At 39.7% G+C, this 71,501-nt stretch overlaps 4 protein-coding genes and 1 pseudogene across 4 annotated transcripts; 1 reads left to right on the top strand and 4 right to left on the bottom strand.

Annotated features, from left to right (window-relative positions):
* Positions 1–925: 925 nt before the first annotated feature.
* Positions 926–8,404, bottom strand: LOC120317764 (vomeronasal type-2 receptor 26-like; the record flags this gene model as incomplete). Its single annotated transcript, XM_039364604.1, has 6 exons — positions 8,202–8,404; positions 7,113–7,404; positions 4,880–5,704; positions 3,953–4,177; positions 2,765–2,871; positions 926–1,433 (listed from the first exon to the last, which is right to left on the bottom strand). Coding segments are annotated over exons 1-6 (2,160 nt in total), but the record flags the coding sequence as incomplete, so codon positions are not given.
* A 16,764-nt stretch (positions 8,405–25,168) lies between these two features.
* LOC120317763 (vomeronasal type-2 receptor 26-like) lies at positions 25,169–32,874 on the bottom strand. The gene is made up of 7 exons (XM_039364603.1): positions 32,672–32,874; positions 31,599–31,890; positions 30,641–30,695; positions 29,352–29,686; positions 28,440–28,664; positions 27,899–28,025; positions 25,169–26,067 (listed from the first exon to the last, which is right to left on the bottom strand). Exons 1-7 carry the CDS (start codon positions 32,872–32,874, stop codon positions 25,169–25,171), a joined length of 2,136 nt encoding a protein of 711 aa, XP_039220537.1.
* Positions 32,875–35,099: 2,225 nt separating this feature from the next.
* LOC120317762 lies at positions 35,100–42,942 on the bottom strand (annotated as a pseudogene).
* A 2,210-nt stretch (positions 42,943–45,152) lies between these two features.
* LOC120317761 (vomeronasal type-2 receptor 26-like) lies at positions 45,153–52,757 on the bottom strand. Its single transcript, XM_039364601.1, has 6 exons — positions 52,672–52,757; positions 51,680–51,971; positions 49,360–50,202; positions 48,429–48,653; positions 47,899–48,025; positions 45,153–46,051 (listed from the first exon to the last, which is right to left on the bottom strand). The coding sequence occupies exons 1-6, from the start codon at positions 52,755–52,757 to the stop codon at positions 45,153–45,155; spliced, it is 2,472 nt and encodes an 823-aa protein (XP_039220535.1).
* An 11,515-nt stretch (positions 52,758–64,272) lies between these two features.
* Positions 64,273–70,738, top strand: LOC120317760. Its single transcript, XM_039364600.1, has 3 exons — positions 64,273–64,362; positions 65,303–68,368; positions 70,055–70,738. The coding sequence occupies exons 1-3, from the start codon at positions 64,273–64,275 to the stop codon at positions 70,736–70,738; spliced, it is 3,840 nt and encodes a 1,279-aa protein (XP_039220534.1).
* The last annotated feature ends 763 nt before the right edge of the window (positions 70,739–71,501 follow it).

Below are 71,501 nucleotides of genomic sequence, written 5' to 3'. Positions count from 1 at the left end.
GCATCAAATATATCCAACAGATATTCCTCTTCCTATTTTCCCCCAAACAACAATGGCCCTGTGAAGTGGGTTGTGCTGAGAGAGAGGGACTGTCCTAAAGTCACCCAGGTGGCTTTCATGGTTAAAGCAAAATTCATAGTCTTCTGCTGTTTAGTCTGATGTGGTATTTTATTAAACATATATTACGTAAAGAAAGAGGTCTCCTCCAAAGGACTAATGGAAGACATACCTAAATCAAACCAAATGAAATCAAACTTGATATGGACATCACCCAGCATACACTTCTAGTAAGAGATGAGGCAGAAGGAAAATTACATTTCATATAATATCCTTAAATTGCACTAGGATACAGTAAAAATACCTTGGTGGATGGAGAGTGAATGGCTAGACGGCTCATGATTTTTTTAAAAAAAAACAGAGTTAAATGTATATTAAATGCTCAAAAACATTTTACCTTTTACCTGTCAAAGATGACCAATCAATCCAAAACAGATCCCCTATGATACTGAGCTAAATACAAATATCCATTAGCTTTTCCCCATATTTATACAGTGATTTATGAAGTGAAGCTATAAAAACCATGAACTGCCAGCTGCCCTTTATCCTTAAAGTCAATGTGTCAAATCTCTTAAAAAATATAAACAGACAGATTGTCAAAATCTTGTTAGCTTGATGTATTCAAAGGAAAAAACGTTAGGTAAAACAATCTGATGTACTACATTCTCTTTATTAGTTGTTCCCTGTGGTTTAGCTCAGGCTGGAAAACAATGATGTAGCACTTTGGCAAGAATATGCATCCCAGTAATGCAGCGCTGGAAGACAAAATGGAGAAGACCTCCACAGCTATCATGGCTTTGCCTTTTGTACTCAGATAGGCTGGAAAGAAGGAGATCCAAACACTGCAAAAGGCCAACATGCTGAAGGTGATGAACTTGGCTTCATTGAAACTGTCAGGTAATTTACGGGCAAAGAAAGCCACAATGAAGCTGGCAATGGCCAAGAAACCCATGTAGCCCAAGACACAATAGAAGAATGTAGCTGCTCCCTCATTGCACTGTAAAATCACTTCTTGGGGCTCTAAGTGCATCTCTAACTCAGGGAATGGGGGATATGTTGACAACCAAAGAGTACAAATACATACTTGAACAAGAGAACAGGAAAGGACAGCAGCAAAGGCCAATCTTTTCCCCACCCACTTCCTCATTTGAGATCCAGGTTTAGTGGCCATGAAAGCCACAACCACCATTATGGTTTTGGCCAGTACACTAGAAATGGCCACTGAGAAGGTAATTCCAAAAGTTGGTTGTCTGAGAAGGCAGGTCACTTTGCCAGGTTGGCTGAGAAATAAAAAAGAGGAGAGAAAACAGAACAAAAGCGAGACAAGGAGGGTATAAGTGAGAGACCTGTTGTTGGCTCTGACAATGGGAGTGTCCCTGTGTTTAATAAAAGTTCCAAGTACCCAAGATGTCAAGAGAAAGAAACAAAGCGTTGCTGAAGCTAAACCAATTCCTAAGTTTTCTTCAAAAGTTAGAAAGATCAGCCGTTTCAGGATACATCCTTTCTTTTCTTTATTTGGATAATGATCTTCTGAACATTCAAAACAGTCATCCATATCTGGAAGGAAAAGTCAATGAAGTTGTCATCTATCCATTTTGTGTTTTTGAAAATTATAGCCTATGTGGATGCCAGTTCTTATTCTTTTCTATAATGTACCTTTCTGATAAAATGATATTTAGAGTAGAACAGAACAGAACAGAACAGAATAGAATAGAAACTTTATTGTCACTTTGAATGTACACTAATTGGCATACATTAAAATGGAATTTCATTGCATACAGCTCTGAAAGGACACGTCCATCCCTGTATTTTATCTTGACTTTAAGTTACTTTTCTTGTCTCCGTGGAGAACTATAGTTGGTTCTACAAATATCCACCCTGTGTGCCTTGGATGATAAAATAACTGATCCGTTCATAAGACATCTGTGATCTAGTGAAATTCCCTTTGCTTCTACATATTTTTCGGTTTTTATGGAAGTTAAAACTTGGAAAATGGCAGATCATGTGGAAAAGAAATGTTGCACTCATTGCAGCTAAACTGATCTTAATCAGTTTATAGCACTCAGAATGTTGATTTCTATTTCAGTGCTTTACTATTTACAAGAGCTTTAGGTGGGGATGTGTCAAGTGAGAGTCTTATGATAGGTCAGGTATGAGTCATGAGAGAGGGGCTTGTGATGGGCCTTGTGATGGGGAAGGTACTTCAGGTCATGATCATTGTAGAGTGTGAATTAGCAGTGGTTGAGGTATGAGTCATCAATGAGAGGATGGTGATGGATCTTGACCCCCTGATAATTGACATCATCCAATGGCCCTGACCTGAGGTAATCTCCCCATCATGAGCCCATCTCTGATGACTCACATCTGAGACATCATAAGATTCTCACTTGACGTACCCACACCTGAAGTCCTTATAAAGCAGATATATGAAACACAAGGACTGCAGGTCGGGGACGGCCTGCCAAGGGCCCAAATTTGGCCCCTGGAGCTGATACAGAAATGGGAAGGGATACGCCCCCGCTGCCCCAGCCCCAGTTGCCCCAGCCCTGGCCCATCCCAACCCAGCTTGGCACCCTCCCAATGTAGACACCAGAAATGGTGAGCGCTTGGAGGCTGGAGGTGCACAGGAACAGCTGCAGCTCATGTCCCTCATCCTGATCTGCCTCTCCCAGCCTCACCCCACCTCTCTCCACCTCGCCCGTCACACCTTGCCATGCCCAGCTTTGATGGCCCTCTCCTCATCCAGCTCTGCTTTGCTGGGCCTCGCCTCACCACGCCCAGCTCCACTTTGCTGGGCCAGGCACCAAAGCACTGCTGAAAACAATGGAGTCTGTATGTGCACCTTCCTTGCCCACATCAGCCTTGCTCTCCATGCCATGCTACAGCTGATCTGAGGCATGGAGAGTATAGCTGACAGGTGAGTTTGTATCAGGCACACACACAGACTCCACTCTTTTCAGTGCCCCTTCTTGCCACTGGGGCTGCTGCTCACCTTCCTAGGCACTAGTGCCTCCATGCCCCACTCATTGGCCTGATCTCACAGCCTGCAAGGCTTCCCTTTCATTGGGATCATCCTGCCCCCCTAATGGAAAGCCATGTCCGGTGGCCACCAGCGACACTGTTAATATCTCCCCCTCCCCTCACCCATTTCTTGAGCATGGAGGAGACAGAATGGGTCTTTTAGGCCATGGGGCTTCTGCCTGCCAGCACCTGATAGGAGATCACAGGGGCTGTCGGGGGGACACGGCAGGTTAACAATGGTGGCATACACTTTCTGGCATGGGTGGGGGTCAGAAGCGAAACTGCCCTTTCGGCAGATGTAGAGTCAGTCCTGGCATGAAATTGATAACCTACCAGTTCCATTAGAAATCTTTCCTTCTAGGCATGGAACACAGTCATAGCAACAGAACTGACTGCCTTCAGCCCTTCTCTTCCAGGATCCAGGGGAACAGTGGTCATTACACAAAGAAACAGGAAGAACCTACAGACATAGCCATTGATATGAAAGAATTCAATGGAAATTGTTTACATTGGGTTACATAAATGACCTTTAACATTGTTAACATTTTACAGAGGGTTAGGGTTAGGGTTATTTGTTCTTTTGTATCTGAACATGATTGAGCCATAGTGGCACAATGGTTAGAATGCAGTATTGCATGCTAATTCAGGTCATTGCCAGGAGTTCAGTCCTCACTGGCTCAAAGTTGACTCAGCCTTCGATCCTTCTGAGGTCAGTAAAATGAGGGCCCAGATTTTTGGGGACAATATGCTGATTCTGTAAACTGTTTAGAGAGGACTGTAAAGCACTATGAAGCGGTATATACTGTAAGTCTAAGCACTATTGCTATTACTTTTCAATAATATAATAAACCAACAGCCCAATTGCTATTCATACCTGGTTAAAACCAGGGTGCCAAAGGATTGTGTTCTCAATGATAACTTCTTTCCCTTTTGGAGCATTGGGGTGTAACTTTCCAATTTTAACTCTTTGAAACGATCTGTTTGGGAAAGTGATCATGTTGATAATGTCAAAGCCACCTGGACTTTCTCTTCTGTCTTTAAAGAAGACTCTTTCTCCAGCTGAGTTGTTAAAAGAAATCTCTTGAAGTAACTGGTGGAGCTACTTGGAGGAGAAAAATAAAGTCAAAAAGGAAACAATGCATAAAGAATTTCTCTTTCTTTTACTCTTTCTTCCAAGGAAACCAAACAAATACAGAAGAAGAAAATGTCAACACACCAAGAACAATCAATAACTGAAATATGGAACTTACTTTATTAATTAATCGTCATGAGTACTTTAAAGACAGCAAACTCAGCAATTCTTCCTGTAATTTACCATAAATCTAAAAACCAACATCATTTCATGGAAATAACACACCTCTTCTACAATACAACAACTGTCATAAGCTTTATGTTCCCAGGATAACTAACCTGCCTTGATTAAATTTCAAAAAACTAATAAAAAATGAAATGTTCCCATTTCAGAAAGATTTGTTGGGCAAAAAACAAAGACTGCCTTCAGATGCCTCTCCACTGTATTCTTGGAACCAGGACTGATGAATTTATAAGTCAGGAAAGAAGAAATGGTGATTAATGGAATGATGATAGATACATTCATCCCTTTGACTAGAGCAAAATTTGCAAAGGTAGTATGAGTTTTAAATCTCTTTTATTCCGTAACAAGGGACAATCTCTTGCAATAAAATTCTAGTTGCTTTAGGATCTCTAATGATATCTGGCTATAGACCAGGGCAAACAAGTCACATCACATTGAGAATTACTATTTGCTAAAACAAAAGATAGGAATGGCATGGGAGATTACCTGCCAAGGCTGCAGATTTGGAAATTCAACCTTTTGAATTTTTGTCCATTTGGGACTTGATCTCACTGCCTCATGCAAAGAATGTGCCACTGCATAAACAGCATTGTAGATGCTGTAGCTTTGGCTAGTCATCTTCAACTCAAACAGAGGTGCAGGCAGATTCTCCAAATTCTCTTCCCCAGTACAGGTTCCACTGATAGATGAAGGTAAGTCTTCCTTTAAAAACACGCAGTCAAACAATTGTTGCCAAACCTCTTGAAGAAATCCATCTTTGTGGGTGGAAGGTTTGATGACTTGAAGAAATTCTTTGAAGCCTTTAACTTCTCTTGAATGCACAGTAAAGGAAAGAGCCCCATGGTACATTTGGAGATCCCAACTCTTTTGAATTCCCGTCAGTATGAAATCAATTGGGTTCATCAGGATCCAAACCTTTCTGAATAATGATCTGTTTTTATTTTCTGGATCACGTAGAAACATGACAGTTCTGAGCCACACTATTGTGAATGATTCTCCGTATACAAGAAAAACATTTGTTTTCTGATCGATCAATTTATTAGAAATAATTGAGACTGAATCGAACAATTCTGACAAATCTTCTAAGTGGATATGTTGTGGAATGTTTTGTGTGAAAGCTAAACAGATCCCATTCTGTGAAAGCAATGGCTGCAGTTTCTGCAAAAAACGTTCTCCCGTAGTTGCAAATGCAAAGACTCCAATCCATGTCCATCCAAAATGGAGGAAAAGTTGTATAACTCCCATGTACTGATAGTCCTCATTTGGCACCATGCAATAAAGTGAAGATAATTTGTTATTCTGAAATTCTTCCTGGGCAAAAGAGCCATAGGTCAACTACAGGAAAAGAAGGAAGGAAGGAAGGAAGGAAGATAGACAGAAAGAGGAAAGGGAAGGGAAGGGAAGGAAAGGAAAGGAAAGAAGGAAGAAAATTATTATGATAACCAGTGGAAAAAGATGGAAAAAATGACTCCTGGGTGGAAACTGAACAATTGAAAACTTCTCAAAGTCTAGGTACATTATGCTTTTGATGAACATTACAGCGATAAAACCCTCAAGATGAAATATTTTCTCACTGAATGAATATAACTGGACTACAAGCTAAATTTAGTTTGCTACTATGGAGTTTCAGATATCTCATGTCTATGAACAGCCTGAAACCTGCTAACTATCTGAGCATGTAAACTCTTCCTAGCTTAAAAAAAAAGTTTTTTAAGAGCTAGGGTTGTTGCGTTACCTTCTGCCGTTCTCTGGCCCAGGTAGAGAATACATGAAAGACTATGCACAAGACTCTGGAGGAACAGAAAAAATCAAGTATGTCTTCCTTTACTGCAATTATTATAGAAATCTCCAAAAGTAACATAAAGCTCCAGTCCTTCAACAATTTCCGGGAAAATCAGTTGAATTTTACATTTCATTATTATTAACAGACACCAACCCAGGCATAGCAAAGAGAGTTGTCACTATTATTGGGTGACTTGGTGGAATCTAGCAGTGTGTTGAGGACAGCAGTGAAAATGCTGGATAGGCTTGAGTTGGGGATGGGCAGGAAGTGACTGAAAGGAGATCCTCCCTAAAACCATGAGACATGATAGCAGTGTTCCAATATTTATGGGTTGCTACAAAGATGAGGGGTAAATTATTTTCCAAAGCTTCCAAAAGCAAGAGGAGAAACAATGGATGGAAACCAATCAAGGAGACAAACAACCTAAAAATAAGGAGAAATTTCCTAATGGTGAGAAGCATCAACCAGTGGAACAGATTGCCTCCAGAAGTTGTGGGTGCTGCATTACTGGAGGCTTTCAAAAAGAGACTGGAAAAGCATTTATCTGAAATTGTATATGGTCTCCTGCTCAGAGAATTTATGTACTAATTGTGTAGCATATGCTAGCCAGCCTTTTCACTCCTTCTCTCAACACAGCCCCAGAATTCAACCACATGTAGTGGTCATACCGGAAGAACAGATAATCATCTCAAATAAGATTAATTTTGTACTGTTAATTTGTGGTTTAAATTTTACTTTTCTAATCTTTCAAATAAAAGATTTTAATTTTCTTGATTGATGACTTTGAGCCAACCTATTTGGTTGTGAGAAAAATTGCCGAAGGAAGAAAAAGTGGATTTAATTGAAGTCCTACAGAAAGGCTTGGCCAAAATATAATCTCTGATATTCATTAAAAAAGAAAGAAAAGTTTCTCTTTCAACCTTCTACAAAAATTACCTGTGGAATCTTGAAGATACTTATAACTTGTGCCATGTAGGATGAAGTAGGAACATCTAATCCTCCAATGATGGCCATGAGATTCTTCTGGGTATAACATTTGTAGTTAGGGGCAAATTCCTGGGATTTGAAAAGGAGGTCCAGAGTGGAGCGATAGGTCATGCTTGGGTTGTAGTAACTATCATAGATGTGGAACCCAAGAGTGATGTTAGGTAAGATCTTGGAGTCCTCATTGATCTCCTTCACAGCAAAGGCCAAGGCAAGGACGTGCTGGTAGAATTTGGTTATTACACTGCAAATAAATTAAATACCCCATTGAAAAAAGAATTTCACAATTCTTGTAAGGGAAGCATCCTCTCTATATGGATAACAAACCATCTCTCTTGGAAGTGGGAATAGAATAGCTTTTCTAAAATATTCAATAATTTCCTCAGAGTTCAGTTCTGCATTTTACCTATTGTTTTCATGATTTGCAACAATGATATACGGTACTACAGCAAATAAAAGTAGTGACTTTTTTCAGTTAACAAATATAATTCTAACAATTTGGGCACAAAGTATAATAGGAACAGCTTCAGCAAGTATCACTCATTTACTCTATGTACGTTTTGTGAGGGCTGATCATGCAGAACATTTTTTCAATTACCTCAAGCTCATTAAATTTAAATTATACAATAAATTAATCATTATATTAAAGTCTTTCTCATGAAATTCATGCTATTTTGGTGTAAGAAGTCCTTCAATAGACTTCTTGTACCTAACTTTCATGCATTTCATGAGAAGGACATTAATATAATGTAAAGAAAATGCTTTCTTCTGCCATAAGACAATACATGTGAAAGATAAAGGCTTGTATGTGTGTGTTTGTGTGTGTGTATGTGTGTGTGTAAACCCTGCATTTATTTTCAAAAGCTTTTACAGCTTTCTCATGAAAGTTTGGTGTAAAATGTCCTTCAATAGACTTCTTGCACCAAACTTTCATGCATTTCACGAGAAGGTCTTTAATAGAATGTAAAGAAAGCATATATCAGAAATTTTGGGGGACCTGGCTAAGCTAAGAAAATACATGGGAAAAATAAAACTTCTTACAGAGGTAAGTCATAAGGTTTTAGAGAAGGGTGTTCCTTAAATTCAATTTCATAAAAGTGGTAAAAAATGTGAGACACCATCCCACCAATGACAAGATCACCAGGCTGGAACCACTCATGTGGAACAGGGAAAGCTTCACTTGAAGGGCATCTCAGAGTAACTACCTTGTGCATCAGGAACATCAAAAGGAATAACATCTTCATGCTTTTGGGATGGTGAAAATGTTTTTGTCTTCCAGAGTATGTATGCACCCCAATGGTTCATCCACTGTTTAATCCAAAGATTTTATCTGAAAATGCCCTTCATGGGACAATCCATCAATTTCTGTTTGAAGAGCCGTGTGTGTGCCAATTTGTATCTTGAATATCACCAGATTCGGAATATATATTCTGGCAAGGAAGAAAGGCAGGAGGGAACGTGACACAATGAATCAGCCAGGATCATTATTATCCCTTGTGCCAATCTCCCTGTGGTTCAAAAGTTAATTAACAACTAAAGAGATACCTTGATTGTTGTTGAATTGAAATGCCTTCATGCAAAGTCTTTAATATTTGAGCCTAGCTAAAAAAAAAACATGATGATTCCGCTAGATAATTGTTTTATTTTTCATGGAGCAGCATGGTGGTCTAAAGGGTGAGTTTTTGCCACTCAGTTAGGAGTCTGTGAATTTGATCCTAGGTAGTGACAGATGTTTTTCTCTTTGGGCATAAAATATCTGCTGTGAACTCCATGTAGGCATCAGGAAGGGCATCAGGGCAGTAAATGCTCAGGTCCATTCAGTCACCCTGATTCCACCCCAAAGAAAGGGATAACAGGGTTATTAAAAGAAAAAAAATATTTTTCATGAAAGAATAAATGGCTAATAGTTTAATTATTTTTTTAACTGAACACAGGCCAATGTAAATATTCTAAGTTAGAGCACCACAAACCACAATAGGAAATATTGAACTGATACATAAAGAAAAGAAAAATTGTGGTTATTGAGCGTGACTGTCAGAATTTCCATGGCTCTGTTTCAGCAGGTTGTGTGGTCCATCAATGAATCTTTATCTTCATGCATAGTGTCCCATGCGGACCACTGGATATCTTCTCTGAAACCGTCATGGCTACCTCACCATATGTTTGCTGCATATTTTGTGGGTGCTGCTTCCTTTATTGTTGATTGTTGATCCTAAGAAGCAAAATTTAAACTTCAGGATCTTGTTTGTCAATTCTGGTTGCTGCATATTAATCTGTTTTTTTTAAACTATATTTAATCATATCCTCATTAGCAGGGGGAATTTAATTTTATAAAGTCCTTTTGCTCAGCAAGTGTGGGCTCAACTAAGATTCCTGTAAGAAATAATTATTTTGCTATTGGTGAGATAATAAGTGTCTGATGGTTTAATAATGAGAAAATGCCAATTAAAATAATATATAGTAAGGACAATGACAATAAAAATAGGCCTAGGGCTTCCAGTGGCGCTACACTGGTGATGGAGGCTACTTTGTAGCTGTCATCCTGAGAAAGTGTTAGAACCGCTGAGAATAGCAGGCATCAGTTGTTCTGCGGTTTAAAACCTCCTTCCTGGGTAAAGGGAAGGAGGGGAGTATCACCCTGCATAGTGGTAGAGCCTCTGAAATCCCCAAAAGAATCTTTTTTGGGGGTGAAAAGAGTACTCCCATGGAGTTCAGGGTGTCTCCGCTTCTCAGCTGTCTTTGTCTCTCGCTGTTGGGGATAAAGCAAGACGCCACTCCCACCTCTGCAACTAAAGAGAACTGGTGAGTTATTTTAAAAGCGGACAGAGCTGAAGAGAGGATTTTACTTTTTTTCTCTCTTTTGCGGAGAGGGAAAGTAAAATGGCGATTGGCAGTTTTCTTTTTTTTTAAGGGATCGGAATGGAACGGATTGGTTACTTAATTACTTTTTTTTATAATGATTTTTTTGAAGGAGGATTTGGGTTTTAGGAGGATTATTTTCCCTCTCTGTTTAACTTTTTTTTTTTTACTTTTCTAAGGGATTTCTTTTTTGTATTTTTTAAGAAGGAGGAAAGAAGAAATAATTTTTTTAAAAGAAAAGATGGCTTCAAAGCGCCAAGCAACTTCTACAGTACCTAAGGTGGCTTCTTCTCCTGCGATATTACCAGCACAACAACCTAAAGCCACACCACCATCTTCTCCTCCTTTGCAACCAATAACGGTAAAAGACTTGCAAGATATAATGGGAAATGTTATATCTCAAATTAGAGGTGAAGTGAAAGAGCTTTTAGTGGAGAATAACAGTATTTTGAGGCAAGATATAGTTTTGGCTTTAAAAGGTCTTGCTTCTGTCGTTGAAAAATTGGATTCTCGTGTTGAAGAAGTTGAAGACAAAGTGGAGGTGTTGGAGGAAAAATTTGAAGGAATGGAAAAAAAGGTGGAAATTTCACAAGATGAAATTGTCATGTCTCAATATAGAGAGATGGAATTCACTTTAAGAATTAAGGGTCTAAGAGAGAATATGCAACAAGACTTGAGAGAGATGGTAGTAAATGACTTTGCTGTGATTTTGGGCAGAGAAAAAGAGGAAATATCCAGAGAAATTGAAAAAATATTCAGAGTCAACTCTTGGATTGCAAAGCAAAGAAATCTGCCAAGAGATGTGGTAATTTACTTTGGGAAAAGATCTTTGCGTAATGAAATCATACAAGCTTTTTATAATAAGAGGTTTCAGATTGCTGCACAAGATGTCATAATTTTAAAGGAGATCCCATCTAAAATTTTAAGAAGAAGAAAAGAGTTTGCTTTTTTAGCAGATGAACTTAAAAAGAGGCAGATGCCATTCAGATGGGATATTCCGATTGGAATAGTGGTGAGCCAAGCGGGGACACGTTATAGACTTAATACTGTTTCAAAAGCAAAGGAGTTTTATACTTCGGTCCTGGGAGCACGCTCATCACCACCTATAATGTTTAAAGCTTTGGATGGGAAGGAGGTAGAACAGCAGTCTGAAGAAGCTGTATTGATGAAAGCTGGAGAGCCACAGGCTGAGTGGTTTCAACAAGCTGAGATGAAAGAGCAGAGAATGACTCAAGCTGTGCATAGACGAAAGGAAAAGGAACAACAGAAGAAAGAGGTTAAAGAAGTCTCACAAGAATTTGTTTCTGAGCCTGTGGGAGGAGCAAGACCTAAGAGATCTTCGGTGCAATCCTCAATGGCAGATCTTCAAGCAGTCTTCTCCAGGCTATTGGATGAGGGAGATGGTAAAGCTCCTGACATGGAATGTTAATGGCCTTAATTCCCCTCAGAAGAGAAAGAAAATATTTCACTATTTGAAACAACATAATAATGACATTATTTGTTTGCAGGAAATGCATATTATTTCTAAAGATCAAAAATATTTAGCTAATGCTCGATTGGGATCTCATTTTGTATCCTTTGCTCCTGGGAAAAAAGGGGGTGTAGTTATTTATGTTAAGCAAAATCTATCAGTTTGTTTAGTAGATTCTGATCCTCAAGGGAGATATGTAATGATTGAAGTGGGATTGTATGGCAAGAAAATACTTATAGTAGGTTTGTATGCACCAAATCAACAACAGGAACAATTTTATAGGTTGTTACATCAAAAATTGACTTTATTGGATTATAGATCTGTCATATTAATGGGAGATTGGAATGGAGTTTTAGATACATATAGAGATAAAAAAAGGATTTTCTACTTCTTTTAAACAGGCCAAATTACCTAAGGCCTTTTTTGATTTGAAAGAGGACTGGGAGTTGCGAGATTATTGGCGAGAACATAATATGGAAGAGAGAGACTTCACCTTTTTTTCGGATAGACATCAATCTTTTTCAAGAATTGACTTTTTCCCCTATTACAACGGACTTATATTTTAGGGTAAAGAATGCAAAGATATTTCCAAGGACATTGACAGATCACAGCCCAGTGTGGATGGAACTGGCTACTGAAAAAGAGGAGAGGAGATTTGGAGGTTGAATGAAAATTTATTTAGACAAGTAATGAATGTTCAGAAACTTAAAGGGTATTTAAAGGAATATTTTGTTTTAAATATGCATAAGGAAACTTCAATGGCAATGGTATGGGATGCAAGTAAAGCTTATATGCGTGGGGTTTTGATACAAATGAATAAGGCTTATAGACAGAAACAGGTGCAAAAACGTAAGGAGTTGGAAGATGAGATTAAATTAAAAGAAAAAGTCTTAATTTCGAATCCTACAGATGAGAAGGTTAAGGAATCCATAAAATTGCTTAAATTGCAATTTAATATGTTAATGGCAGATCAGACTGCAACCAATTTACTTTATATGAAACATAATACATTTTGTAACGCTAATAAGCCAGGGAGATGGCTGGCTTATCAATTGCGAAAGAAACAGAAGTTGAGAATTATAGATAAAATAAATCATAATGGTAAATTGGTATATCAGAAGGAATTGATTAAGAAATCTTTTTTAGATTATTATACAAAATTATATATGGGTAGGAAAGTACAGGCTTTAGATATAGATAAATATTTACAAGATGCTCATTTTCCTAAGTTAACAGAAGATCAGAAACAAGAATTAATGGATTGGTTACTATAGAGGAAATTGTTACAGTAATTAAACAATTAAAAGCAGGTAAAGCACCGGGTACTGATGGATTGACATCAATTTATTATAAGACTCTGATAGATGAGATGATAGAACCTTTAAGGGAACTTTTTAATAATATATTACAGGGATTAGAGACTCCCCTGTCTTGGGGTAGAGCTTTTATATCCTTGATTCCAAAAGAGGATCAAGATCTTACTTTACCAAAAAATTATAGACCTATATCTCTTTTGAATGTAGATTATAAGATTTTTTCGAAAATCTTAGCTAATAGACTTATGACTGTGTTAAATCAATTGATACATATGGACCAAACTGGTTTTTTATTTATTTTTATTTTTTTATATATATATTTTTTTTTAATTGAGAATTTTTAAATTTTTACAAAAACAAGTCCCCTTCCCATACCCCCCCCAACCCTACCTCACCCCCCTCTTTCCCGACCTCCCAAACCCTCCCCTGGACTTCCCAGAGCTAAGTACAGGCTTAATTAAGAAAAAAAAACTTAAAACACTTTTAAAACCTAAACAAATTTAAATACAATCATCATTCTATATAAACTCCCTCCAAAAACGCAAATTTAAACATTACTTTCTTTGAATATCTATGCCTATAATATAAAATCTAATTTCTCCCTCTTTCTTTATCCTAATACAAAAAGATAAACATATAAACCTTTGTTATACCATTAAAACTAAATACTCTTAGAAAACTTAAAATAAATACATATTTCCTTCAATCTTCATAATCTTCTCACCTATCCAAAAAAAGAAAAAAAAGACTTAAAAATCCTAAACAAATCTAGACACATTTAGTTAAACAAATTATTTTCTCTTAAAAATATTAATAATATTATTTAAAAACTTGAAACAGTTTTGAATCCTAAACAAATCTAAATACAATCATCATTCTATATAGACTTCCTCCAAAAACACAAATTTAAACATTACTTTCTTTCCTAAACAAATCTAGACATTTAATTAAACAAATTATTTTCTCTTAGAAATATTAATAATATTTAAAAACCAAATTTAAGCATTACTTGAAACTTAAACAAGTTATGCTGCCTTCGAAACACAAATTTATTAGAATCCCCTCACTGAAATAAACAAATTATAATCCCTTCAAAACACAAGTTTAAACAATATTATCATTAAAGGTTTAAAACTTAAAGCTGAAATATATTATTATCCCAAAACACATGTTTAGACATTACATAAGACATTTTCCAAAAACGATATAAGTTTTACTTCTCCCACAATCTCAATAGTAAACTTCTTGTCTAAAGTTCTCATTCAATGTCCATAATTTTCTGTCCAATAACCGGGTACATCCACTATAAACACAAACTTCTTATCTAAAATTTTCATTCAATATCCATAATCTTCTGTCTAATAGCCAGTTGGATCTACTATAAGCACAATCCATATCGGTCTCTCTTGCCCGCAAGCATCGAAAACAATGCATGGAATTCTGCCCTTGAAGATCGCTCCAAAGAGTCCACAAGCTCAGGAATCAGTACCTGTGAAACTTCCTCAACCTCCTTCTTCTGTTGGTCTTTCTCTTTACATTTATATGTTACTTTTTCTTTACATTTATATGTTGCACAAGTCTCAGGGACCGATACCTGTAAAACTTCCTCAGTGAATTCCTCCTTGTGTTGATCTTCACAATTATAAGTTGTACAAGTTATCCTCTGCCCGTTCCTCTCTTGTTGGTGCCCCTCAAGCTGAAATTTCCCAATTTCCATTTCTGAAGATTGCTCCAAAGACTTTGTAGGTCTAACTTCCGAAGCCAATACAGGTGAGGATTCCTTAAGTTCCTCCTTGTGTTGATCTTTACAATTGTAAGTTATACAAGTTATTCTCTGCCCGTTCCTCTCTTGTTGATACCCCTCAAACTGAGATTTCCCAATTTCCATTTCAGGCAGCAATTCTACCCTTGAAGATTGCTCCAAAGACTTTGTAGGTCCAACATCTCCCAGAAATTCAGAGACCACTGAATATGAAACTTCCTTAACCTTCTTCTGTTGCTGCTTTTCTTTGGAATTATGTGCTACACAAGTTATCTTCTGCTCCTCAATCTGGACTTGTTGAGACCTAATAGATGGCGATGCACATACCCCCAGGACCGAAGTATAAAAATCTTTTGCTTGAGAAACAGTATTAAGTCTATGACATGTCCCCAGGTAGTTCACCACCATTCCAGTCGGAACATCCCATCTGAATAGAATTTTTCTCTTTTTAAGTTCATTTGCTAGAAAAGCAAACTCCTTTCTTCTTCTTAAAATTTTAGATGGGATCTCCTTAAAAATTATGACATCTTGTGAAGCAATTTGAAATCTCTTCTTATAATAGGCTTGCACAATTTCATTGCGTAAAGATCTTTTACCAAAGTAAATTACCACATCTCTTGGCAGATTCTTCTGTGCTGCCACCACAGAGTTAACCCTAAATAATTTTTCAATTTCACTAAGTATTCCCTCTTTTTCTTTATTCAAAATCAATGCAAAATCCTTTGCAACCATTTCTTTCAAATCTCCTTTCAAAGACTCTGCCAGGCCTCTGATTCTTAAGGCATATTCCATTTGTCCATATTGAAGCATAAGAATCTCATTTTCCATTTCTTTTTCCATACTTTCAATTTTCCCCTCCATTATGTCCACTTTTTCATCTACCTCTTCCACATGGGAGTTCATCTTTTCAAGAACAGAAGCAACTCCTTCTAAAGCCAAAACAAAATCTTGTCTCAAGATCTTATTATTTTCCTCTAAAATCTTTTTCATTTCTGCCCTAATTTGAATTATAACATCTCCCATCATGTTTTGCAAATCCTTCATAGTTATTAGCTGACCCCCAGAAGAGGGTGAAACTGTTGATTTAGAAGCTGTAGAAATCCCTGGACGCTTTGGAGCCATCTTAAAGAAAAACCTTTAGCCCTTCTTAAAAAATTATAAAAATTCCTTCAAAAATCATAACTCCCTCCAAAGAAGGTCATTATAATAAAAAGAAAAAAGGGAAAAAAAAGGAAGAGAAAGAGAGTTAAAAAAAGGCTTTACTCCTTCTTAAAAATTGCAAAAAATTAAACAGAAAAAAGTCCTTCAAAAAAGGATCATTACAATAAAAAGAAGGGAGAAGAAAAAGAGAAAAATAATAATAATAATAATAATTAAATAGAAAAAGTCCGTTCCAAAAAAAAATACTTAGAGATACCAAAAACAACCATTCCAATCATAAGAAAATAAAAAGGGAAAGGGAAAGGAAAGAAAAAGAAACACCAAAAAGCCTGCCGGTCAGCATTCTAACTTCAGAAAAAAAAACACCGAGAGATTTGCCGATCGCCATTTTACTTTCCCTTTCAACAAAAAAATAAAAAATAGAAAGAGAGAATAAAAATAGAAGCAAGTCTTAAAACTTAAAATCCAAATAAATCAAAGAAAGCAAAAACTAAATCCTCTACTCAGCTCTGTCCGTTTATAAAAAAACTCACCAGTTCTCTTTAAGCACGGAGGTGTTTGCAGCGGCTGGTTTTGTCCCTGAGGACAAAAACAGCTGGGAAGCGGAGACAAGTCTGAACTCCGTGGGAGCACTCCTTTCACCCCCCCCCCCCAAAAAACTTGGGGGGTGCAAAAGAGGCTCTACCACTATTCAGACACTCTCTACCCCCCCCCTTTGCCCGGGAGGGGGATTTTGAACCGCTGAACAGCTGATGTCTGCTGTTCATAGCGGTTCTTACACCTACCCAGGAGAGACGGCTACAAAGTAGCCGCCATCGCGCGCGCAAAATCCACCGGAAGTCCGACCAAACTGGTTTTATAACTGGAAGATATATGAAAAATAATGTTAGACAAATTATTAATTTAATAGAATATTTGGATAAGAACAATCAGATTTCTGCAGGATTGATGTTTTTAGATGCTGAAAAAGCTTTTGATCAGTTAAATTGGCAATTTATGTTAAGATTGGTTGAGGAAATGAATTTTGGAGATAAAATTTTACAGGCTCTTCGAGCCATTTATCAAAATCAAATGGCGCAACTTATAGTTAATGGAGGTTTATCAGAGGTATTTCCAATTGAAAAGGGGACTAGACAGGGATGTCCATTGTCGCCTTTGCTGTTTGTTTTAACTTTGGAAATTTTGCTGATCAAAATTCATGAATCACCTAATATAAAAGGAATAGAAATCAATAAAAATGGTTATAAATTAAGGGCCTTTGCAGATGATTTGGTTGTTACTTTGTCTCAACCAACTTATTCTGTATTGGAGTTGTTACAATTGATAAATCAGTTTGGACAAGTTTCAGGTTTCAAGATCAATAATAATAAGACTAAAATATTGTCAAAAAACATGACCAACTCGGATAAGGAGATTTTAGTTAGACTGACAGGTTTCGAGGTTGTTAATAAGGTAAAATATATGGGGGTTATCTTATCTGCTTCCAATGCAAAACTGTATAAAAATAATTATGAAAGGCTGTGGTTTAAAATACAAAAGGATTTAGAGAATTGGAAAAAGCTCCAATTGTCTCTATTGGGGAGAATAGCAGCGATTAAAATGAATGTTTTGCCAAAGTTTTTTTTTCTATTTCAAATGATACCTATTTTAAAGAAAGAAGCAAACCTAGATGAATGGCAGAAAGGTATCAATAAATTTGTTTGGGCAGGGAAAAAAACCAAGAGTAAAACTTAAAATTATACAAGATATACGAGATAGAGGTGGACTCAAGGTACCGAATTTGAAATTGTATTATGATGCTGTGGTTTTAACATTAATTAGTGATTGGGTTAATTTAACAAATGTAGATATACTCCTTTTGGAAGGATGGGATTTATTGTATGGATGGCATGCCTATTTAATTTATAATAAAAAAGTTGACAGGGTTTTCAAGTATCATATTTTAAGAACTTCTTTACTTTGGGTTTGGAAGAAATATTATAGAATTGATTCAAGAATTCCATTATGTGCTATTCCATGGCATGCAATAGAAGGAATAAGGAAAGGAGTTGTTCTGGCCCATATAGCTCTATGGTCCAGCTCTATGTTGGAATGTCTGGCAGTTATTGGGTTAAATGCTAGGTATGTGGATGGGTCAGTGGGAGGAGTTCCAAAGGTCTTTGGGAGACTTCCTGGACACAAGCCACATGGGAATCTCTTTGTCTGTAAGAAGCATGGGCCATGGAAGGTCTCCCTATAAAGATGGTATAAAGAGCAAAATCTTCTTACCTAAGGAAAGGATCTGAAAGATGAACAAACATGTATTTCCAGCAGCACCAATCTCAACGTGAACGCAAGTAATCTTTCTCATTAAAATATATTTGTTTATTATAAGATCGTTTCTTTTGAGTTAACTATCTGACTGGATTTGAAATATAACGCTCCAAATTTGGGTCAGTATAGTAAGAAGATTTACTCATAATTTGTGCCATCTTTTGAAAACAAATAGTAAATTGGCAAAGATTAATTCTCCTCTCAAAGCTGCAACAGTTTGAAGAAAGAGAATCAAATTGGTTAGACTTTTCTCTGCATAAACCTTCAAGGAAGTAAAGATTCTCTTGATGCTTGTAAGAGCCTGCAAAGCAAAGCCAGCATGTCTGTGTAAAAGACAGCTTTCAAGGAGTGATTCAGAAGTTTTGTTATGCTAATTCGCTTGCTAGCTAACTTTCAAAATGAAAAGTGCCTTGTATCTGATTCAAAATTACTTTGTTCCTTGCATGAAAAGTTTGAATTTTAACACCAAAAGGAGCTTGGGCTTTTCCCCCTCCCCTCTTTGCCAGTGAATCACGCAGCCTGAAACAAAGGACTGTTTAATGACTGCCTCTAAAGTTCAGACAAAAGCAAGGTTTATTGCCTTTCAATAAACTCATCTGTTGCCATAGTGACAGCCCTAGGTATGCTCGGAATTTCAGCCAATGTTATAAGGAGGAATCATCGCAGAAGCACCCCCTGGTGGTCATGCAATTTTTTTTCTAGCTGAGTCACAACAGCCACAATTAATTCAGCACACAACAGAGCAAATCTGTTAGTTAAAGTGCAAGCTACTTAAAGTTATCCCAAGCTACCAACACCCCCCAGAGGGCACAGAGTGATCTTACCAGAAGCATTCACTCACTCACCCAAGCTGAGCACTAAGCTGTCCCAGCTTGAGAGACAGGAAGCAAGAGCCAATTGCCTTCGCCTATTATCACAGCTGATGACCCGGAGTTCCAGCCTGCCACACGCCAGGTGGGAGTTTGTACCTCTACATTCTCTCAGTGGCTCACTAGCAGTAACGTGGCAATAGGAAGAATTTGGCTAGCCTTTCTCCAGACGCCCCCTAGTGGTTAAAGGAAGCTCTACACGCAAGCCTTTAACCGCACCCAGAGAAGCCCCTCTAGTGGACAAAGGGTGAACCTCAAAGCCAGAGCACCCTGGTAGCTGACCCACAGCAAGTGACCCCTAGTGGTGAAAGGGTGAACTGCACTGAAGTACCCACAAATACAGGAGAACGCACTCAGTGGCATCTCCACCCACAGACAGCACCTCAGAAGCTGATCTACAAGTAGCGACCCCTAGTGGTCAAAGAGAGAAGTTCTTCAAATTCTCTTCAAAATAGCTGAGAATGACACTGAACCTATCCTAGCCATAGCTGAGCATCCTACTGGTCTAGCAGAAGGGGTTCAACCTATCAGCCTAGTTGAGATACATCAACCAGCCCACAGACGCCATGCATTCACATCTGATGGAGAAATGGCACATCATCCACAGACGCCATGAACGAAGTTGGGAGAGATTATACAAACTCTACCATGAACAGAAGGAGGAACTCTCCCCAGAACGAGCACACGCAGTGCAAGGAGATAAGGAAGACGCCTACGTGCAATGGATGGACTCTGAATGGCAACTCAAGGACATTCAAGAACAATTAAGAGACTCAAGAATCAATAGCAAGATGCACAACCTCAAGGTACTAAACAAGGAACGCAAGAAGTTTCTAGAGAGTTCACAGGGTTCCCCACAGCCCAAGCCTCGCCAGAAAAGTAGACTGGTCGACAGGGCCGAGTCCAAAGTCTCCTGCTACTCATATGCACCATCCCAATGGTCGCACGCAGATCCATCCCACGTGTCTGAAACAGCCTCATCTTTTCGCCACATATCCAAGACACATTCCAGCATGTCCCAACAACCGCACGTCACAGGACCCTCATGCCATTCAAAGGCATCTTCTCGCCAGAGCCATACATCTCAAGCCTCAGGAGCAGAGAGCATCGCCGCCCGTCTCAGGGAAGCATGGATCAATACCGCAATGGCTAACGTTGCTGCACAAGTAGCAGTAGACGACAAGCTACATAGAGAAGACTTGGCCAAAGCTCAGGCCAACTTTGAGATTTTCCAGCGACAACAGAGAGCAAAAGAGGCAGCCGCAATAGAAGCGATCCTGCAGAGAGAGTTAGAAGATGCCATGTCAACGCCCAATTTGGAAAGTCTAGGAAGGGAAAGTTCTCACAGCCATGTACAGGCCTATGTGGACAACCAAAGCGCACTCCAGAATGCACAGATGAGAGCACCTCAGCCAGCCACAAGCCCCCCAAGACCGAGTAGACAAACAGAGGAATCTCAACGACCTGATTCGCTGGTCAACCACAGAGTTGATGACACGACACCTAGGTCACGAGATCCTCCTGCCGTTGCTGCCACATCGAACCTGATGGCAACAACTGCACAGCGGGGAGTGCCACAAGATCTTTCCACCGTTATTACCCCATTGAACCCCATAAAACCATGCCTACAACACTGCATGCTTGTGACAACCAAACTGTTTTGGTAGCAACAGTATTCCAACTGCGCCTAGAACAACACTGCACGCTTGTGACAACCAAACCTGTTTTGGTAGCAACAGTGTTTCAACCGTGCCTAGAACAACACTGCATGCTTGTGACAACCAAACCTGTTTTGGTAGCAACAGTGTTCCAACCGCGCCTAGAACAACACTGCATGCTTGTGACAACCAAACCTATTTTGGTAACAACAGTGCTCCAACCGCACCTAGAGTATCGCACGCTTGTAACAACCAAACCTGTTTTGGAAGCAACCGTGTTCCAGACAAGCAAGACTTACTACAATTTAGCTTTGTCCATAAAGGACAAACAAGACAAACAACGCCCCCAAGACTGGGAGTCATGGAGCATACTCCCAAAATGTCTCCAAAGCATGCAAGTGCAGCGCATGTATGTCTCCAGCTCACCTGCCCCAGTGCAGAAGAAAGAGTTGTACGCTTCCTTAGATGTGCCTACGAAGGTGTCTGCAGCCTTAAGATACGTCTCACTCTACAGCAGGGAGAGCCACACTTACGTTATCTTGTTTGTGACCATAAGATGCATCAGAGTCTACAGCGAGGAGTGCTGCAGTCTTGATGTCTTCTTAGGAAAAGCGAGACTAACAATACAAGAAGGCCACACCGTACCAAGGTTACAGCTATATGGCACCACTTTGGCTGTAAAGCTGACCAACTTGACAGCAAAGACGTTGTGCCTTGAACTACAGTCTACCACCTTCTACGCAGACAGCAAGGTGATGTCAAGCTACATCTGCAAACAAAGTGGACACTTCTACGTCCATGTAAACAACAGAGAGAAAAGGATTGAAACATCCTTAAGCCCTGAACAATGGCAATATGTGCCAACAAATAAGAACTTTGTTAACCAAGTAAAGTGGCCCAACCTTGCCACACAGATAACAGAACTGATCTGGCTAGAAAGTCTTCAGCTCTTGGCCTGTCCAAATAGACAGATGCCACATAGACCAAAACGTTATGCACTTCCAGCTTCAGATCAAAGTGCCAACCTTCAACCTCAGACACCCGGTAAACGTCAACCAATCCGCTTCAAAACCCTGTCTAAGCGCAGACAACTGAAGTTAGGCATAGTTTTGATCGTCTTGATCACTTGTCTCAGCACCCCAAGAATTAGCCTTGTAGAAGCCTGCAAGGACTTACTGCCTTTCATGGACTCCATGTCATTAAATACACTGACACCCACACATGAAGTCCTCACCCTGACAACAACAGTAGCAGTCCTCTTCAGTACTCCACCGGTGGCTCCAGACCCTTCGGTTCTTGAGTATCCTGAGTCTTCTGCTCAAGCTGTTGTTCCTGATTCTTCACTTCCAGCTGCTGTTCCTGACCTTTCAGTCCCAGCTGTTGTTCCTGATTCTTCAGCTCCGGCTGTTCCTGAGTTTCCAGATGCTCCTGATCCTGAGTTTCCAGCTGTTCCTGAGTTTTCTGATGTTCCTGATCTTGATTCTTCAGCCCCAACTGTTCCTGAGTTTCCAGATTCAGCTGTTTATGTCTTTCCAGGTTTTTCAGTTCCTGAGTATCCTGTGAATCCAGTTCCCCTCATTCCCGAGAAGCTTGGGTTCCAGTTTTTTCTGTTCCAGATTTGGTTCCAGTTTCCTTCACAGGAAGAAGACCTTGTCTCATTGGGAGACAAGACTGCATACCAGAACTATTGGCCCACGGTTCCTGCGCACCGGGCCCACCCACTTGATGAACTAGTTTACCCAGCTGAGATCCAGATCATGAAGCCACATGAGTCAGGTCGTGACTCAAAGACACTGGTCCATCGCCAATGAAGACTGAACCAGAAGATTAAACCTCAAATTATGTATTGTCTTATGCATTGTTTGATGTAACACTTGCCTTTTTCATAATTGTGCATGTTTTATGTTTACCTTATAGTTATGCATGTTTGATACCAAGTTTTTACCTAGTTAGTCACAAGTTAACCACAATGAGTATTGCATGCCTTGATGCTACGTTTTTACTATTTTAATAGTGGAAATATAAATTTCCAAGCGGGGAGTGTTCTGGCCCATATAGCTCTATGGTCCAGCTCTATGTTGGAATGTCTGGCAGTTATTGGGTTAAATTCTAGGTATGTGGATGGGTCAGTGGGAGGAGTTCCAAAGGTCTTTGGGAGACTTCCTGGACACAAGCCACATGGGAATCTCTTTGTCTGTAAGAAGCATGGGCCATGGAAGGTCTCCCTATAAGATGGTATAAAGAGCAAAATCTTCTTACCTAAGGAAAGGATCTGAAAGATGAACAAACATGTATTTCTAGCAGCACCAATCTCAACGTGAACGCAAGTAATCTTTCTCATTAAAATATATTTGTTTATTATAAGATCGTTTCTTTTGAGTTAACTATCTGACTGGATTTGAAATATAACGCTCCAAATTTGGGTCAGTATAGGAGTTAAGATGGATAATATTTCTTATATACAATTACTTAAGTGGGATGGTAAAAATTGGCAATTAAAATCTATAGATGAATTAGCACAAGAAAATATTAATTATTCATGGTTTCAGTATAGACAATTATTGGAAAGGTGGAAGATAGATTATAAAGTGGGTTTGCTTAGAGAGGATGAGAACTTGTTAAAACAAATTAGAGATCAAAGTCGAACCCACATAAAAAGAATTTATGGTGTATTAGTGGAATTGGATTCAGAAGCAGAATTAAAGATTGTATGGTTAAATGGGCTCAAAATTTTGATGAACCGATTCTATTAGATACATGGGAGACTATTTGGGTGAGGAATGTTAAATTTACACAAGCGCAAAATTTACAGGAAAATTTTTTATAAAATGGCACCTTGACCCACAAAAAATGTCTCGTATGTATTCAAATTTGCAGCCTAAATGTTGGAGATGTGGCTGCTTGGATGCAATGTATTATCATATCTGGTGGTCATGTAAAAGCATAAAAGCCTTTTGGAGCAAGATATGGTGGAATATTCAAAGAATTTTCAAAAGAAGGATAAAATTTACCCCACAACTGTTTTTGTTGGGTATTGTTTCTGATTGTGATGACAAAAAGATTATTTTAATGTTAAATTTAATTACAGCGGCAAGGTTGTTAATAGGACAATATTGGAAGAAGGAATCTTTGCCTACGTTGCAAGAATGGTTTCTTAAAGTTTTTTACTTAGCTGAAATGGCAAAAATTTCGGCTTTCTTGAAAGATCAATCGCAAGAGAAGTATCTCTTAGTGTGGAAAAGATGGATAAATTTTATACAATATAAGTATGATATAAGAAAATATCATTTAGCTTTTGAATAATTTATTTTTAAAGTTGAAGATATTATTTAGAAGTGTAGAATAGTTTTTTTATTATTATTATTATTTTATTTTTTTATTTTCTTCTTTTTCTGTTTCTGTTTTATATATATAATGATTTAATGATTTGTTTACTGAATGTAATTATATTTGTTTAAGGTTTATTTGGGTTTAAAAGTTTTTTTCTTTTAAGTTCTAGTTAACCCTGTATTCAGCTCTGGGAAGAATGGGGGAGGGTTTTGGGGTGGGTTGGGAGGGATTGGGGAAGGGGTTTTTTATTGTAAAATTGTAAAAATTTATAATAAAGTAAAAATAGGCCTAATAGTTCAAATTCATGTTCATTTTCCACGTAAAATAAACAGAGTAGTTGAATAGAGAAGAGGAAACTTTTCTACCTATTAAAGAATGCCAATTAAACCAGATAGCCTTTTGGATGAGTTCACTCATATTTCCAGGCAGAGAATGCTAATGTGAACCAACACCAATATTGATATCATGGAATTAAAATACAGGACCCAAAGCAAATTTATTTATTTATTTATATCCAGTTTTTATTATTTTTACCAATAACTCCAAGCATCAAACATATCCAACACACTTTCCTCTTCCTATTTCCCCCCAAACAACAATGGCCCTGTGAAGTGGGTTGTGCTGAGAGAGAGGGACTGTCCTAAAGTCACCCAGGTGGCTTTCATGGTTAAAGCAAAATTCATAGTCTTCTGCTGTTTAGTCTGACGTGGTATTTTATTAAACATATATTACATAAAGAAAGGGGTCTCCTCCAAAGGACTAATGGAAGACATACCTAAATCAAACCAAATCAAATCAAACTTGATATGGACATCACCCAGCATACACTTCTAGTAAGGGATGAGGCAGAAGGAAATTACATTTCATATAATATCCTTAAGTTGCAATAGGATACAGTAAAAATATCTTGGTGGATGGAGAGTGAATGGCTAGACGGTTCATGAATTTTTTTTAAAAAAACAGAGTTAAATGTATATTAAATGCTCAAAAACATTTTACCTTTTACCTGTCAAAGATGACCAATCAATCCAAAAGAGATCCCCTGTGATACTGAGCTAAATACATGTCTATAAAATATCCATTAGATTTTTCCCATATTTATACACTGGTTTATGAAGTGAAGCTATAAAAACCATGAACTGCCAGCTGCCCTTTATCCTTAAAGTCAATATGTCAAATCTCTTAAAAATATAAACAGACAGATTGTCAAAATCTTGTTAGCTTGATGTATTCAAAGGAAAAAAAAGTTAGGTAAAACAATCTGATGTACTACATTCTCTTTATTAGTTGTTCCCTGTGGTTTAGCTCAGGCCGCAAAACAATGATGTAGCACTTTGGCAAGAATATGCATCCCAGTAATGCAGCGCTGGAAGACAAGATGGAGAAGACCTCCACAGCTACCATGACTTTGCCTTTTGTGCTCATATAGGCTGGAAAGAAGGAGATCCACACACTGCAAAAGGCCAACATGCTGAAAGTGATGAACTTGGCTTCATTGAAACTATCAGGTAATTTACGGGCAAGGAAAGCCACAATGAAGCTGGCAATGGCCAAGAAACCCATGTAGCCCAAGACACAATAGAAGAATGTAGCTGCCCCCTCATTGCACTGTAAAATCACTTCTTGGGGCTCTAAGTGCATCTCTAACTCAGGGAATGGGGGATATATTGACAACCAAAGAGTACAAATACATACTTGAACAAGAGAACAGGAAAGGACAGCAGCAAAGGCCAATCTTTTCCCCACCCACTTCCTCATTTGAGATCCAGGTTTAGTGGCCATGAAAGCTACAACCACCGTGATGGTTTTTGCCAGTACACTAGAAATGGCCACTGAGAAGGTAATTCCAAAAGTTGGTTGTCTGAGAAGGCAGGTCACTTTGCCAGGTTGGCTGAGAAATAAAAAAGAGGAGAGAAAACAGAAGAAAAGCGAGACAAGAAGGGTATAGGTGAGAGACCTGTTGTTGGCTCTGACAATGGGAGTGTCCCTGTGTTTAATAAAAGTTCCAAGTACCCAAGATGTCAAGAAGAAGAAACCAAGAGTGACTGAGGCTAAAACAATTCCTAAAGCTTCTTCAAAAGTTAGAAAGACCAGCTGTTTCAGGATACATCCTTTCTTTTCTTTATTTGGGTAATGATCTTCTGAACATTCAAAACAGTCATTCATATCTGGAACGAAAAGCCAATGAATTTGTCATCTATCCATTTTGCGTTTTTGAAAATTTTAGCCTGTGTGGATGCCAGTTCTATAATGTACCTTTCTGATAAAATGATATTTAGAGTAGAACAGAAGAGAACAGAACAGAATAGAACAGAACAGAATAGAATAGAAACTTTATTGTCACTTTGAATGTACACTAATTGGCATACATTAAAATGGAATTTCATTGCATACAGCTCTCAAAGGGACACGTCCATCCCTGTATTTTTTCTTGACTTTAAGATGCTTTTGTTTTCTACGTGGAGAACAATAGTTGGTTCTACAAATATCCATCCTGTGTTCCTTGAATGATAAAATAACTGATCCGTTCATAAGACATCTGTGACCTAGTGAAATTCCCTTTGCTTCGACGTATTTTCCGGTTTTTATGGAAGTTAAAACTTGGAAAATGGCAGATCATGTGGAAAAGAAATGTTGCACTCATTGCAGCTAAACTGACCTTAATCAGTTTATAGCACTCAGAATGTTGAGGGTGAAGGTTCATTTTCTCAACTTTTTGTTAGCAGGCTACGTAACATTTTCAGTGGCATTTAGTAGATTTCTATTTCACTGCTTTACTATTTATAAGTGCTTTAGGTGGGGATGGGTCAGGTATGAGTCATCAGAGAGGGGCTTGTGATGGGCCTTGTGATGGGGAAGGTACTTCAGGTCATGATCATTGTAGAGTGTGAATTATCAGTGGCTGAGGTATGAGTCATCAATGAGAAGATGGTGATGGATCTTGACCCCCTGATAATTCACATCCTCCAATGGCCCTGACCTCTCGATCACGAGCCCATCTCTGATGACTCACATCTGAGACATCATAAGACCCTCATTTGACACACCCACGCCTGAAGTCCTTATAAAGCAGATATATGAAACACAAGGACTGCGTGTCGGGGCCGGCCTGCCAAGGGCCCAAATTTGGCCCCTGGAGCTGATCCAGAAATGGCAAGGGATCAGCCCCCGCTGCCCCAGTCCCGGTTGCCCCAGCCCTTGCCCATCCCAACCCAGCTTGGCACCCTCCCAATGCACAAACAGGAAATGGCGAGTGCTTGGTTTCTGGTGGTGCACAGGAACAGCTGCAGCTCATTTGCCTCATCCTGATCTGCCCCTCCCAGCATCGCCCACCTCTCTCCACCTCGCCCGTCAATCCTGGCCATGCCCGACTTTGATGGCCCTCTCCTCCTCCAGCTCTGCTTTGCTGGGCCTCGCCTCACCACGCCCAGCTCCACTTTTCTGGGCCAGGAACCAAAGCGCTGCTGAAAACAGTGGAGTCTGTATGTGTGCCTTCCTTGCCCACATCAGCCTTGCTCTCCACGCCATGCTACAGCTGATCTTTGGCAAGGAGAGCTTAGCTGACGGGTGAGTTTATAGGAGGCACACACACATACTCCACTCTTTTCAATGGCCCTTATTGCCACTGGGGCTGCTGCTCACCTTCCTAGGCACTAGCGCCTCCATGCCCCACTCACTGGCCTGATCTGCCAGCCTGCAAGGCTTCCCTTTCACTAGGATCATCCTACCCCCTAGTGGGAAAGCCATGGCCTGTGGACGCTACACTGTTAATATCTCCCCCTCACCTCACCCTTTCTTGAGCAGGGTGGAGATAGAATGGGACTTTTAGGCCATGGAGCCTCTGCCTGCCAGCATGTGATAGGAGATCACAGGGGCTGTCGGGGGGACACGACAGGTGAACAATGGTGGCATGCACTTTCTGGCATGGGTGGGGGTCAGAAGCAAAACTGCCCTTTCGGCAGATGTAAAGTCAATCCTGGCGTGAAATTGATAACCTACCAGTTCCATTAGAAATCTTTCCTTCTAAGCATGGAACGCAGTCATAGCAACAGAACTGACTGCCTTCAGCCCTTCTCTTCCAGGATCCAGGGGAACAGTGGTCATTACACAAAGAAACAGGAAGAACCTACAGACATAAACATAGCCATTGATATGAAAGAATCCCGATTAAACAATGGAAATTATTTACATTGGGTTACATAAATGACCTTTAACATTGTTAACATTTTACAGAGGGTTAGGGTTAGGGTTATTTGTTCCTTTGTATCTGAACATGATTGAGCCGTAGTGGCACAACAGTTAGAATGCAGTATTGCATGCTAATTCAGGTCATTGCCAGGAATTCAAAGTTGACTCAGCCTTCCATCCTTCTGAGGTCAGTAAAATGAGGGCCCAGATTTTTGGGGACAATATGCTGATTCTGTAAACTGTTTAGAGAGGACTGTAAAGCACTATGAAGCGGTATATACTGTTAGTCTAAGCACTATTGCTATTACTTTTCAATAATATAATAAAACAACAGCCCAATTGCTATTCATACCTGGTTAAAACCAGGGTGCCAAAGGATTGTGTTCTCAATGATAACTTCTTTCCCTTTTGGAGCATTGGGGTGTAACTTTCCAATTTTAACTCTCTGAAAGGATCTGTTTGGGAAAGTGATCATGTTGATAATGTCAAAGCCACCAGGACTTTCTCTTCTGTCTTTAAAGAAGACTCTTTCTCCAGCTGAGTTGTTAAAAGAAATCTCTTGAAATAACTGGTGGAGCTACTTGGAGGAGAAAAATAAAGTCAAAAAGGAAACAATGCATAAAGAATTTCTCTTTCTTTTACTCTTTCTTCCAAGGAAACCAAACAAATACAGAAGAAGAAAATGTCAACACACCAAGAACAATCAATAACTGAAATATGGAACTTACTTTATTAATTAATCGTCATGAGTACTTTAAAGACAGCAAACTCAGCAATTCTTCCTGTAATTTACCATAAATCTAAAAACCAACATCATTTCATGGAAATAACACACCTCTTCTACAATACAACAACTGTCATAAGCTTTATGTTCCCAGGATAACTAACCTGCCTTGATTAAATTTCAAAAAACTAATAAAAAATGAAATGTTCCCATTTCAGAAAGATTTGTTGGGCAAAAAACAAAGACTGCCTTCAGATGCCTCTCCACTGTATTCTTGGAACCAGGACTGATGAATTTAGAAGTCAGGAAAGAAGAAATGGTGATTAGTGGAATGATGATAGATACATTCATCCCTTTGATTAGAGTAGTATGAGTTTTAAATCTCTTTTATTCCGTAACAAGGAACAATCTCTTGCAATAAAACTCTAGTTGCTTTAGGATCTCTAATGATATGTGGCTATAGACCAGGGGAAACAAGCCATATCACATTGAGAATTACTATTTGCTAAAACAAAAGATAGGAATGGCATGGGAGATTACCTGCCAAGGCTGCAGATTTGGAAATTCAACCTTTTGAATTTTTGTCCATTTGGGACTTGATGTCTTTGCCTCATGCAAAGAATGTGCCACTGCATAAACAGCATTGTAGATACTGTAGCTTTGGCTAGTCATCTTCAACTCAAACAGAGGTGCGGGCAGATTCTCCAAATTCTCTTCCCCAGTACAGGTTCCACTGATAGATGAAGGTAAGTCTGCCTTTAAAAACACGCAGTCAAACAATTGTTGCCAAACCTCTTGAAGAAATCCATCTTTGTGGGTGGAAGGTTTGATGACTTGAAGAAATTCTTTGAAGCCTTTAACTTCTCTTGAATGCACTGTAAAGGAAAGAGCCCCATGGTACATTTGGAGATCCCAACTCTTTTGAATTCCAGTCAGTATGAAATCAATTGGGTTCATCAGGATCCAAACCTTTCTGAATAATGATCTGTTTTTATTTTCTGGATCACGTAGAAACATGACAGTTCTGAGCCACACTATTGTGAATGATTCTCCGTACACAAGAAAAACATTTGTTTTCTGATCCATCAATTTATTAGAAATAATTGAGACTGAATCGAACAATTCTGACAAATCTTCTAAGTGGATATGTTGTGGAATTTTTTGTGTGAAAGCTAAACAGATCCCATTCTGTGAAAGCAATGGCTGCAGTTTCTGCAAAAAACGTTCTCCCTTAGTTTCAAATGCAAAGACTCCAATCCACCTCCATCCAAAATGGAGGAAAAGTTGTATAACTCCCATGTACTGATAGTCCTCATTTGGCACCATGCAATAAAGTGAAGATAATTTGTTACTCTGAAATTCTTCCTGGGCAAAAGAGCCATAGGTCAACTACAGGAAAAGAAGGAAGGAAGGAAGGAAGGAAGGAAGGAAGGAAGGAAGGAAGGAAGGAAGGAAGGAAGATAGACAGAAAGAGGAAAGGGAAGGGAAGGAAAGGAAAGGAAAGAAAAGAAGGAAGAAAATTATTATTTATGATAACCAGTGGAAAAAGATGGAAAAAATGACTCCTGGGTGGAAACCGAACAATTGAAAAGTTGTCAACGTCTAGGTACATTATGCTTTTGATGAACATTACAGCAATAAAACCCCCAAGATGAAATATTTTCTCACTGAATGAATATAACTGGACTACAAGCTAAATTTAGTTTGCTACTATGGAGTTTCAGATAGCTCATGTCTATGAACAGCCTGAAACCTGCTAAGTATCTGAGCATGTAAACTCTTCCTAGCTTAAGAAAAAAGCTTTTTAAGAGCTAGGGTTGTTGTGTTACCTTCTGCCGTTCTCTGGCCCAGGTAGAGAATACATGAAAGACTATGCACAAGACTCTGGAGGAACAGAAAAAATCAAGTATATCTTCATTTACTGCAATTATTATAGAAATCTCCAAAAGTAAAATAAAGCTCCAGTCCTTCAACAATTTCCGGGCAAATCAGCTGAATTTTACATTCAATTATTATTAACAGACACCAACCCAGACATAGCAAAGAGAATTGTCACTATTATTGGGTGACTTGGTGGAATCTAGCAGTAAGTTGATGGCAGCAGTGAAAATGCTGGATAGCCTTGAGTTGGGGAGGAGCAGGAAATGACTGAAAGGAGATCCTTCCTAAAACCATGAGACATGATAGCAGTGTTCCAATATTTATGGGTTGCTACAAAGATGAGGGGTAAATTATTTTCCAAAGCTTCCAAAAGCAAGAGGAGAAACAATGGATGGAAACCAATCAAGGAGACAAACAACCTAAAAATAAGGATAAATTTCCTAATGGTGAGAACAATCAACCAGTGGAACAGATTGCCTCCAGAAGTTGTGGGTGCTGCATTACTGGAGGCTTTCAAAAAGAGACTGGAAAAGCATTTATCTGAAATTGTATATGGTCTCCTGCTCAGAGAGTGTAGCATATGCTAGCCAGCCTTTTCACTCCTTCTCTCAACACAGCTCCAGAATTCAATCATATGTAGTGGTCATACCGGAATATCAGATGATCATCTCAAATAAGATTAATTTTGTCCTGTTAATTTGTGGTTTAAATTTTACTTTTCTAATCTTTCAAATAAAAGATTTTAATTTTCTTGATTGATTACTTTGAGCCAACCTATTGGGTTGTGAGAAAAATTGCAGAAGGGAGAAAAAGTGGATTTAATTGAAAGGCATGGCCAAAATATACTCTCTGATATTCATTAAAAAAGAAAGAAAAGTTTCTCTTTCAACCTTCTGCAAAAATTACCTGTGGAATTTTGAAGATACTTATAACTTGTGCCATATAGGATGAAGTAGGGGCATCTAATCCTCCAATGATGGCCATGAGATTCTTCTGGATATAACATTTGTAGTTTGGAAGAAATTCCTGGGATTTGAAAAGGAGGTCCAGAGTGGAGCGATAGGTCATGCTTGGGTTGTAGTAACTATCATAGATGTGGAACCCAAGAGTGACGTTAGGTAAGATCTGGAAGTCCTCATTGATCTCCTTCACAGCAAAGGCCAAGGCAAGGACATGCTGGTAGAATTTGGTTATTACACTGCAAATAAATTAAATACCCCATTGAAAAAATAATTTCACAATTCTTGTAAGGAGGCATCCTCTCTATATGGATAACAAACCATTTCTCTTGGAAGTGGGAATAGAATAGCTTTTCTAAAATATTCAATAATTTCCTCAGAGTTCAGTTCTGCATTTTACCTGGTGTTTTCATGATTTACTACCATCATATAATACAGCAAATAAAAGTAGTGACTTTTTTCAGTTAACAAATATAATTCTGACAATTTGGGCACAAAGTATAACAGGAACAGCTTCAGCAAGTATCACTCATTTACTCTATGTACGTTTTGTGAGGGCTGATCATACAGAACATTTTTTCAATTACCTCAAGCTCATTAAATTTAAATTATACAATAAATTAATCATTATATTAAAGTCTTTCTCATGAAATTCATGTTATTTTGGTGTAAGAAGTCCTTCAATAGACTTCTTGTACCTAACTTTCATGCATATCATGTTAAGGATATTAATATAATGTAAAGAAAATGCTTTCTTCTGCTATAAGACAATACATGTGAAAGATAAAGGCTTGTATGTGTGTGTTTGTGTGTGTGTATGTGTGTGTGTAAACCCTGCATTTATTTTCAAAAGCTTTTACAGCTTTCTCATGAAAGTTTGGTGTAAAGTGTCCTTCAATAGACTTCTTGCACCAAACTTTCATGCATTTCACGAGATAGAATGTAAAGAAAGCAAATATCAGAAATTTTGGGGGACCTGGCTAAGCTAAGAAAATACATGGGAAAAATAAAACTGCTTACAGAGGTAAGTCATAAGGTTTTAGAGAAGGGTGTTCCTTAAATTCAATTTCATAAAAGTGGTAAAAAATGTGAGACACCATCCCACCAATGACAAGATCTCCAGGCTGGAACCACTCATGAGGAACAGGGAAAGCTTCACTTGAAGGGCATCTCAGAGTAACTACCTTGTGCATCAGGAACATCAAAAGGAATAACATCTTCATGCTTTTGGGATGGTGAAAATGTTTTTGTCTTCCAGAGTATGTATGCACCCCAATGGTTCATCCACTGTTTAATCAAAAGATTTTATCTCAAAATGCCCTTCATGGGACAATCCATCAATTTCTGTTTGAAGAGCCGTGTGTGTGCCAATTTGTATCTTGACTATCACCAGATTCGAAATATATATTCTGGCAAGGAAGAAAGGCAGGAGGGAACGTGACACAATGAATGAGCCAGGATCATTATTATCCCTTGTGCCAATCTCCCTGTGGTTCAAAAGTTAATTAACAACTAAACAGATACCTTGATTGTTTTGAATTGAAATGCCTTCATGCAAAGTCTTTAATATTTGAGCCTAGCTAAAAAAAAAATATGACGATTCCGCTAGATAATTGTTTTATTTTTCATGGAGCAGCATGGTGGTCTAAAGGGTGAGTTTTTGCTTCTCAGTTAGGAGGCTGTGAATTTGATCCTAGGTAGTGGCAGATGTTTTTCTCTTTGGGCACAAAATATCTGTTGTGAACTCCATGTAGGTATCCGGAAGGGCATCAGGCCAGTAAATGCTCAGGTCCATTCAGTCACCCTGATTCCACCCCAAAGCAAGGGATTACAGGGTCATTAAAAGAAAAAAAATATTTTTCATGAAGGAATAAATGGCTAATAGTTTAATTATTTTTTTAACTGAACACAGGCCAATGTAAATACTCTAAGTTAGAGCACCACAAACCACAATAAGAAATATTGAACTGATACACACAGAAAAGAAAAATTGTGGTTACTGAGCGTGACTGTCAGAATTTCCATGGCTCTATTTCAGCACTTTGTGTGTTCCATCAATGAATCTTTATCTTCATGCATAGTGTCCCATGAGGACCACTGGATATCTTCTCTGAAACCGTCATGGCTACCTCACCATATGTTTGCTGCATATTTTGTGGGTGCTGCTTCCTTTATTGTTGATTGTTGATCCTAAGAAGCAAAATTTAAACTTCAGGATCTTGTTTGTCAATTCTGGTTGCTGCATATTAATGTTTTTTTTTAAACTATATTTAATCATATCCTCATTAGCAGGGGGAATTTAATTTTATAAAATGCTTTTGCTCAGTAAGTGTGGGCTCAACTAAGATTCCTGTAAGAAATAATTATTTTGCTATTGGTGAGATAATAAGTGTCTGATGGTTTAATAATGAGAAAATGCCAATTAAAATAATATATAGTAAGGACAATGACAATAAAAATAGGCCTAATAGTTCAAATTCATGTTCATTTTCCACGTAAAATAAACAGAGTAGTTGAATAGAGAAGAGGAACTTTTCTACCTATTAAGAAATGCCAATTAAACCATATAGCCTTTTGGATGAGTTCACTCATATTTCCAGGCAGAGAATGCTAATGTGAACCAACGCCAATATTGATATCATGAAATTAAAATACAGGACCCAAAGCAAATTTATTTATTTATTTATATCCAGTTTTTATTATTTTTACCAATAACTCAAAGCATCAAATATATCCAACAGATATTCCTCTTCCTATTTTCCCCCAAACAACAATGGCCCTGTGAAGTGGGTTGTGCTGAGAGAGAGGGACTGATCTAAAGTCACCCAGGTGGCTTTCATGATTAAAGCAAAATTCATAGTCTTCTGCTGTTTAGTCTGACGTGGTATTTTATTAAACATATATTACATAGAGAAAGAGGTCTCCTCCAAAGAACTAATGGAAGACATACCTAAATCAAACCAAATCAAATCAAACTTGATATGGACATCACCCAGCATACACTTCTAGTAAGAGATGAGGCAGAAGGAAAATTACATTTCATATAATATCCTTAAATTGCAATAGGATACAATAAAAATACCTTGGTGGATGGAGAGTGAATGGCTATGACTATTCATGATTTTTTTTAAAAAAAACAGAGTTAAATGTATATTAAATGCTCAAAAACATTTTACCTTTTACCTGTCAAAGATGATCAATCAATCCAAAACAGATCCCCTATGATACTGAGCGAAATACATGTCTATAAAATATCCATTAGCTTTTTCCTATATTTATACAGTGGTTTATGAAGTGAAGCTATAAAAACCATGAACTGCCAGCTGCCCTTTATCCTTAAAGTCAATATGTCAAATCTCTTAAAAAATATAAACAGACAGATTGTCAAAATCTTATTAGCTTGATGTATTCAAAGGAAAAAAAACATTAGGTAAAACAATCTGATGTACTACATTTTCTTTATTAGTTGTTCCCTGTGGTTTAGCTCAGGCCGGAAAACAATGATGTAGCACTTTGGCAAGAATATGCATCCCAGTAATGCAGCGCTGGAAGACAAAATGGAGAAGACCTCCACAGCTATCATGGCTTTGCCTTTTGTGCTCAGATAGGCTGGAAAGAAGGAGATCCAACACTGCAAAAGGCCAACATGCTGAAGGTGATGAACTTGGCTTCATTGAAACTGTCAGGTAATTTACGGGCAAAGAAAGCCACAATGAAGCTGGCAATGGCCAAGAAACCCATGTAGCCCAAGACACAATAGAAGAATGTAGCTGCCCCCTCATTGCACTGTAAAATCACTTCTTGGGGCTCTAAGTGCATCTCTAACTCAGGGAATGGGGGATATGTTGACAACCAAAGAGTACAAATACATACTTGAACAAGAGAACAGGAAAGGACAGCAGCAAAGGCCAATCTTTTCCCCACCCACTTCCTCATTTGAGATCCAGGTTTAGTGGCCATGAAAGCCACAACCACCATGATGGTTTTGGCCAGTACACTAGAAATGGCCACTGAGAAGGTAATTCCAAAAGTTGGTTGTCTGAGAAGGCAGGTCACTTTGCCAGGTTGGCTGAGAAATAAAAAAGAGGAGAGAAAACAGAACAAAAGCGAGACAAGGAGGGTATAGGTGAGAGACCTGTTGTTGGCTTTGACAATGGGAGTGTCCCTGTGTTTAATAAAAGTTCCAAGTACCCAAGATGTCAAGAGAAAGAAACAAAGAGCTGCTGAAGCTAAACCAATTCCTAAGTTTTCTTCAAAAGTTAGAAAGATCAGCCGTTTCAGGATACATCCTTTCTTTTCTTTATTTGGATAATGATCTTCTGAACATTCAAAACAGTCATCCATATCTGGAAGGAAAAGTCCATGAATTTGTCATCTATCCATTTTGTGTTTTTGAAAATTATAGCCTGTGTGAATGCCAGTTCTTATTCTTTTCTATAATGTACCTTTCTGATAAAATGATATTTAGAGTAGAACAGAACAGAACAGAACAGAATAGAATAGAAACTTTATTGTCATTTTGAATGTACACTAATTGGCATATATTAAAATGGAATTTCATTGCATACAGCTCTCAAAGGGACACGTCCATCCCTGTATTTTATCTTGACTTTAAGTTACTTTTGTTGTCTCCGTGGAGAACAATAGTTGGTTCTACAAATATCCATCCTGTGTGCCTTGGATGATAAAATAACTGATCCGTTCATAAGACATCTGTGATCTAGTGAAATTCCCTTTGCTTCTACCTATTTTTCAGTTTTTATGGAAGTTAAAACTTGGAAAATGGCAGATCATGTGGAAAGGAAATGTTGCATTCATTGCTGCTAAACTGACCTTAATCAGTTTATAGCACTCAGAATGTTGAGGGTGAAGGTTCATTCCCTCAACTTTTTGCTTCCAGGCTAGGTAACATTTCCAGTGGCATTTAGGAGATTTCTATTTCAGTGCTTTACTATTTACAAGTGCTTTAGGTGGGGATGTGTCAAGTGAGAGTATTATGATGGGTCAGGTATGAGTCATGAGAGAGGGGCTTGTGATGGGCCTTGTGATGGGGAAGGTACTTCAGGTCATGATCATTGTAGAGTGTGAATTATCAGTAGCTGAGGTATGAGTCATCAGTGAGAGGATGGTGATGGATCTTGACCCCCTGATCATTCACATTCTCCAATAGCCCTGTTCTGAAATAATCTCCCCATCATGAGCCCATCTCTGATGACTCACATCTGAGACATCATAAGACTCTCACTTGATACACCCACACCTGAAGTCCTTATAAAGCAGATATATGAAACACAAGGACTGCAGGTCGGGGATGGCCTGCCAAGGGCCCAAATTTGGCCCCTGGAGCTGATCCAGAATTGGCAAGGGATCAGCCCCCGCTGCCTCAGCCCCAGTTGCCCCAGCCCTGGCCCATCCTAACCCAGCTTGGCACCCTCCCAATGCACACACTGGAAATGGCGAGTGCTTGGCTGCGGGTGGTGCACAGGAACAGCTGCAGCTCATTTGCCTCATCCTGATCTGCCTCTCCCAGCCTCGCCCCACCTCTCTCCACCTTGCCCGTCACATCTGGCCATGCCTGGCTTTGATGGCCCTCTTTTCATCCAGCTCTGCTTTGCTGGGCCTCGCCTCACTACACCCAGCTCCACTTTGCTGGGCCAGGCACCAAAGCACTGCTGAAAACAGTGGAGTCTGTATGTGCACCTGCCTTGCCCACATCAGCCTTGCTCTCCACACCATGCTACAGCTGATCTGAGGCATGGAAAGCATAGCTGACGGGTGAGTTTGTAGCAGGCACACACACAGACTCCACTCTTTTCAGTGCCCCTTCTTGCCACTGGGGCTGCTTCTCACCTTCCTAGGCATTAGCGCCTCCATGCCCCACTCACTGGCCAGATCTCATAGCATGCAAGCTTCCCTTTCATTGGGATCATCCTGCCACCCTAATGGAAAGCCATGTCCGGTGGCCACCAGTGACACTGTTAATATCTCCCCCTCCCCTCACCCATTTCTTGAGCATGGAGGAGACAGAATGGGACTTTTAGGCCATAGGGCTTCTGCCTGCCAGCACCTGATAGGAGATCACAGGGGTTGTCGGGGGGATACGGCAGGTGAACAATGGTGGCATGCACTTTCTGGCATGGGTCAGAAGCGAAACTGCCCTTTCGGCAGATGTAGAGTCAGTCCTGGCATGAAATTGATAACCTACCAGTTCCATTAGAAATCTTTCCTTCCAGGCATGGAACACAGTCATAGCAACAGAACTGACTGCCTTCAGCCCTTCTCTTCCAGGATCCAGGGGAACAGTGGTCATTACACAAAGAAACAGGAATAACCTACAGACATAAACATAGCCATTGATATGAAAGAATTCAATGGAAATTATTTACATTGGGTTACATAAATGACCTTTAACATTGTTAACATTTTACAGAGGTTTAGGGTTAGGGTTATTTGTTCCTTTGTATCTGAACATGATTGAGCCATAGTGGCACAATGGTTAGAATGCAGTATTGCATGCTAATTCAGGTCATTGCCAGGAGTTCAGTCCTCACTGGCTCAAAGTTGACTCAGCCTTCCATCCTTCTGAGGTCAGTAAAATGAGGGCCCAGATTTTTGGGGACAATAGGCTGATTCTGTAAACTGTTTAGAGAGGACTGTAAAGCACTATGAAGCGGTATATACTGTAAGTGTAAGCACTATTGCTATTACTTTTCAATAATATAATAAAACAACAGCCCAATTGCTATTCATACCTGGTTAAAACCAGGGTGCCAAAGGATTGTGTTCTCAATGATAACTTCTTTCCCTTTTGGAGCATTGGGGTGTAACTTTCCAATTTTAACTCTCTGAAAGGATCTGTTTGGGAAAGTGATCATGTTGATAATGTCAAAGCCACCAGGACTTTCTCTTCTGTCTTTAAAGAAGACTCTTTCTCCAGCTGAGTTGTTAAAAGAAATCTCTTGAAGTAACTGGTGGAGCTACTTGGAGGAGAAAAATAAAGTCAAAAAGGAAACAATGCATAAAGAATTTCTCTTTCTTTTACTCTTTCTTCCAAGGAAACCAAACAAATACAGAAGAAGAAAATGTCAACACACCAAGAACAATCAATAACTGAAATATGGAACTTACTTTATTAATTAATCATCATGAGTACTTTAAAGACAGCAAACTCAGCAATTCTTTTGGTAATTTACCATAAATCTAAAAACCAACATCATTTCATGGAAATAACACACCTCTTCTACAATACAACAACTGTCATAAGCTTTATGTTCCCAGGATAACTAACCTGCCTTGATTAAATTTCAAAAAACTAATAAAAAATGAAATGTTCCCATTTCAGAAAGATTTGTTGGGCAAAAAACAAAGACTGCCTTCAGATGCCTCTCCACTGTATTCTTGGAACCAGGACTGATGAATTTATAAGTCAGGAAAGAAGAAATGGTGATTAATGGAATGATGATAGATACATTCATCCCTTTGACTAGAGCAAAATTTGCAAAGGTAGTATGAGTTTTAAATCTCTTTTATTCCGTAACAAGGAACAATCTCTTGCAATAAAACTCTAGTTGCTTTAGGATCTCTAATGATATCTGGCTATAGACCAGGGCAAACAAGTCACATCACATTGAGAATTACTATTTGCTAAAACAAAAGATAGGAATGGCATGGGAGATTACCTGCCAAGGCTGCAGATTTGGAAATTCAACCTTTTGAATTTTTGTCCATTTGGGACTTGATCTCACTGCCTCATACAAAGAATGTGCCACTGCATAAACAGCATTGTAGATGCTGTAGCTTTGGCTAGTCATCCTCAACTCAAACAGAGGTACGGGCAGATTCTCCAAATTCTCTTCCCCAGTACAGGTTCCACTGATAGATGAAGGTAAGTCTGCCTTTAAAAACACGCAGTCAAACAATTGTTGCCAAACCTCTCGAAGAAATCCATCTTTGTGGGTGGAAGGTTTGATGACTTGAAGAAATTCTTTGAAGCCTTTAACTTCTCTTGAATGCACTATAAAGGAAAGAGCCCCATGGTACATTTGGAGATCCCAACTCTTTTGAATTCCCGTCAGTATGAAATCAATTGGGTTCATCAGGATCCAAACCTTTCTGAATAATGATCTGTTTTTATTTTCTGGATCACGTAGAAACATGACAGTTCTGAGCCACACTATTGTGAATGATTCTCCGTACACAAGAAAAACATTTGTTTTCTGATCGATCAATTTATTAGAAATAATTGAGACTGAATCGAACAATTCTGACAAATCTTCTAAGTGGATATGTTGTGGAATGTTTTGTGTGAAAGCTAAACAGATCCCATTCTGTGAAAGCAATGGCTGCAGTTTCTGCAAAAAACGTTCTCCCGTAGTTGCAAATGCAAAGACTCCAATCCATGTCCATCCAAAATGGAGGAAAAGTTGTATAACTCCAATGTACTGATAGTCCTCATTTGGTACCATGCAATAAAGTGAAGATAATTTGTTATTCTGAAATTCTTCCTGGGCAAAAGAGCCATAGGTCAACTACAGGAAAAGAAGGAAGGAAGGAAGGAAGGAAGGAAGGAAGGAAGGAAGGAAGGAAGGAAGGAAGGAAGGAAGGAAGGAAAGAAGGAAGGAAGGAAGGTAGACAGAAAGAGGAAAGGGAAGGGAAGAGAAGGGAAGGGAAGGGAAGGGAAGGAAAGGAAAGGAAAGAAGGAAGAAAATTATTATTTATGATAACCAGTGGAAAAAGATGGAAAAAATGACTCCTGGGTGGAAACTGAACAATTGAAAAGTTCTCAAAGTCTAGGTACATTATGCTTTTGATGAACATTACAGCGATAAAACCCTCAAGATGAAATATTTTCTCACTGAATGAATATAACTGGACTACAAGCTAAATTTAGTTTGCTACTATGGAGTTTCAGATATCTCATGTCTATGAACAGCCTGAAACCTGCTAACTATCTGAGCATGTAAACTCTTCCTAGCTTAAAAAAAAGTTTTTTAAGAGCTAGGGTTGTTGCATTACCTTCTGCCGTTCTCTGGCCCAGGTAGAGAATACATGAAAGACTATGCACAAGACTCTGGAGGAACAGAAAAAATCAAGTATGTCTTCCTTTACTGCAATTATTATAGAAATCTCCAAAAGTAACATAAAGCTCCAGTCCTTCAACAATTTCCGGGAAAATCAGTTGAATTTTACATTTCATTATTATTAACAGACACCAACCCAGGCATAGCAAAGAGAGTTGTCACTATTATTGGGTGACTTGGTGGAATCTAGCAGTGTGTTGAGGACAGCAGTGAAAATGCTGGATAGGCTTGAGTTGGGGATGGGCAGGAAGTGACTGAAAGGAGATCCTCCCTAAAACCATGAGACATGATAGCAGTGTTCCAATATTTATGGGTTGCTACAAAGATGAGGGGTAAATTATTTTCCAAAGCTTCCAAAAGCAAGAGGAGAAACAATGGATGGAAACCAATCAAGGAGACAAACAACCTAAAAATAAGGAGAAATTTCCTAATGGTGAGAAGCATCAACCAGTGGAACAGATTGCCTCCAGAAGTTGTGGGTGCTGCATTACTGGAGGCTTTCAAAAAGAGACTGGAAAAGCATTTATCTGAAATTGTATATGGTCTCCTGCTCAGAGAATTTATGTACTAATTGTGTAGCATATGCTAGCCAGCCTTTTCACTCCTTCTCTCAACACAGCCCCAGAATTCAACCACATGTAGTGGTCATACCGGAAGAACAGATAATCATCTCAAATAAGATTAATTTTGTACTGTTAATTTGTGGTTTAAATTTTACTTTTCTAATCTTTCAAATAAAAGATTTTAATTTTCTTGATTGATGACTTTGAGCCAACCTATTTGGTTGTGAGAAAAATTGCCGAAGGAAGAAAAAGTGGATTTAATTGAAGTCCTACAGAAAGGCTTGGCCAAAATATAATCTCTGATATTCATTAAAAAAGAAAGAAAAGTTTCTCTTTCAACCTTCTACAAAAATTACCTGTGGAATCTTGAAGATACTTATAACTTGTGCCATGTAGGATGAAGTAGGAACATCTAATCCTCCAATGATGGCCATGAGATTCTTCTGGGTATAACATTTGTAGTTAGGGGCAAATTCCTGGGATTTGAAAAGGAGGTCCAGAGTGGAGCGATAGGTCATGCTTGGGTTGTAGTAACTATCATAGATGTGGAACCCAAGAGTGATGTTAGGTAAGATCTTGGAGTTCTCATTGATCTCCTTCACAGCAAAGGCCAAGGCAAGGACGTGCTGGTAGAATTTGGTTATTACACTGCAAATAAATTAAATACCCCATTGAAAAAAGAATTTCACAATTCTTGTAAGGGAAGCATCCTCTCTATATGGATAACAAACCTTTTCTTTTGGAAGTGGGAATAGAATAGCTTTTCTAAAATATTCAATAATTTCCTCAGAGTTCAGTTCTGCATTTTACCTGGTGTTTTCATGATTTGCAACAATGATATACGGTACTACAGCAAATAAAAGTAGTGACTTTTTTCAGTTAACAAATATAATTCTAACAATTTGGGCACAAAGTATAATAGGAACAGCTTCAGCAAGTATCACTCATTTACTGTATGTATATTTTGTGAGGGCTGATCATGCAGAACATTTTTTCAATTACCTCAAGCTCATTAAATTTAAATTATACAATAAATTAATCATTATATTAAAGTCTTTCTCATGAAATTCATGCTATTTTCGTGTAAGAAGTCCTTCAGTAGACTTCTTGTACCTAACTTTCATGCATTTCATGAGAAGGACATTAATATAATGTAAAGAAAATGCTTTCTTCTGCCATAAGACAATACATGTGAAAGATAAAGGCTTGTATGTGTGTGTTTGTGTGTGTGTATGTGTGTGTGTAAACCCTGCATTTATTTTCAAAAGCTTTTACAGCTTTCTCATGAATGTTTGGTGTAAAATGTCCTTCAATAGACTTCTTGCACCAAACTTTCATGCATTTCACGAGAAGGTCTTTAATAGAACGTAAAGAAAGCATATATCAGAAATTTTGGGGGACCTGGCTAAGCTAAGAAAATACATGGGAAAAATAAAACTTCTTACAGAGGTAAGTCATAAGGTTTTAGAGAAGGGTGTTCCTTAAATTCAATTTCATAAAAGTGGTAAAAAATGTGAGACACCATCCCACCAATGACAAGATCACCAGGCTGGAACCACTCATGTGGAACAGGGAAAGCTTCACTTGAAGGGCATCTCAGAGTAACTACCTTGTGCATCAGGAACATCAAAAGGAATAACATCTTCATGCTTTTGGGATGGTGAAAATGTTTTTGTCTTCCAGAGTATGTATGCACTCCAATGGTTCATCCACTGTTTAATCCAAAGATTTTATCTGAAAATGCCCTTCATTGGACAATCCATCAATTTCTGTTTGAAGAGCCGTGTGTGTGCCAATTTGTATCTTGAATATCACCAGATTCGGAATATATATTCTGGCAAGAAGAAAGGCAAGAGAGAACGTGACACAATGAAGCAGCCAGGATCATGATTATCCCTTGTGCCAATCTCCCTGTGGTTCAAAAGTTAATTAACAACTAAACAGATACCTTGATTGTTGTTGAATTGAAATGCCTTCATGCAAAGTCTTTAATATTTGAGCCTAGCTAAAAAAAAAATATGACGATTCCGCTAGATAATTGTTTTATTTTTCATGGAGCAGCATGGTGGTCTAAAGGGTGAGTTTTTGCTTCTCAGTTAGGAGGCTGTGAATTTGATCCTAGGTAGTGGCAGATGTTTTTCTCTTTGGGCACAAAATATCTGCTGTGAACTCCATGTAGGCATCAGGAAGGGCATCAGGGCAGTAAATGCTCAGGTCCATTCAGTCACCCTGATTCCATCCCAAAGCAAGGGATTACAGGGTCATTAAAAGAAAAAAAATATTTTTCATGAAAGAATAAATGGCTAATAGTTTAATTATTTTTTTAACTGAACACAGGCCCATGTAAATATTCCAAGTTAGAGCACCACAAACCACAATAAGAAATATTGAACTGATACACAAAGAAAAGAAAAATTGTGGTTACTGAGCGTGACTGTCAGAATTTCCATGGCTCTGTTTCAGCAGGTTGTGTGTTCCATCAATGAATCTTTATCTTCATGCATAGTGTCCCATGAGGACCACTGGATAAGATATGAAACCGTCATGGCTACCTCACCATATGTTTGCTGCATATTTTGTGGGTGCTGCTTCCTTTATTGTTGATTGTTGATTTAAACTTCAGGATCTTGTTTGTCAATTCTGGTTGCTGCATATTAATCTGTTTTTTTTAAACTATATTTAATCATATCCTCATTAGCAGGGGGAATTTAATTTTATAAAATGCTTTTGCTCAGCAAGTGTGGGCTCAACTAAGATTCCTGTAAGAAATAATTATTTTGCTATTGGTGAGATAATAAGTGTCTGATGGTTTAATAATGAGAAAATGCCAATTAAAATAATATATAGTAAGGTCAATGACAATAAAAATAGGCCTAATAGTTCAAATTCATGTTCATTTTCCATGTAAAATAAACAGAATAGTTGAATAGAGAAGAGGAAACTTTTCTACCAATTAAAGAATGCCAATTAAACCAGATAGCCTTTTGGATGAGTTCACTCATATTTCCAGGCAGAGAATGCTAATGTGAACCAATGCCAATATTGATATCATGGAATTAAAATACAGGACCCAAAGCAAATTTATTTATTTATTTATTTATATCCAGTTTTTATTATTTTTACCAATAACTCAAAGCATCAAATATATCCAACAGATATTCCTCTTCCTATTTTCCCCCAAACAACAATGGCCCTGTGAAGTGGGTTGTGCTGAGAGAGAGAGATTGTCCTAAAGTCACCCAGGTGGCTTTCATGGTTAAAGCAAAATTCATAGTCTTCTGCTGTTTAGTCTGACGTGGTATTTTATTAAACATATATTACATAAAGAAAGAGGTCTCCTCCAAAGGACTAATAGAAGACATACCTAAATCAAACCAAATCAAATCAAACTTGATATGGACATCACCCAGCATACACTTCTAGTAAGGGATGAGGCAGAAGGAAATTACATTTCATATAATATCCTTTAGTTGCAATAGGGTACAGTAAAAATATCTTGGTGGATGGAGAGTGAATGGCTAGACTGTTCATGATTTTTTTATAAAAAACAGAGTTAAATGTATAGTAAATGCTCAAAAACATTTGACCTTTTACCTGTCAAAGATGACCAATCAATTCAAAAGAGATCCCCTATGATACTGAGCTAAATACATCTCTATAAAATATCCATTAGCTTTTTCCTATATTTATACAGTGGTTTATGAAGTGAAGCTATAAAAACCATGAACTGCCAGCTGCCCTTTATCCTTAAAGTCAATATGTCAAATCTCTTAAAAAATATAAACAGACAGATTGTCAAAATCTTATTAGCTTGATGTATTCAAAGGAAAAAAACATTAGGTAAAACAATCTGATGTACTACATTTTCTTTATTAGTTGTTCCCTGTGGTTTAGCTCAGGCCGGAAAACAATGATGTAGCACTTTGGCAAGAATATGCATCCCAGTAATGCAGCGCTGGAAGACAAAATGGAGAAGACCTCCACAGCTACCATGGCTTTGCCTTTTGTGCTCAGATAGGCTGGAAGGAAGGAGACCCACACACTGCAAAAGGCCAACATGCTGAAGGTGATGAACTTGGCTTCATTGAAACTGTCAGGTAATTTACGGGCAAGGAAAGCCACAATGAAGCTGGCAATGGCCAAAAAACCCATATAGACCAAGACACAATAGAAGAATGTGGCTGCCCCCTCATTGCACTGTAAAATCACTTCTTGGGGCTCTAAGTGCATCTCTAACTCAGGGAATGGGGGATATGTTAACAACCAAAGAGTACAAATACATACTTGAACAAGAGAACAGGAGAGGACAGCAGCAAAGGCCAATCTTTTCCCCACCCACTTCCTCATTTGAGATCCAGGTTTAGTGGCCATGAAAGCCACAACCACCGTTATGGTTTTGGCCAGTACACTAGAAATGGCCACTGAGAAGGTAATTCCAAAAGTTGGTTGTCTGAGAAGGCAGGTCACTTTGCCAGGCTGGCTGAGAAATAAAAAAGAGGAGAGAAAACAGAACAAAAGCGAGACAAGGAGGGTATAGGTGAGAGACCTGTTGTTGGCTCTGACAATGGGAGTGTCCCTGTGTTTAATAAAAGTTCCAAGTACCCAAGATGTCAAGAAGAAGAAACCAAGAGTGACTGAGGCTAAAACAATTCCTAAAGCTTCTTCAAAAGTTAGAAAGACCAGCTGTTTCAGGATACATCCTTTCTTTTCTTTATTTGGGTAATGATCTTCTGAACATTCAAAACAGTCATCCATATCTGGAAAGAAAAGCCAATGAATTTGTCATCTATCCATTTTGCGTTTTTGAAAATTTTAGCCTGTGTGGATGCCAGTTCTATAATGTACCTTCCTGATAAAATGATATTTAGAGAAGAACAGAAGAGTACAGAACAGAATAGAACAGAACAGAATAGAATAGAAACTTTATTGTCACTTTGAATGTACAATAATTGGCATACATTAAAATGCATACAGCTCTCAAAGGGACACGACCATCCCTGTATTTTTTCTTGACTTTAAGATGATTTTGTTTTCTACATGGAGAACAATAGTTGGTTCTACAAATATCCATCCTGTGTCCCTTGGAGGATAAAATAACTGATCCGTTCCTAAGACATCTGTGACCTAGTGAAATTCCCTTTGCTTCTACGTATTTTCCGGTTTTTATGGAAGTTAAAACTTGGAAAATGGCAGATCATGTGGAAAAGAAATGTTGCAGTCATTGCAGCTAAACTGACCTTAATCAGTTTATAGCACTCAGAATGTTGAGGGTGAAGGTTCATTCTCTCAACTTTTTGTTACCAGGCTAGGTAACATTTTCAGTGGCATTTAGGAGATTTCTATTTCAGTGCTTTACTATTTATAAGTGCTTTAGGTGGGGATGTGTCAAGTGAGAGTCTTATGATGGGTCAGGTATGAGTCATGAGAGAGGGGCTTGTGATGGGCCTTGTGATGGGGAAGATACTTCAGGTCATGATCATTGTAGAGTGTGAATTATCAGTGGCTGAGGTATGAGTCATCAATGAGAGGATGGTGATGGATTTTGACCCCGTGATAATTCACATCCTCCAATGGCCCTGACCTCTCGATCACGAGCCCATTTCTGATGACTCACACCTGACACATCATAAGACTCTCATTTGACACACCCACACCTGAAGTCCTTATAAAGGAAATATATGAAAAACAAGGACTGCGGGATGGGGACGGCCTTCCAAGGGCCCAAATTTGGCCCTTGGAGCTGTTCCAGAAATGGCAAGGGATCAGCCCCTGCTGCCCCAACCTCTGTTGCCCCAGCCCTGGCCCATCCCAACCCGGCTGGGCACCCTCCCAGTGCACACACAGGAAATGGCGAGCGCTTGGCTGCTGGTGGTGCACAGGAAAAGCTGCAGCTCATTTCCCTCATCCTGCTCTGCCATTCCCAGCCTTGTCCAACCTCTCCCCACCTCATCCGTCACACCTGGAAATGCCCGGCTTTGATGGCCCTCTCCTCTTCCAGCTCTGCTTTGCTGGGCCTCGCCTCACTACACCCAGCTCCACTTTGCTGGGCCAGGCACCAAAGCACTGCTGAAAACAGTGGAGTCTGTATGTGCACCTGCCTTGCCCACATCAGCCAGCTCTCCACGCCATGCTACAGCTGATCTGAGGCATGGAGAGCATAGCTGACGGGTGAGTTTGTAGCAGGCACACACACAGACTCCACTTTTTTCAGTACCCCTTTTTGTCACTGGGGCTTCTGCTCACCTTCCTAGGCACTAGTGCCTCCATGCCCAACTCACTGACCTGATCTCACAGCCTGCAAGGCTTCCCGTTCACTGGGATCATCCTGCCCCCTAATGGAAAGCCATGTCCGGTGGCCACCAGCGACACTGTTAATATCTCCCCCTCCCCTCACCCATTTATTGAGCATGGAGGAGACAGAATGGGACTTTTAGGCCATGGGGCGTCTGCCTGCCAGCACCTGATAGGAGATCACAGGGGCTGTCGGGGGGACACGGCAGGTGAACAATGGTGGCATGCAGTTTCTGGCATGGGTGGGAGTCAGAAGCAAAACTGCCCTTTTGGCAGATGTAGAGTCAATCCTGGCGTGAAATTGATAACCTACCAGTTCCATTAGAAATCTTTCCTTCTAGGCATGGAATGCAGTCATAGCAACAGAACTGACTGCCTTCAGCCCTTCTCTTCCAGGATCCAGGGGAACAGTGGTCATTACACAAAGAAACAGGAAGAACCTACAGACATAAACATAGCCATTGATATGAAAGAATCCCAATTAAACAATGGAAATTATTTACATTGGGTTACATAAATGACCCTGAACATTGTTAACATTTTTCAGGATTACGGTTATTTGTTCCTTTGTATCTGAACATGATTGAGCCGTAGTGGCACAATGGTTAGAATGCAGTATTGCATGCTAATTCAGGTCATTGCCAGGAATTCAAAGTTACTCAGCCTTCCATCTTTTTGAGGTCAGTAAAATGAGCGCCCAGATTCTTGGGGACAATATGCTGACTGTAAACTGTTTAGAGAGGGCTGTAAAGCACGATGAAGTGGTATATACTATAAGTCTAAGCACTATTGCTATTACTTTTGAATAATGTAATAAACCAACAGCCCAATTTCTATTCATACCTGGTTAAAACCAGGATGCCAAAGGATTGTGTTCTCAATGATAACTTCTTTCCCTTTTGGAGCATTGGGGTGTAACTTTCCAATTTTAACTCTCTGAAAGGATCTGTTTGGGAAAGTGATCATGTTGATAATGTCAAAGCCACCTGGACCTTCTCTTCTGTTTTGAAAGAAGACTCTTTCTCCAGCTGAGTTGTTAAAAGAAATCTCTTGAAGAAACTGGTGGAGCTACTTGAAGGAGAAAAATAAAGTCAAAAAGGAAACAATGCATCAGGAATTTCTCTTTTTTTTACTCTTCCTTCCAAGGAAACCAAACAACATTCGCTGTCTTCAAATACAGAAGAAGAAAATGTCAACACACCAAGAACAATCAATAACTGAAATATGGATCTTACTTTATCAATTAATCGTCATGAGTTCTTTAAAGACAGCAAACTCAGCAATTCTTCCTGTAATTTACCATAAATCTAAAAACCAACATCATTTCATGGAAATAACACACCTCTGCTATAATAGAACAACTGTCATAAGCTTTATGTTCCCAGGATAACAAACCTGCCTTGATTAAATTTCAAAAAAACTAATAAAAAATGAAAGTTCCCATTTCAGAAAGATTTGTTGGGCAAAAAACAAAGACTGTATTCTTGTATTCTTGGAACCAGGACTGATGAATTTATAAGTCAGGAAAGAAGAAATGGTGATTAATGGAATGATGATAGATAGATTCATCCCTTTGACTAGAGCAAAATTTGCAAAGGCAGTATGACTTTTAAATCTCTTTTATTCCATAACAAGGAACAATCTTTTGCAATAAAACTCTAGTTGCTTTAGGATCTCTAATGATATGTGGCTATAGACCAGGTGAAACAAGTCATATCACATTGAGAATTACTATTTGCTAAAACAAAAGATAGGAATGGCATGGAGAGATTACCTGCCAAGGCTGCAGATTTGGAAATTCAACCCTTTGAATTTTTGTCCATTTGGGACTTGATCTCACTGCCTCATGCAAAGAATGTGCCACTGCATAAACAGCATTGTAGATACTGTAGCTTTGGCTAGTCATCTTCAACTCAAACAGAGGTGTAGGCAGATTCTCCAAATTCTCTTCCCCAGTACAGGTTCCACTGATAGACGAAGGTATGTCTACCTTTAAAAACACACAGTCAAATAATTGTTGCCAAACCTCTTGAAGAAATCCATCTTTATGGGTGGAAGGTTTGATGACTTGAAGAAATTGTTTAAAGCCTTGAATGTCTCTTGAATGCACTGTAAAGGAAAGAGCCCCATGGTACATCTGGAGATCCCAATTCCTTAGACTTCCCGTCAGTATGAAATCAATTGGGTTAATCAGGATCCAAACCTTTATTGATATGTCTTTATTTTCTGGATCAAGTAGAAACATGACAGTTCTGAGCCACGTTATTGTGAATGATTCTCCATAGACAAGAAAAACATTCGCTTTCCGATCCATCAATTTATTAGAAATAATTGAGACTGAATCGAACAATTCTGGCAAATCTTCTAATTGGATATGTTGTGGAATTTTTTGTGTGAAAGCTAAACAGATCCCATTCTGTGAAAGCAATGGCTGCAGTTTCTGCAAAAAACGTTCTCCCGTAGTTTCAAATGCAAAGACTCCAATCCACCTCCATCCAAAATGGAGGAAAATTTGTACAACTCCCATGTACTGATAGTCCTCATTTGGCACCATGCAATAAAGCGAAGATAATTTTGTACTCTGAAACTCTTCTTGGGCAAAAGAGCTATAGGTCAACTACAGGAAAAGAATGAAAGAAGGAAGGAAGGAAGGAAAGAAGGAAGGAAGTTAGGAAGGAAGGAAGGAAGGAAGGAAGGAAGGAAGGAAGGAAGGAAGGAAGGAAGGAAGGAAGGAAGGAAGGCAGGAAGAAAGGAAGGCAGGAAGGAAGGAAGGAAGGAAAGAAGATAGAAAGATGAAAGGAAAGGAAAGGAAAGGAGGAAAGGAAAGGAAAGGAAAGGAAAATTATTATTTATGATAACCAGTGGAAAAAGTTAGAAAAAATGACTCCTGAATGGAAACTGAACAATTGAAATTTCTCAAACTCTAGCTACATTATGGTTTTGATGAACATTACAGCAATAAAATCACCAAGATGAAATATTTTCTCACTGAATGAATATAACTGGACTACAAATTAAATTTAGTTTGCTACTATGGAGTTCCAGATAGCTCATGTCTATGAACAGCTTGGAACCTGCTTATTATCTGAGCATTTAAACTCCTCCTAGCTTAGAAAAAAGCTTTTTATTGCACTACCTTCTGCCCTTCTGAGCTGCTGGTACAGAATGCATGAAAGACTATCCACAAGACTCTGGAGGAATAGAAAAAGTCAAGTACTGTATATCTTCATTTACTGCAATTATTATAGAAATCTCCAAAAGTAACATAAAGCTCCAATCCTTCAACAATTTCCAGCCAAATCAGTTGAATTTTACATTCAGTTATTATTAACAGACACCAACCCAGACATAGCAAAGAGAATTGTCACTATTATTGGGTGACTTGGTGGAATCTAGCAGTGTGTTGAGGGCAGCAGTGAAAATGCTGGATAGCCTTGAGTTGGGGATGGGCAGGAAGTGACTAAAAGGAGATCCTCCCTAAAACCATGAGACATGACAGCAGTTTTCCAATATTTATGAGTTCCTACAAAGATGAGGGGTAAATTATTTTCCAAAGCTTCCAAAGGCAAGAGGAGAAACAATGGATGGAAACCAATCAAGGAGACAAATAACCTAAAAATAAGGAGAAATTTCCTATGGGGAGAATAATTAACCAATGAAACAACTTGCATTCAGAGGTTGTGGGTGCTACATCACTGGAGGCTTTGAAAAAGAGACTGAAAAATCATTTATCTGACACTGTATATGTTCTCCTGCTCAAAGAGTTTATGTAGTAATTGTGTAGTATGTGCTAGCCAGCCTTTTCACTCCTTATCTCAACACAGTTCCGGAATTTACTACAGATAGTGGTCAGATCAGAACATCAAATGACCCTCTCAAATAAAATTAATTTTGTACTGTAATTTATGGTTTACATTTTACTTTTCTAATCTATCAAAGAAAAGGTTTTGATATACTTCACTCACTACTTTGAGCCCACCTATTGGGTTATGGGGGGAAATTGCAGATGGGAGAAAAAAGTGGATTGAATTGAAGTCCTGCAGAAAGGCACACCAAAAATAATATCATATTCATTACACATGAAGTCAAATTACCTGTGGAATCTTGAAGAGGTTTATGCTTTCTGACATAAGGGATGAAGTAGGAGCACCTAGTCCCCCAATGATAGCCATGAGATTCTTCTGGTTATCACATTTGTAATTAGGGACAAATTCCTGGGATTTGAAAAGCAGGTCCAGAGTGGTACGATAGGTCAACCTTGGATTGTAGTAACTATCATAGATATGGAACCCAAGAGTGATGTTAGGTAAGATCTGGGAGTCTTCATTGATCTCCTTCACAGCAAAGGCCACGGCAAGGACATGCTGATAAAATTTGGTTATTACACTGCAAATAAATTAAATACCCCATTGAAAAAATAATTTCACTATTCTTGTAAGGAGGCAGCATTTCTGTATGAATAACAAACCATCTCTCTTGGAAGTAGAAATAGAATAGCTTTTCTAAAATGTTCAATAATTTCCACAGAATTCAACCCTGCATTTTACAGGGTGTTTTCATGGTTTGAAACCATTATATACAACAGCAAATAAAAGTAGTGACATTTTTTAGTTAACAAATATAGTTCTAACAATTTGGGCACAAAGTATAACTGCAACAGCTTCAACAAATATCATTCATTTACTGTATGTATGTTTTGTGAGGGGTGATCATGGAGAACATTTTTTAAATTACTTCAAACTCATTAAATTATACACTAAATTAATCATTATATTAAAGTCCTCATGAAATGCATTAAAGTTTGGTGCAAAATGTCCTTCAATTGTGCAATTTCTTGCACAAAACTTTCATGCATTTCATGAGAAGGTCTTTAATTTTACTGATATCAGAAATTTTGGGGGACCTGGCTAAGCTAAGAAAATACATGGTAAAAATAAAAATTCTTACAGAGGTAAGTCATAAGGTTTTAAAGAAGGGTGTTCCTTAAATTCAATTCCAAAAAAGTGGTAAAAAATGTGAGACACCATCCCACCAATGATGAGATCACCAGGCTGGAACCACTCATGTGGAACAGGGAAAGCTTCACTTGAAGGGCATCTCAGAGTAACTACCTTGTGCATCAAGAATATCAAAAAGAATAACATCTTCATGCTTTTGGGATGGTGAAAACATTTTTGTCTTCCAGAGTATGTATGCATCCCAATGGTTCATCCACTGTTTAATCCAAGGATTTTATCTGAAAATGCCCTTCATGGGACAATCCATCAATTTCTGTCTGAAGAGCCATGTGGGTGCCAATCTATATCTTGAATATCACCAGATTTGGAATATATATTCTAGCAAGGAAGAAAGGCAGGAGTGAATGTGAAGCAATGATCATTATTATACCTTGTTTCAATTTCCCTGTGGTTCAAAACTTAATTAACAACCAAACAGATACTTTGATTGTTGTTGAATTGAAATGTTTTCATGCAAAGCCTTTAATATTTGAGCCTAGCTAAAAAAAATATAGTGATTCCTCTAGATTATTGTTTTATTTTTCATGGAGCAGCACGGTGGACTACAGGTGGAGTTTTTCCCTCTCAGTCAGGAGGCTGTGAATTTGACCCTAGGTGATGGCAGATGTTTCTCTCTTTGGGCATAGAGAGAAAATATCTACTGTGAACTCCAAGAAGGTGACAAGCAACAGGGAGAAAGCAGAACTATTTAACTTGTTTTTTGCATCTGTCTTTACACAAAGGGAAAAAACAGACCAACCTATCAAAAATAACCCCATAAAAAACAGAATAGAAACACAAGTTAAGATAGGCAAGAAAATGGTAAGTGAGCACCTGTCTATCCTAGACGAGATCAAATCACCAGGACCAGATGGTTTACACCCCAAGGTTCTCAAGGAACTGGCAGATGTGATCATTGAACTATATTTTTCAAAAATCCTGGAGCACTGGGGAACTACCAGAGGACTGGAAAAGAGCTGATGTAGTTCCCATCCTCAAAAAAGGAAAAGAAACGGACCCAGGAAATTACAGACTATCAGCCTGACCTCAATACCTGGGAAGATTCTGGAAAAGATAAACAACGAATCAGAGAACACGTAGAGGCAAACAAAGTCATTACTAAAAGCCAACATGGGTTTGTCAAAAAGAGATCATGCCAGAAAAATCTTATTGCATTCTTTGACCAAGTGACAAAATTAGTGGATCAGAGGAATGGTGTGGATGTAATTTACTTGGACTTCAGTAAGGCATTTGATAAAGTAGATCACAACCTACTACTCGATAAGATAGAAAAATGTGGGTTAGACTGCATCACCACCAGATGGATCCATAGCTGGCTGACGGGCTGTGGTCCTCAATAGAACCACATCTACATGGAGGGAAGTTTGTAGTGAGGTGTCCCAGAGCTCTGTGCTGGGCCCAGTGCTCTTCAACATCTTCATCAACGATTTGGACAAGGGGATAGATAGGGAAATCATCAAATTTGCAGATGACACCAAGCTGGCAGGAATAGCCAACATTCCAGAAAACAGGCTTAGGATACAGGAGGATCTGGACAGACTTGAACACTGGGCGCTATCTAACAAAATGAAATTCAATGGTGAAAAAAGTAAGGTTCTACATTTAGGCAAGAAAAACCAAATGTACAGGCATAGTATTGGGGGTACCTTGCTCAATAGTAGTAACTGTGAGAGGGACCTCAGAGTCCTAGTGGTCAATCATTTAAATATGAGCCAGCAGTGTGCTGCAGCTGCCAAAAAGGCCAACACAGTGCTAGGGTGCATTAACAGAGGGATAGAATCAAGATCACATGAAGTATTAATACCGCTTTAGAATGCCTTGGTAAGGCCACACTTGGAATACTGCATCCAGTTTTGGTCACCATGATGTAAAAAAAGATGTTGAGGCTCTAGAAAGAGTACAGAGAAGAGCAACAAAGATGATTATGGGACTGGAGGCTAAAGCATATAAGGAACGGCTGCTGGAATTGGGTATGTCTAGTTTAATGAAGAGAAGGACGAGGGGGGACATGATAGCAGTGTTCCAATATCTCAGGGGCTGTCACAAAGAAGAGGGAGTCAAGCTATTCTCCAAAGCGCCTGAAGGCAGGATAAGAAGCAATGGATAGAAACTAATCAAGGAGAGAAGCAACGTAGAACTAAGGAGAAACTTCCTGACATTTAGAACAATTAACAAGTGGAACAACCTGCCTCCAGAAGCGATGAATGCTCCAACCCTGGAAGTTTTTAAGAAGAGACTGGAGAGCCATTTGTCTGAAATGGTATAGGGTTTCCTGCCTGAGCAGGGGGTTGGACTAGATGACCTCCAAAGTCCCTTCCAACATTATTATTATTATGGATCATCGCACAGTCAGCCAGATGTTCAGACTGGATTTGGCATTTTGTCTACCTATCGAGTCCTTACCCAGACCTGGGATAGGCAGATGTGGATGTTTGATGGTATTACAGATATCGTCGCAGGATGGAAGCAGTTCCTAGTAAGGCCGCCTTTTGCAATTGACTAATAGCAAATTTGTCAATGCCAATGGTGTTCAAGTGGTTCTCCAGTTGTTTTGGGATTGCGCCCAAGGAGCCTATGACTATTGGTACTACCCTTGCTTGCTTTTGCCACAGTCTTTCTATTTCTATTTGTAGGTCTTTGTATTTTGTTATCTTCTCCAGTTCTTTCTCTTCTATTCTGCTATCTCCAGGCACTGCCACGTCCACTATCCAGACTTTTTTGTCTTTCTTATCGACAATTGTTAAGTCTGGGGTGTTATGTTGCAGGTGCTTGTCTGTTTGAATTCTGAAGTCCCAGAGCAGTTTAATTTTATCATTTTCTATGACTTTCTCTACTTTATGATCCCACCAGTTTTTGCTTACAGGCAAATGATATTTTTTGCAGATCTTCCAATGCACCATTGTTGCTACTTTGTCATGCCGCTGCTTGTTGTTGTTATTATTATTATTATTATTATTATTATTATTATTATTATTATTATTATTATTATTAATCATCATCACACAGTCAGCCAGATGTTCAGACTGGATTTGGCATTTTGTCTACCTATCGAGTCCTTGCCCAGCACCTGGGATAGGCAGCTGTTACTCTTGCAACAGCTTACCAGGTGGTCCACTGTTTCTTCAGCTTCTTTGCATAGTATTGGTACTACCCTTGCTTGCTTTTGCCACAGTCTTTCTATTTCTATTTGTAGGTCTTTGTATTTTTTTTTATTTTTTTATTGAAAATTTTTAAAATTTTTACAAATAGGAAAAAGAAAAAATAAAAAACAAAAAACAACCCTACCCAACCACCCCAACCCTCCCACTCCATCCCCCCACCCTTCCCAGAGCTGAATATAGGCTTAATTAAAATTTCTAAAAATCTTAAAAAGAAATTAAAAAAGTATAAACCATAAATATATCTAAATACATTACATAAACTTATAAGATAATTAACAATAATATATATGTATTTCTATTTGTAGGTCTTTGTATTTTGTTATCTTCTCCAGTTCTTTCTCTTCTATTCTGCTATCTCCAGGCACTGCCACGTCCACTATCCAGACTTTTTTGTCTTTCTTATCGACAATTGTTAAGTCTGGGGTGTTATGTTGCAGGTGCTTGTCTGTTTGAATTCTGAAGTCCCAGAGCAGTTTAATTTTATCATTTTCTATGACTTTCTCTATTTTATGATCCCACCAGTTTTTGCTTACAGGCAAATGATATTTTTTGCAGATCTTCCAATGCACCATTGTTGCTACTTTGTCATGCCGCTGCTTGTAATTATTATTATTATTATTATGGATCATCGCACAGTCAGCTAGATGTTCAGACTGGATTTGGCATTTTGTCTACCTATCGAGTCCTTACCCAGGACCTGGGATAGGCAGATGTGGATGTTTGATGGTATTACAGGTATCGTCGCAGGATGGAAGCAGTTCCTAATAAGGCCGCCTTTTGCAATTGACTAATAGCGAATTTGTCAATGCCAATGGTGTTCAAGTGGTGCTCCAGTTGTTTTGGGATTGCACCCAAGGAGCCTATTACTATTGGTACTACCCTTGCTTGCTTTTGCCACAGTCTTTCTATTTCTATTTGTAGGTCTTTGTATTTTGTTATCTTCTCCAGTTCTTTCTCTTCTATTCTGCTATCTCCAGGCACTGCCACGTCCACTATCCAGACTTTTTTGTCTTTCTTATCGACAATTGTTAAGTCTGGGGTGTTATGTTGCAGGTGCTTGTCTGTTTGAATTCTGAAGTCCCAGAGCAGTTTAATTTTATCATTTTCTATGACTTTCTCTATTTTATGATCCCACCAGTTTTTGCTTACAGGCAAATGATATTTTTTGCAGATCTTCCAATGCACCATTGTTGCTACTTTGTCATGCCGCTGCTTGTAATCAGTCTGTGCAATCTTCTTGCAACAGCTTACCAAGTGGTCCACTGTTTCTTCAGCTTCTTTGCATAGGCGGCACTTACTGTCTGTTGCTGTCTTCTCAATTTTGACTTTGTATGCATTTGTCCTTAAGGCTTGGTCTTGTGCAGCCAGAATTAGTCCCTCGGTCTCTTTCTTCAATTTTCCTGCTCTTAGCCATTGCCAGGTTTTATTATTATCTGCTTTCCCAGCTATTTTTTTCATGTATTGGCCATGTAGTGCTTTGTCTTCCCATGCCTCTATTCTGTTCTTCATTTGGTCTTTCTTGTAGGCCAGTTTGGTCTCTCCAGTAGTTAGTAAGCCTTCCTGATATACTAATTTCAGTGCATCTTCATCATTGTTCTTCAGATATTCTTCCAAAGCCATTTTTTCTTCTTCAACCATCTGATGTACTTGTAGCATTCCACGCCCACCTATTTGCCTTGGTAGATAAAGTCTATCAATGTCACTGCGTGGATGAAGGGCATGATTCATTGTCATTATTTTTCTGGTCTGCCTATCCATTGCTTTTAGTTCTGCTTGAGTCCAGTCCACTATTCCAGCTGTGTACCTAATGACTGGGATTGCCCAGGTGTTGATTGCCTTTATGGTATTTCCTCCATTGAGTTTGGACTTTAAGATCTTCTTCACTCTCTTGATGTATTCACTTCTAATCTTTTTCTTGACTTCAGTGTGCTTGATGTTGTCAGCTTGAAGGATACCCAAGTATTTGTAGTACTCTTCCTCATCCAGACTCTTAATGTTATTTTCGTGGGGCATCTTGATTCCTTCAGTTTTCACTATTTTTCCTTGTTTGATAGTAAGTGTGGCACATTTGTCCAAGCCAAACTCCATTACAATATCTTGGCTATATATACGGACAGTGTTGAGCAGCGATTCTATTTCAGATGATGTTTTTCCATACAGCTTCAGATCATCCATGTAAAGGAGGTGGGATAGTCTGGCAGATGTTTTTGATGTTTGATAGCCATGTCCTGAGTTATTCAGTATTGTTGACAGAGGAAACAGTGCAATAACAAATAGTAATGGTGATAATGAATCTCCTTGAAATATCCCTCTCTTGATATTAACCTCTCCCAGCTTCTCACCATTGATCTGCAACTGTGTCTTCCATTGTGCCATCGATCTTTGCACAAATTTTCTGATGTTTCTACTGACTCCTGTTATTTCTAGGCACTTTGATTATCCAATCATGTGGCAGAGAGTCAAATGCCTTTTTGTAGTCAATCCATGCAACATTCAGGTTGGTCTTCCTTCTCTTGCAGTTTTCCAAGATCATTTTGTCTATTAGGAGTTGATCTTTTGTTCCTCTGCTATTGGGTCGGTTTCCTTTCTGCTCAGGTGGAAAGAGATTGTTTTCAACTAGATGCTGTTGTACTGCATCAGCTACCACACCAGTTAGTAATTTGAAAGTTGTTGGTAAGCAGGTAATTGGCCTGTAGTTACCTGGTGTTGCCCCTTTTGCTGGATTTTTCATTATTAGGTAGGTTTTCCCAGTTGTTAGCCACTTTTCAATTTCTCCTCCTTGTAGTATATTGTTGAACTGCTTGGCAATGAGTGGGTGTATAACAGTTAGATGTTTCAACCAAAACCCATGCAGTTCATCTTCACCTGGTGCTGACCAATTTTTGATTTTCTTTGCTCTTTTTTCTACCATTTTTGTTGTTATTACTAGTTCTTTCATTTCAACTTCTGTTTTATTTGCATCCACCTCTTTTAACCAAGCCGCATCCTTGTTGTATTTCTTTGGGTTATCCCATATCTGCTTCCAGAACTGCACTGTTTCTTCCTTGTCAGGTACTGACTGATTCCTTGCAGTTTCTCCATTGATGGATTGGTAGAAACGTTTCTGATTGGATTGAAATTGGAGGTTCTGCCTATAGTTTGCAATTCGAGCTTCATATCTACTGATTTTCCTGGCTATAGCTGTTATTTGTTGCTTTATTATTTCCAGTGCTTCCTTGATCTTCCTTGTTTCTAAGTGGTATTTCTTGATTAGGTATTCTTTGGTCTTCTTGTTCTTCAGCTTCTTTTCTTTCATCTGCTCTAGCTTGCTTGCATGTGATCTTAACTTGCTGATCTTATTTTCTAGTCTAACCTTCCATTTTTGTGGTGCACTGTTTGTTTGTTTTTCTTCTTTGTTGATTTTGCATCCCAGGTATTCAGTTATAACTGCAGCTGTGCTGTACATTAGTTGGTTTGTTTCTTGCAGTGAATTGGTGCTTATACTTGATATTGCAGTATTTGCATCTTTTAATGCTTGTGCTAGCTGTTTCTTTGGAACAAGCTTCAATGCAGGCAGCCTTATTCTGTTGTTTTTGTGCTGTTCTAGATGCTCAGTTATTCTTTGTTTCAATTCTTTTATTTCTTTAGTTAGAGGGTTTTGTTCTTCCTGAGGAAGAGGTGCCTGGTTTCCAAATGAGAACAGTTGTATATCTCTGCTGGATTCCTTCACTGCCAACTCCCCCTGGTTTGCCTCTACATTCTGAATTACTTCTTGTAAGGCTTTGATTTCTTTGCCCTGGGTAAACCTTTGCAGTTCGTCCAATTCTGTTTCTGTAAATACTTTATTTCGTATTATAAATCGGCGTTGATCTGCTAGTCTCTGTTCTGTTATTTCTGATTCTGGATGTTGTTCTTTCCAGAACTGGTGCATTCGTTTTAGATATCCTCGTCTTGTTGGACTTGATCTGTAGTAACAGATCATTATTTCTTTGTTTTCCATCACTGTGTATCTGCGACGGGTAAACACCTTTTCTTCCAGTAGTTCTGCAGCTGCTGGCCCTGGTTGCTCAGCCAACAGTCCTGAGTCCTGTAACCCATTTTTCACCAGATATCCAGGAACTCCAATATCTAGCGCGGACCTTGTTAACCCGGGCGACGTCCGAGCCGGTATGGCATTCTGAAATTTACGTCTCACCATATTTTTTATGGGAGAGACACTCTTTGTCTGACTCCTCTGATGAGACCTGTCCAGTATGGTTGAACCTCTGGCATAGCTCTCATCTTCCTCAGAGTACACAAGCCCCACAACCACGTCAAGGTAGTGCCTCACTGGGTAATTATTATTATTATTATTATTATTATTATTATTATTATTATTATTATTATTATTGGATCATTGCACAGTCAGCCAGATGTTCAGACTGGATTTGGCATTTTCTCTACCTATCGAGTCCTTACCCAGGACCTGGGATAGGCAGATGTGGATGTTTGATGGTATTACAGATATCGTCGCAGGATGGAAGCAGTTCCTAGTAAGGCCGCCTTTTGCAATTGACTAATAGCGAATTTGTCAATGCCAATGGTGTTCAAGTGGTGCTCCAGTTGTTTTGGGATTGCACCCAAGGCGCCTATGACTATTGGTACTACCCTTGCTTGCTTTTGCCACAGTCTTTCTATTTCTATTTGTAGGTCTTTGTATTTTGTTAACTTCTCCAGTTCTTTCTCTTCTATTCTGCTGTCTCCAGGCACTGCCACGTCCACTATCCAGACTTTTTTGTCTTTGTTATCGACAATTGTTAAGTCTGGGGTGTTATGTTGCAGGTGCTTGTCTGTTTGAATTCTGAAGTCCCAGAGCAGTTTAATTTTATCATTTTCTATGACTTTCTCTATTTTATGATCCCACCAGTTTTTGCTTACAGGCAAATGATATTTTTTGCAGATCTTCTAATGCACCATTGTTGCTACTTTGTCATGCCACCGCTTGTAGTCAGTCTGTGCAATCCTCTTGCAACAGCTTACCAGGTGGTCCACTGTTTCTTCTGCTTCTTTGCATAGGCGGCACTTACTGTCTGTTGCTGTCTTCTCAATTTTGACTTTATATGCATTTTTCCTTAAGGCTTGGTCTTGTGCAGCCAGAATTAGTCCCTCGGTCTCTTTCTTCAATTTTCCTGCTCTTAGCCATTGTCAGGTCTTGTTAATATCTGCTTTCCCAGCTATTTTTTTAATGTATTGCCCATGTAGTGCTTTGTCTTCCATTGCCTCTATTCTGTTCTTCATTTGGTCTTTCTTGTAGGCCAGTTTGATCTCTCCAGTCGTCCTGATGTACTAATTTCAGTGCATCTTCATCATTGTTCTTCAGATATTCTTCCAAAGCCATTTTTTCTTCTTCAACCATCTGATGTACTTGTAGCATTCCACACCACCTATTTGCCTTGGTAGATAAAGTCTTTCAATGTCACTGCGTGGATGAAGGGCATGATTCATTGTCATTATTTTTCTGGTCTTCTATCCATTGCTTTTAGTTCTGCTTGAGTCCAGTCCACTATTCCAGCTGTGTACCTAATGACTGGAATTGCCCAGGTGTTGATTGCCTTTATGGTATTTCCTCCATTGAGTTTGGACTTTAAGATCTTCTTCACTCTCTTGATGTATTCACCTCTAATCTTTTTCTTGACTTCAGTGTGCTTGATGTTGTCAGCTTGAAGATACCCAAGTATTTGTAGTAATCTTCCTCATCCAGACTCTTAATGTTATTTTCGTGGGGCATCTTGATTCCTTCAGTTTTCACTACTTTTCCTTGTTTGATAGTAAGTGTGGCACATTTGTCCAAGCTAAACTCCATAACAATATCATTATTATTATTATTATTATTATTATTATTATTGTTGTTGTTGTTGTTGTTGTTGTTGTTGTTGTTGTTGTTAGATCAGCAGGTAGGAGGTTTTTGTCTTTTTGTTCTGGTTGCATGGGCTTCATATCCAACATCCTACAATCTCTATCTTCAATCTTTCTGACACTTATTGACGCTATAGGGCAGTGGTGGTGAAAGGGCACAGAAAGGGCACTCGGAGCCCTTTCTGTGGGCACACGTGATGTTGCCCCAGCCTTTCCTACCCCCACGACCCCTTCTTCACCAGCAGCCCCCCTGGAAGAGAGTCACCCCCGAGTGTAGCCCACATGGAGTGGCACAGCCAAGAACATGGAAGCCAGGCAGCATAGACAAAACTCTGCTCTCATGCCCCATCATGCACAGTTGATGCTGTGGAGTGCAGGCAGAGGGCGTGGCTGGGCTGGGTTGCCTGGGCAATCTGCGGTGGGCCGTGGAGGCAGTGAGTAGCCCTGTGGGCAGGCGGGGTGGGGGTGGGGCAGATGGTGGAATGGGGCGGGGCCAGTTTTTGGGCACTCGGTCTCTAAAAGGTTTGCCATCATTGCTATAGGGCATTACACACCAGAACAAGTAGGCACAAGTACATTTCCCCACCCCATGCCATCACTCTGCTAAACAACTAATTTCCACAACACTGTCAAACTATCTAGTATGATTGTATTACTATTATTCTCCTCATCTTTCCTATTACCTCTCTCCTTATTTTCTTATGATTATAATTTTGTTGCTTGTATCTTACAATTTATATTGTTTTATTTAGTATCCTAGTAAAGTGGTACCTGGAAAAATATTAATGGACTGACAACGAATGTGGGTAAAAAGCAGATGGCCCACCAAAGATTGTGTGTAAAAGGGAGGTTTGTTTTGCTTACAAGACAGCTCTTAAATTTAGGATGGCCAGACATCCTGTTCCCAGCTCTGCACATGATATATTACTAACTGCCTATCACATGGTGTAACTAAACTGCTTAACACTTGATATATTGCTGATTGCTAAAAGCATTCCAATGTAAATGAGGAGCTATCGATTATAGATCTGTCTAGTAGTTTTCTTATGTTAGAATAAGGACCTATAGAATGTAACCATGTGTGGAATGTGACCTGAAAATAACCCCCGCCTGAAGGGTTATAAAAATGGTCATCAATGTACAATCTGGGTTCAGAATCTTTAGCCACGATGGCTCTCTGAACCTGCGCAATAAACTTCCCTTCCCTTGAAAGAGCTGACTCAAGTCTTTCATTTCTACAACATTTTCTGGTGCATTGGCCGGGAAAGCTTTAGTGAGGCGATATTTCGCTGAGGACGGCTTGACCCTTCGGATCTGCTGGTAAGCCATCTCTGAACAATTCTCCAGGCGCCGTGGGGGTGTGTTTCCTCCAGGAGACAGCTGTGGCTTCTCAGCAGAGCTGACAGTACTGAAGGCCAGTCCAAGAACCCTTTGGGAAAGGAAAGGAAGTCTGAACCAACTCCTGGCCAGGACGGGTGTAACTACAAGGCAGGCAAGTATGTGTTTAAAGTAATGGTACCTATCTCATTTGAAGATAGAAGAGGGGGCCTGATCACTCCCCTGGACCCGGGACGGCGATCCTAAAGAAGTCCGTCTTAGGTTGTGTGGGTGGTTAAGCCAGTGCATTCCCTACTAGTGACCGCTGGAACGTCCGGCGCTGTAGGTCATTGGCAGTGTGTTAGGATGGGGGGGCGTAGTAGCGTTCCCAGCACCCCGCTGGAATGCATGTTAAAAGGATTTGATAATTATTTTAATCGTACCCAGTATAGGGTCCCTTACCCTAAAGTAACTAAGGATAGACTGAGGTATCTGTGTGAATATCAATGGCCCTTCATGGATGTGGGGTGGCCCCCAGAGGGAACTTTTAACCTTCAAATCATTGATAACCTAACCTCCCTGATAGCAGCAAATGAAGAAAAATATCCTAACCAATTTCAGCATATTGATCAGTGGGGGGATGCGGTTGCAGGACAGGCAGAGGATTTGTTGGAGTGTCAGGCTGAGATGGTTCGTTTGTGTGTGGCTAGACCCAAAGGAAAAAAGCTTCAAGTGCAAACTAAAAGAGTGAAGGATGTGAAGATTTCAGAAACCAAGGTGTCAGATGCTAAGAAGGAGATAAGGATGGAGGTAGAGGAGTTGATTCTCAGACCTCCTCCCTAAGTTCCACCTCTCTCCCCCTCCCCCCCAGTGCCGGCTGCGGCAGCAGCCGCTCTGCCGGAGGAAGGGCTGATTGCCCCTGCTGTGTCCGAAGAAAGGCAGCCAGCTGTGAGACGAAAACAGAAAGGGAAGCCGTCGGCCCCTACGGAGGAAAGGGAGCTACAGGAGACAGATTTCCCTTTGGAAGTTAGGGAGGAGCTGGGTGAAGAGGATGAGATAGAAAGCGATGCAGGAACGGCTGTGGCATCTGGCATTGTGACGCGAGCGGCTGCTGCAAAGGCTAAGGCTGTAAGACCTGAAGTGGTAGCTCCCTTGAGACAGGTGGACCAGGCAGTGCCAGATCAGCAGGGAGCCGTACAGATTAAGTCCATGTTCCAGTATGTTCCGTTCACTACGACGGATCTTTTGAACTGGAAGGAACATTTTGGCCCTTTGACTACTAAGCCGGCTGAAATGGCAAGCTTGTTTCAGACCATTATGCGCACCCATAATCCAACGTGGCAGGATGTGCAACAGTTGTTAGATACTTTGTTGACTCCTGAGGAAAAGGAGAAGTGGAGAACTGCGGTTAGGCAGTGTTTGAAGGATAGGTTGCCGGCTGTGCGGGATATACAGCCAGAGATGGAAGCCAGGGCACCAGAAAAGGACCCTGAATGGAATGCACAAAATCCAGCACATATGACTTTGTTAAAGGAATATCAGAATCTAGTGGTGGAGGCTCTTCGCAAGGCTGGAAAGCCTCCTGTGAATATGTCAAAACCCTCTTTAGTGATGCAGGAAGCAGATGAAAGTCCGGAAAGTTTCTTGCAGAGGTTGATTGAAGCTTATGAGCTTTATACACAGGTGGATCCAAGGAGTGCAGACAATGTGCGGATGTTGAATGAGAGATTCATAGCGCAGAGTTATGAAGATATAAGAAAGAAGTTGCAGAGGCTGGAGGGAGCATTAGGAAAGAACACTACAGAATTGTTGGAGGTGGCTAGGAAAGTGTTTGTTAATAGGGATAAGGTGGAAAAACAGGAAAGGAATGCTAGAATGCATAAGAAAACTGAGTTGTTGGCTGTGGCATTGCAAGGAGGGATTATGCTGGGACCTAATCAGTGTGCTAATTGTAAGGAGGAAGGGCATTGGCAAAGACAATGTCCAAAAAGGCAGATGCGAGGTAGAGGTTGGAGAGGAAGAGAAGGAAGAGGCCATGGAGGTGTTGGCAGTGGGCCCCCCATGCGCCCCACCTTCATGGGTAAAGGGCAGAGAGGGGCTCCAGGGAATGTAAGAGATGGTCTGAGGAATGGGAGAGATTGGAATAGAGACAGGGAGATTGAAGGAATTGGATTGGCAGGAACTAACTGGTCGGATTGACGGGGACCTGGCTTGGAGGAAGCCCCCCCCTGAGCCATTGGTTACTTTAAATATAGGGGGCAAACAGACAACGTTTTTGGTGGATACTGGAGCAGGCAGATCAGTTGTGAATAATCAAGTTGCTGAAATAGGACCCCATAAAATTCAGATTCAAGGAGTGTCAGGGGAGATTCTAGGGCGTTCGGTCTTACAGCCTGTCACATGTGTGTTTGAGGGCTCAAAGATTCAACACGAGTTCTTATTTGTCCCCAAATGTCCGGTTTCCATGCTAGGTAGGGACCTACTTAGCAAGCTAGGGGCCACTATTTCTTTTGATGAGGGACGACAAACACTTCAGATTAAACACCAGCCAGAGGCAATGTGGAGATTGATGGTTAACAGGACTGTGGAAGAGGAGGTTGTGGATGAGACATGGAGTGAGTTTGGAGTGCCGGGGCTGTGGGCTGAGGATAACCCCCCTGGTTTCGCAGCTCACCACCCCCCTGTGATTGTGGAAATGAAACCTTTAGCAATGCAGAGATCTTGCTCCAAGGAGGCTATAACTGCTATATATGAGAGCATCCAAAACTATTTAAAAGCAGGCATTTTGGTGCCCATCCAATCACCTTGGAACACCCCTATTTTGCCTATTAAAAAGCCCGATGGTTCCTTTCGACCAGCACAGGACCTAAGACTCATAAACTCCATAACTGTCACGATCCATCCTGTTGTGCCCAACCCCTACACGTTGTTGAGCTTGATTCCTCCAACTGCAAAGTGGTTTTCAGTTGTGGATTTGAAAGATGCTTTTTTCACGATTCCTATTCACAAGGCTAGCCAGCCGTTGTTTGCTTTTGAGTGGGAAAATCCAAATACTGGGCAAAAAGCACAGTATACCTGGACCAGGCTGCCACAGGGCTTTAAAAATTCACCTACCCTGTTTGGAACAGCCTTAGCAAAAGATTTACAGCATTTTGTGCCCCGACAGAGGGGTGACACGCTTCTGCAATATGTAGATGAAGTGCTGGTGACAGGCAGAACTGAAGAGACATGCTGGGAGAACACGGAATCCCTCTTACATTTATTGTTGAAGTGTGGCTATAGGGCTTCCAAAAAGAAGGCACAATTAGTCAGACGGAAAGTGAAGTATTTAGGGTATGAGATTGAGGAGGGGCATAGGGCTTTAAGCTGGGAGAGGAAACAAGCTGTGCTAGCTATTGCTGAACCCCTTAATATGCGGCAACTGAGGGGCTTTTTAGGTCTGGCAGGGTTTTGCAGGATATGGATACCAAATTTTGCTCTATTAGCAACACCTCTTTATTCAGCTACAAAAGGAGGTGATAGAGAACCTTTTGAATGGGAGGGAGAACAAAAGAATGCCTTTAGGGAAGTGAAACGAGCCCTCACATCAGCTCCAGCTTTAGCCTTGCCTAACTTAGAAAAGCCTTTCAATTTGTATGTTGATACCAGGAAGAATGTTGCCTTGGGGGTGTTAACTCAACAATTAGGACAGTGGCAACGCCCGGTGGCTTACTTATCTAAGCAATTAGATGGGGTTGCCCAAGGCTGGCCACATTGTCTGAAGGTTCTTGCTGCTATAGCAGTCCTTTTACAGGATTGTAATAAATTGACCTTCTCATGTCCCATAAGTGTCCACACCCCTCATGCAGTTCATTTTATCTTGGATAATAAAGGGCATTTGTGGATCAGCAGTCAAAGGCTTTTTAAGTATCAGGCGATGATGATTGAAAATCCTCAAGTGAAATTAGTGGTGTCTAACCGGCTAAACCCTGCCACCCTATTGCCCACAGAAGTGGATTCAGAACACAACTGCTTGCAAGTTTTGGAAACTGTATATTCAAGCCGTCCGGATTTATCTGATATTCCTCTTCAGGATGCTGCCCTGAATTGGTATACAGATGGCTCGAGTTACATGCAGGATGGGAGGAGGGTTTCTGGATATGCGATTGTGAATGATGAGGAAGTGGTGGAAAGTAGTCCGCTAGGAGCAAGCTGCAGTGCTCAAGTGGCAGAATTGTGGGCATTAATTAGGGCATTGGAAAGAGCTGAAGGGGAAACTTTAAATGTCTGGACAGATAGTAAATATGCTTTTTTGACTCTGCATGCTCATGAGGCTGTGTATAAGGAAAGGGGATTCAGGGATTCTGCGGGCAAACATGTGTTGCATGGACATTTGATCAAGCGACTTCTCGATGCTGTGCAGAAACCAGCAAAAGTTTCTGTGATGCATTGCAAAGGACATCAGCAAGGGGTGGATCGGGTGGCTCAGGGGAATAGAAGAGCTGACTTGGAAGCTAAGAAGGTGGCAATGAAAACAGGGCCCATTCCTGATCTGTCAATATGTGTGGCAATAGACAAAGGGGACTTGCCTCCTATCATTAAACCAACATACTCTCAGCAGGAGTGTGTGAAAGCAGTGAATGATCTCAAAGCTACTATTAGGGATGGGTGGTATCTTTTGCCTGATGGACGTATTTTTGTCCCTCAATCTTCAGCATGGGCTTTACTTCAGACAGCACATGAAACAACACACATGGGGAAAACTGGATTGGATGCTGCTATTGGGAGGGATTACTATGTACATGGGTCGGCTGGGATAGCTGCTCGAGTGGTTTCACAATGTGGCATCTGTGCTAAGGTCAATCCTCGACAAGGGCCCCTACTACCACCTGGGACCATACCTGTTTCTTACTTTCCTATGGACTCTGTCATGGTTGACTTTACAGACATGCCAAGATGTGGACTATACAAAGCTTTATTGGTATTTGTGGATAAATACACTGGCTGGCCAGAGGCTTTCCCTACAAAGACTAAACAAGCCAGGGAAGTGGCAAGACTATTGTTAAAAGAACTAATACCTCGTTTTGGTTGCCCGTCTTTTATTTCCTCTGATAATGGTCCTGAGTTTGTTCATCAAGTTAATCAAGCAGTGGCTACTGCTGTGGGATCCAAATGGCGGTTTCATTGTGCTTTTCATCCTCAGTCCGGTTCGAATTCTGAACGAATGAATCGCACACTGAAAGAGAAAATTACTAAGATCTGTGCTGAAAGTCACCTGAAATGGCCTGATGCATTGCCCTTAGCTCTCTACGCTGTGAGATGTGCTCCACGTAGACAATACAACCTATCCCCATATGAGCTGATGTTTGGGCGTCCTCCTACGCTGCTGAGAAGAAGTTTAGCTGGATGGCCTGATTTGGGCCATCAGGGGGGAGTATGGGCTCTGAAAATGGTGCAGGAACTGAATAAGCAAGTGGAAAAACTTAGGAATTATGCTGTTGAACAAACACCTCCTAAACTAATAACAAGATGTCATCCCTTTAAACCAGGGGATAGGGTGTGGGTGAAACATTGGAAACATGAACAACTGGAGGGGAGATGGAAAGGACCTTATGAAGTAATAATGGCCTCCCCTTTAGCAATAAAGATTGCAGAATCTAAATCTTGGATTCACTGGACCAGAGTTAAAGCAGCTGCAGAACCTCTGTGGACAGTGAACAGGGACCCCAAGGTTCCCACCAAACTCACTCTTAAACGTGTTTAGTATGTTTAAGGAATATTTTATTGTTTGTAAACCAGATATTGTATTAGCACAAGTGTATCCTGCACATATATCTACGGCTGTCTGGCTGAAATTCAACCCCCTGCTAAGCCACACCCGGAAGCTGGCTTTCTACGCACGGGAGAAGAAACGTTTAAGGAATATTTTATTGTTTGTAAACCAGATATTGTATTAGCACAAGTGTATCCTGCACATATATCTACGGCTGTCTGGCTGAAATTCAACCCCCTGCTAAGCCACACCCGGAAGCTGGCTTTCTACGCACGGGAGAAGAAAGGATGAAAGGCTTCCTTCTGCTTTTATATAGTACTATTGTTGCATGTAATAATGTTTGTCTTTCTAATTTAGGCCAATGGAGCAAGCCAGAAGAAGCTCCACGCATTATTCAATCTTATGCTATAGGCACAGGCACTTGTGAAGGTCACCCCCCTATTGGATTTTCCCCAGAATGCTGGAATGGTAGCTGGCCTCATCTTTGTCAATTTCCCCAAGCATTTGACAGAATAGTTAAAGAAGCCTGTATGACAAGACAACCTGTTAATCCCGAAGCCTGTCAGTATGTTGGGTATATTCTTAGGAAAGGCATATGTGTAAAGGCCCCATATAAGAAGCCTCCTCCTCCTGTTACTCTGGAGTGTGGGCCTCCCTTATTCTGGGGATGGGAGCGGGTCACCCTAGTCTCGCAGTTGAAGACGGGATGGAAGGGGACTTGCATCGTACATGTTATCCCGGTGGAATTTGGAGTAACTATCCAAAGACCCCCGAGGAAGCGCCCAGAGAGAAAGCGAAGTAAAAGGTCCCAGCAGAATAAGGATATGCCCCATCCATTGGAGTCAAGGATGCAATATAATTTGTGGGTCCAATTGGCTAAACTAGCCAACACAACTGATTTTTGCCTTTCTGAAGCATATGACATGGAGAATCTGCTGTCCACATGTTTAATACCCGTATGTGTTCCTGTCACAGCAGCCAAGGAGTTCAGTCACCACGAGTTTAAAGAACATATAGGCTATGAAACAATGTACAGCTGGGGTCACATTTCCAAGTTTCTACCCACTGATGCTTTAGCTTTACATACTCCTAACGTAGCCATTCCAGAAGACTTACAATGTGCACATATCACGGGGTGTGAGCAGAATACACCTTCACCTCATTGCCTGAAAGTGAGCCAAGAAAGGCTAAATTGCACATCTTTCCAAACAATGTCTTTTGGGTATGCAAACATATGGTTACCTAAAGGGTGGTTCTTCACTTGTGGGAAAGACACTTTCAATTATATTCCTGCCAACATAAGCACATCATATTGTTGTCTAAGCAGACTGACTACCTTTCTACCAGACCACCTCCCCTAACACCACACGATACAAAAGGGCCGAGTTACTAACAGAGGATTGTGAGTCATCCCGCACTCTTCTAAATGCAGCAGAATACAATGCTTTGGCTGTCTCATTAGTGGGAGTTCCTGCACTTGATCTGAGGGCCCATGTCAATATAAATTCTGTGGCCTGCAACTTGGCTAAAACTATAAATGCCACTTCAATAGCCTTGTCTGCCATCAATCAGGAGATGATAGAATTACGCAAGGCCATTTTGCAAAATAGGGCAGCCATCGACTATCTTTTACTTCGCCAACATATGGGATGTGAGGCCTTTGAGGGGATGTGTTGTTTTAACCTCTCAGATCAATCCCCCGTCATAAATAAACAAATCAAAGTACTCCATAAAATGGCCTCAGAGCTGCAAATAGATTCCCTGGGAAATTGGTGGAGTAGCTTATGGTCTTGGCTCCCAATAGGCCTTATTGGAAACATCATAAGAGCAGTAATCATTTTTATGGCTATTCTAATCAGCAGCTGTTGTCTTCTGCAATGTACCTTTTCAATGATGCACAACATAACACTACCTAAACGAGTGTCCCTGCTTGCAGAGAGAAAAGCTACAGCTCAGGTTATGGCTATGTGGGAATTCCAGAGACAAGAGTATAACAACATACATACCTCAGACCCCAGTGTTACAGAATGAAACTTATCTGCATGGATGAGATAAGTCTCATCAGGGGGGAATAAAGTGGTACCTGGAAAAATATTAATGGTCTGACAACGAATGTGGGTAAAAAGCAGATGGCCCACCAAAGATTGTGTGTAAAAGGGAGGTTTGTTTTGCTTACAAGACAGCTCTTAAATTTAGGATGGCCAGACATCCTGTTCCCAGCTCTGCACATGATATATTACTAACTGCCTATCACATGGTGTAACTAAACTGCTTAACACTTGATATATTGCTGATTGCTAAAAGCATTCCAATGTAAACGAGGAGCTATCGATTATAGATCTGTCTAGTAGTTTTCTTATGTTAGAATAAGGACCTATAGAATGTAACCATGTGTGGAATGTGACCTGAAAATAACCCCCGCCTGAAGGGTTATAAAAATGGTCATCAATGTACAATCTGGGTTCAGAATCTTTAGCCACGATGGCTCTCTGAACCTGTGCAATAAACTTCTCTTCCCTTGAAAGAGCTGACTCAAGTCTTTCATTTCTACAACACTAGTATGACTTATGTGGATTGTTTATTAATATCCCATGATTGATGTTGTATCTTATGATTATGATGAATATATTTTTACAATGGCTATGATCATGATTTATCACTTATTGCTTTTATGTACACTGAGAGCTTATGCACCCGAGACAAATTCGTTGTGTGTCCAATCACACTTGGCCAATAAAGAATTCTATATACCAGTGATGGTGAACCTTTTAGAGATCGAGTGCCCCAAAACTGG

Source organism: Crotalus tigris, unplaced genomic scaffold (genome assembly GCF_016545835.1).
Source record: "Crotalus tigris isolate CLP2741 ecotype Arizona unplaced genomic scaffold, ASM1654583v1 scf7180000019817.510193, whole genome shotgun sequence".
Classification (NCBI taxonomy): Eukaryota; Metazoa; Chordata; class Lepidosauria; order Squamata; family Viperidae; genus Crotalus; species Crotalus tigris.
The sequence above is the reverse complement of the archived record's forward strand: the minus strand, read 5'-3'. Positions and strand labels throughout refer to the sequence as shown.

What these genes read in the sequence shown, in the direction of transcription:
- LOC120317763 (XM_039364603.1), bottom strand. Translation starts at nt 32,874, where the DNA reads ATGAAGATGTTATTCCTTTTGATGTTCCTGATGCACAAGGTAGTTACT. An exon ending in GGGCCAGAGAACGGCAGAAG is followed by an intron (nt 29,687 to 30,640) that starts GTAACACAACAA and finishes TTTCCTTTACAG; the next exon opens with TGCATTCAAGAGAAGTTAAA. An exon ending in AAAGATTTCTAATGGAACTG is followed by an intron (nt 26,068 to 27,898) that starts GTAGGTTATCAA and finishes TTTTCGTTCCAG; the next exon opens with ATATGAATGACTGTTTTGAA.
- LOC120317761 (XM_039364601.1), bottom strand. Translation starts at nt 52,757, where the DNA reads ATGTTTTCACCATCCCAAAAGCATGAAGATGTTATTCTTTTTGATATT. An exon ending in ACCTCTTCAAGATTCCACAG is followed by an intron (nt 50,203 to 51,679) that starts GTAATTTGACTT and finishes CTTTTCCTGTAG; the next exon opens with TTGACCTATAGCTCTTTTGC. An exon ending in GGCATCCTGGTTTTAACCAG is followed by an intron (nt 48,026 to 48,428) that starts GTATGAATAGAA and finishes TTATGTCTGTAG; the next exon opens with GTTCTTCCTGTTTCTTTGTG.
- LOC120317760 (XM_039364600.1), top strand. Translation starts at nt 64,273, where the DNA reads ATGCGCACCCATAATCCAACGTGGCAGGATGTGCAACAGTTGTTAGAT. An exon ending in AGGAGAAGTGGAGAACTGCG is followed by an intron (nt 64,363 to 65,302) that starts GTTAGGCAGTGT and finishes CATAAAATTCAG; the next exon opens with ATTCAAGGAGTGTCAGGGGA. An exon ending in ATTTGGGCCATCAGGGGGGA is followed by an intron (nt 68,369 to 70,054) that starts GTATGGGCTCTG and finishes CCTTTCTACCAG; the next exon opens with ACCACCTCCCCTAACACCAC.